The sequence below is a fragment of the Loxodonta africana genome, chromosome X (genome assembly GCF_030014295.1).
Source record: "Loxodonta africana isolate mLoxAfr1 chromosome X, mLoxAfr1.hap2, whole genome shotgun sequence".
Classification (NCBI taxonomy): Eukaryota; Metazoa; Chordata; class Mammalia; order Proboscidea; family Elephantidae; genus Loxodonta; species Loxodonta africana.
The window spans coordinates 68,355,227-68,427,315 of record NC_087369.1 but is presented as its reverse complement, the minus strand read 5'-3'; the positions used below and the strand labels follow the sequence as shown (position 1 = coordinate 68,427,315).

At 43.8% G+C, this 72,089-nt stretch overlaps 2 protein-coding genes across 2 annotated transcripts; both read left to right on the top strand.

Moving 5' to 3' along the window:
* Nucleotides 1-49,400: 49,400 nt before the first annotated feature.
* LOC135228940 (uncharacterized) lies at nt 49,401-54,025 on the top strand. Its single transcript, XM_064278439.1, has 9 exons — nt 49,401-49,466; nt 49,956-50,091; nt 50,193-50,303; nt 50,684-50,769; nt 50,894-51,059; nt 51,481-51,915; nt 52,584-52,808; nt 52,893-53,098; nt 53,537-54,025. The coding sequence occupies exons 1-9, from the start codon at nt 49,401-49,403 to the stop codon at nt 54,023-54,025; spliced, it is 1,920 nt and encodes a 639-aa protein (XP_064134509.1).
* Nucleotides 54,026-54,731: 706 nt separating this feature from the next.
* On the top strand, nt 54,732-62,582 carry LOC135228939 (mediator of DNA damage checkpoint protein 1-like). Its single transcript, XM_064278437.1, has 17 exons — nt 54,732-54,971; nt 56,004-56,181; nt 56,561-56,619; nt 57,111-57,322; nt 57,365-57,605; nt 57,893-58,028; nt 58,116-58,178; nt 58,382-59,468; nt 59,563-59,830; nt 59,921-60,001; nt 60,079-60,606; nt 60,788-60,795; nt 60,899-61,336; nt 61,413-61,546; nt 61,642-61,752; nt 61,935-62,074; nt 62,349-62,582. The coding sequence occupies exons 1-17, from the start codon at nt 54,732-54,734 to the stop codon at nt 62,580-62,582; spliced, it is 4,158 nt and encodes a 1,385-aa protein (XP_064134507.1).
* The last annotated feature ends 9,507 nt before the right edge of the window (nt 62,583-72,089 follow it).

Genomic DNA, 72,089 nt, shown 5'->3' with positions numbered 1-72,089 from the left:
TTCTCTTTCTTGTCTTATTGCTCTGGCTAGGACTTCTAGTACAATGTTGAATAAGAGTGGTGATAACGGGCATCCTTGTCTCATTCTCATCCTCATGGGGAAGGTTCTCAGCCTTTCTCCATTGAGTATGATGTTGGCTGTTGGTTTTTCATATATGCCCTTAATTATGTCAAGGAATTTCCCTTCTATTCCTAATCAGGAAATAATGTTGAATTTTATCAAATGCCTTTTCTGCATCAATAGATACAATCATGTTGTTCTATTCCTTTGTTTTATTTATGTGATTGATTGATTTTCTGATGTTGAACCATGCTTGTAAGTCTGGTATGAATCCCACTTGACCATGATGAATAATTTTTTAAATATGTTGCTGTATCTGTTGGCTAGAATTTTGTTGAAAATTTTTGTACCTATATTCATAAGGGATCTGTAGTCCTGTATCTTTTTTTTTTCTTTCTTTCTTTTTTCTTTTTTATGATGTCTTCGCCTGGTTTCATATCAGGGTTATGATGGCTTCATAGAAGGAGTTCCATAGTGTTCCTTCCTCTTCTATGTTTTTGAGAAGACTGAGTAGGATTGGCATCAACTCTGACTGTTTGGTAGAGTTTTCCAGTGTAGCCATCTTGTCCTGGGTTTTTTTGTGGGGGAGAGGGGTAGTTTTTTTAATGACATCTTCAAACTCTTCTTTTGTAAGGTGTCCATTTAAATTTTCCTCCTCTGTGATAATTCGGGTAGGTACTCTGTTTCTAGAAGTTTGTCCATTTCTTCTAGGTTTTCAAATTTGTTGGACTATAATTTTTCATAGTAACCAGTTATGATCTTTATATCTGATGGATTCATTGTAATTCCACCAATTTCATTTCTTAATTTGGTTATTTGCTTCTTCTGGATTTCTTCTATTGTCAGTCTAGCCAGTGGTTTGTCTGTTTTGTTGATCCTTTCAAAGAACCAACTTCTGGTTGTTCTTTCACTTGTTTTCTATTTTCTAATTCACTTATTTCTGCCCTGATTTTTATTAATTCCTTTTTCTGCTTGCTTTTGGCTTCTTTTGCTCTTACCTTTCTGTTTGTTCAAGTTGTCAGTTTAAATAAGTGATTTTAGATCTTTCTTCTTTTTCCATGTAGGCATTTATTGCTGTAAATTTCCCTCTGAGTACTGCTTTTGGTGTGTCCCAAAGGTTTTGATATGTTTTGTTTTCATTTTCATTTGATTCTAGGAATTTTTTTATTTCACTTTTGATTTATTGTATGACCCAATAATTTCTTAGTAGTGTATTATTTAGTTTCCAGGCAATTTTTTTTCCTTATTTATCTTGTTGTTGATTTCTAGTTTCAGACCGTTATAGTCCAAGACGGTGCTTTGTATGATTTCAATCTTTGCAAACTTGTGGGCACTAGCTTAGTGACCTAGCATATGGTCTATTCTGAGAAGTGGTTCATGAGTACTGGAAAATAATGTGTATCGTTCTGATGTTGGGTGGAGTGTTCTATATATACCTGTTAGGTCCAACTAGCTTATGGTTTTATTTAAGTTCTCAGTGTCTTTAGTGATTTTCTTTTTAGATGTTCTGTCTATAATTGAAAGTGGTGTGTTGAAATTCCCTACTATTATTGTGGAGTTATCTATTTCTCCTTTCATATTAGTAAGAATTTGTTTCATGCATTTTGGTGCATTGCTGTTAGGTGCATACGTATTTGTAACTGTTATATCTTGTTGAATTGATACTTTTATTTTTACATAATGTCCTTCTTTATCTCTTGTAAAAGATTTTGATTTAAGCTATGTTTTATCTGATATCAGTATGGCTACCTCTGCTTTTTTTTGTTTACTGGCTACATGGAATGTTTCTCCTTACTTTTAATTTTGATCTGTTTGTGCCCTTGTGTCTAATGTGGGTTTGTTGTAGACAGAAAAAGGATGGATCAGGTTTTTTTTTTAATCCATTCTGCCACTCTCTCCTTTTGCATGAGGCATTTAGATCATTTACATTTAAGGTTATTGTTGAAAAACGAATTTTCTATAAAAGAATAATTTATCTTATAAGGGTCAACACAAAGCTAGTTCCTATGAGGCGGAGGTTAAAGATGTCCCAAATGTCCAACTTTTCCAAACTGCTGTACCACTCCACCATCTCTAACATCAACTACTCCCTCTTCCTCTGTACTCCCCCTTCCCTCTTTGCGTTCTCTAATTTGCTGCAACATCTCACAGAACTCACAAATCATGTAAAGGAAATGGCTCACGTGATTGAGGAGGTTGGCAAGTCTCAAATCCTTGGGTCAGGCTTCTCCCAAGCCACGTGGCTGCAGGGGCTGACAAACTCAAGCTGGCAGTTTAGACCACAGGCTGCTGGCTCACAAGGCTGCAGAAGCTGGAAAATCAGGTAAGACTATAACCTGATGGCCCATGAGGCTGTACAGGCTGGTAAACCTGAAAATCGGCAAGTCAGACAGCAAGTCCCAAGAACTGGGGGTCAATTGATCACTAACGTGATGTGGGATGCAGATGCAGAGAGAGAGAGCCCCACCAGGAAACACACATGTATCTTAGATGCAGGCCACACCCCAGGGAAGGGTGTAACTTGAGTAAGGGTGGGACTTGAGGCATGCCTTACTGCAAGGCTGTGATCCAAGACATACCCTACACCAAATTTGCCTCATCAACATGTAGAGATCAGGACCCACAACACACAAAATGGAGGGCAACCATACAATATTGGGAATAATTGCCTAGCCAAGATGACACATAACTGCAAACATCACAGGTTCCATATACCTTATTTGCAAAACCCACTCAATCATCATGCATGAGTCACAAAGATCATGGCTAGAAGGGCCATATTAAGTAATAAATTACACCACAGTTTGCCTCACTCATTTTGTTACTTGTTTTTTGAGTGTTTCCTATCTTGTTTGATTATTATACTGATTTTTGTTTTTGTTTGTATTTGGATGCTTTCTTGGGCTGAGCCTTTTTGTTAACTTGCTTCTTTTTCCTGAATGTTTCTTCTTAGTGGTTTCTTAGTGTTTTTTTTTATCACCTGTGTTACTTTATTTGACTTACAATTTCTGCAGCATCTAGCATAAGAATAACTGCTAACATACAACCATAACATAATAAATATATTGTGGATATGCTCCTCCCTTCCCCATTTCTGTTGGTGTGTCTCCAATAACATCATTGTACAACCTATATTTGGTAAGTTTAGATTGTACTTATTTCTTAATGTTCTTGCCATTCCTTTTGGAGTACTCCCTTGAGTAATGCTTGCAAAGCTGCTCTGGTAGTGACAAATTCCCAGAGCTTCTGTTTGTTTGAGAATGTCTTGATTACCTCCTCATTTTTGAATGACAACCTTTTGCTGGGTAAAGTATTCTTGGTCAGCAATTGTTTTGGTTCAGTATTTTATCTACATCTCTCCATTGTCTTCTGCCCTCTAGAGTTTCTGGAGAAATCCGCATTCTTATGAAAGACCCTTGGTATGTTCTCCTACCTCTTTCAAAATTCTCTTGTCTTTGGTTTTCAAGAATTTTATTAGGATATGTTGCAGAGGTGATCTTTTTGTGTCTCTTCTGATTGAAGTTCGTGTAGCTTCCTGTATTTGCAGGCTTGGTTCTCTGCTCAGGTCTGGGAAATTCTCTCATCTCTTCAAAATTTATTTTTATGCCTTTATTGTTGTCACAGTGCTCTAAGATTCCAATACTTCTAATATTGTTGTGTTGTTAGGTGCTGTCAAGTTGATTATATCTCTTAACGACCCTATGTACTACAGAACAAAGCACTGCCTGGTCCTGCACCATCCTCACAATCTTTCCTATACTTGACCCCATTGTTGTTGCCGCTGTGTCAGTCCATCTTGTTGAGGGCCTAAGTCTTTTTCGCTGACCCTCTACTTTACCAAGTGTGATGCCCTTCCCCAGGGACTGGTCCCTCTTGGGACCAGTATGTGAGACCAAGTCTTTCCCTCCTTGCTTTTAATGAGCATTCTGGTTGTACTATATCCAGGACAGATTTGTTCATTCTTCTGACAGTCTGTGTTACATTCAATATTCTTCACCAACACCATAATTTAAAGGCATTGATTTTCCTTCCACCTTCTTTATTCATTGTCCAGCTTTCACACGAATATGAGGTGATTGAAAACACCATGGCTTGGGTCAGGCACACCTTAGTCCTTAAAGTGACATCCTTGCTTTTAAACTTTAAAGAGATCTTTTGCAGCCGATTTGCCCAATGCAATTCATTGTTTGATTTCTTGACTACTGCTTCCATGGGTGTTGATTGTGGATCCAAGTAAGATGAAATTCTTGACAACTTCAGTAGTTTCTCCATTTATCTTGATGTTGCTTATTGGTCCAGTTGTGTGGATTTCTTTTTTTTATGTTGAGGTGTAATCTATACTGAAGGCTGTAGTCTTCAATCTTCATAAGTAAGTGTTCCAAGCCCTCTTCCCTTTCAGCAAGCAAGGTTTTGTCATCTGCATATTGCAAGTTGTTGCTGAGTCTTGAGTCCCCCAGTCTACTTGATGCTGCATTCTTCTTCATATAGCCCACTTTCTTGGATTATAAACTCAGCATACAGATTGAATAATTATGATGAAAGGATACAACCCTGACACACACCTTTCTTGACATTAAACCACACAGTATTCCCTTGTTCTGTTCAAACGACTACTTTTTGATCTATGTACAGGTTCCTCATGAGCACAGTTAAGTGTTCTGGAATTCTTAATCTTTTCAATGTTATCCATAATATGTTATGATCCACACAGTCAAACGCCTGTTCATAGCCAATAAAACACAGCTAAACACTAAAAAAAAAAAAAATTATTTTTAAACACTAATCTTCATGTGTTTTGTTTCATTTTTGACAAGCTCCAGATTTGCCATGATTCATACTTTGCACATTTCATTTTGCAGTTACTAATGGATGTTTGCAGCTGTTTCTTGTCATTTTGAGTCATGCCACATCAGCAAATGAAGGTCCCGAAAGATTTACTCCATCCACATCATTAAGGTTGACTCTACTTTGAGGAAGCAGCTCTTCCCCAGTTGTATTTTAACTGCCTTCCAACCTGAAGGGCTCATCTTCTGGCATTATATAAGACAATGTTCTGCTGCTACTCATAAGGTTTTCACTGACCAATTTTTTCAGAAGCAGACCTTAAACTCTCCCTTTCTAGTCTTTTTTAGTCTGGAAGCTCTGCAGAAATCTGTCCATCATGGGTGACCCTGCTGGTATTTGAAATACCAGTGGCATAGCTTTGAGCATCACAGTAACACACAAAACAGCACAGCATGACAAACTGACAGTCAATTGGGAGTTGGGAATATAAAATAAAAAAACCAACTGGTTACCACTGAGTCAATTCCAACTTATAGCGACCCCATAGGACAGACTAGAACTGTCCCATAGGGCTTTCAAGGCTATAAACTTTATGGAAGCAGACTGCCACATGTTCTTTTATGGAGTGTCTGATGGGTTCAAGCCTCCAACGTTTTGGTTAGCAGCCAAGCATTTAACCACTGTACCTCCAGGGCTCCTTCTGGGAACAGTAGGACTACTAAATTTACGTAAACACTTATTATCATTAAGCAAATCAGAATAAATCTCTTCGAAGGAATATTGTAATCTAATAATATTCCATTTTCATAACCTCGTCCTCTGTGTGCTTTAAGAATCATTTAGAGAAGAAAGTTTAGAATAATATTTATCCTTTAGAGACTTCATTATGCTAATCAAAATAAACAATCTGTCTTTTTTTCAATGCACTTTTCAAATAAACAAATTTGTATCAAAGTCTTTCAGAGCATATACTGAAAGTCCAAATCAGAAGAATAGCACTAGAAGCAGTTTTGTTGGACCTCATGATAACACATAAAGAAAAAAAAAAAAAGACCAAATGCTCTCTCTAGGTGAAAACTGAAGTCCTCAAGACAAAATTTCATCTACTTTTTTAGGTACTAACCACAAATTTTGTCCAAGTGTATGCCATCTTGGGTGCGAATCACACATTCACTGGGTCTCTGGAGCCAGCTCAACCAACAAGTTTATAGGGTCTATGGCTGTGGTTGTGGATTGAATTGTGTCCCCCCAAAATATGTGTTGTAAATCTTACCTCTATGCCTGTGGTTATGATTCCATTTGGGAATAGGTTATCTTTAACATAAGAAAAGGTTGGTGTAGGGTCTATCTTGAGTCAGTTTATTTTGAGATATAAAAGACATTAAATAAGTAGGCTAAGAAGCAGAGGTGGGGGAACACTGATGCCAAACCACATGGATGTCGCCAAAGAACCAGGAAACAAACTGAAGAGAAAAGGACCTTCCCCTAGAGCTGGCATCTAAATTAGTGCTTGTAGCCTCCTAAATTGTGAGAAAATTAATTTCTGTTTGTTAAAGCAACCCACTTGTGGTTTTTCTGTTATAGCGGCACTACGTAACTAAAACACCACAAGTAGTTTAGACTAACCTTTTAAAATGGAATGAATATGGGGGGTCAGTAATCATGAGCACTTACAAGGCACAGTCTTCCGTTTTTGCTTAACTTGGCTCAGTTCTCTTTTCTGTGCTGTTTTCATTCTCAGTCTCCAGATGATAGTAAGGTAAATACAACAGCTTATTTATACCCAACCCAACCACACTTCCACCCTCTGATTCAGAATTAAGGAGCTCTGGGGACAATATAGGGACTTTCCCCACGGAGCCTCTAAACCCTCAAGGAGAAACAACTATGTACAGGAATGGAGAACCTTGGCAATTTTTAATCCATATAGGAGCTACCCTATCATCAGTTAACCCCACATGTTTACAAAAGCACCATATAGGAGCTACCCTATCATCAGTTAACCCCACATGTTTACAAAAGCACCTGCACTGCAGTAAAAACACCTAAAAAATAGTGCAGGTTACTAATAAAGAACAAATATTAGTTCATTCTAACCTATGGCAACATCTCATGACCACATAGTACATCCTTTTTTTATTAATCCTTAGACTCCTATTAATTTAATAGGAAGAGATATTTAATCTAAATGAAATTATCATTTACAATTTAATGAAAACGGGGAAATATGATTGAGCTTGCCTGAAAATTTAAGTTGTAAAAATACCAATCTAGATATGGAAGAGGCTATTTTAAAATTTTGTTCAGTCAGACCTGCTTCCACCTGATATCATTTCCCAGATTCCTAAAACCCTGTGGGCCACAACTTCTACATACATTGGCTGTGTTTTGGCCACTGGATCTATTAAATTCAAGTGGACACATCTAAGCCTTTGCCAAAGGTTCCTGAATACCCTTTAAAATGAGAAGCAGAGGGGCTAATTCCTATTATTCAGGATTTTCTTTCTAAAGGGTTAATCGTCCCCTGCACTAATCCTTGAAACACTCCCATCCTTCTAGTTAAGAAGCCGAACAATCGTGGCTGCAGATTTGTTCAGAAGCTATGTGCAATTAACTGTATTGTTATTCCTAGATTCCCGGTTGTCCCTAACACACCCTTGTTACTTTCCACTGTCCCCCCTGGTGTGACATATTTCACTGTAATAGACCTTTGTAGTGTCTTTTGCAGTATTACTGTACATCCTGAAAGCCAATATTTGTTTGCCTTTACTTAGGACAATTAATAATTTACCAGGACTGTCATGCAACAAGGATTCATAGAATATCCCACATATTTTTTCCCAGGTTTTTTGTGGAGATTTGCAATCTTTGCAATTTCCAAATGATTCTACCTTGTTACAATATATGGATGGTCTACTGGTGTGCTCTACCTCTTAGCAGACTTGCCTTGACTATAGCGTAAACTTATTAAAACATTTAGCTACTGGAGGCCATAAAGTTTCTAGGGAAAAGTTATAATTAGCTCAGCCTCCTGTCAAATATGTAGGTCACTTTTTATCTGGAGAAGGCGATTTCTATTGTCCTCAAAAGAAAAGAGGCTACTGCAGCCTTTCCTTTACTTAAAACAGGGAAATAATTAAGGGGATTTGGGGGACTTTATGGCTAATGTAGAACTTGGATTCCTAACTTTGCTCTCACCGCTCAACCTTTGTACAAATATTTGAAAACTTCTGAGCCTGATCCTTTTTGTCTTACCCCAGAAGATCAAGGGGCAATAACTAAATTGAAAGAGGCTTTTCCTAACTATCATTTGAACTGTTCTCTCTTTGCACATGAAGTTTCTGGTAATGCAGTGGGTGTTCTTACACAGAAACACAGGGGACAAAATAAGCCTGCAGGTTATTACAACCTGCCAGTAGACCCTGTGCTAGAACCTACCCCATTTGCCTCCGGGCCATAGCTGCTACTGCAAAATTGGTAGAAACCCCCGCAAATATAGCTTTGGGAAAACTTTTGTATGTATATGTACCACATGTTGTGCCTGAATTATTCACTTCTTATGAAGTTCTTCTTCTGGAAACTTCAAATATTAGACTACATATGGTGGCTACTTTAAACCCAACCATCCTCCCTATAACTGATAAAGATGATTGCTTCTCCCACGGTTGTTTAGAATTAACTGAACAGCTTCTGACTCTCTGTAGTGATTAAAAGGAAACTCTTTTGACAAACCCTGATATGATATTGTTTGTAGGTTGCTTATATTTGAAACCAACCACTGACTCTCATTACTAGGCTGGTTGTGCTGTTACAGTGTCTACCAAAGTCACTGAAAGTCAGACTCTCTCTGAAGCCACTTCAGCTCAACAAGGTGAACTTATTGCTTTTACTAGAGCCAGCAAACTTGCTAGAGGGAAGTCCCTGAATATTTTTACCAATCAAAATAGCTTTTGGAGTTTTTCATGATATTGGTACGTTATGGAAACAAAGAGGGTTTTTAACATCTTCTGGTAAGACTATTGGAGCCCTGGTGGCACAGTAGTTAATAGCTATGACTGCTAACAAAAAGTTCAGCAGTTCGAATCCACCAGCCACTCTTTAAAAACCCTATGGGGCAGTTCTACTCTGTCCTACAGGGTCGCTATGAGTCTGAATCAATGCAACAACAACGGGTTTGGTTTTGATGGGTAAGACTATTAAAAATACAGCCTTAATAAAAAACATTTTGGATACTTTGTTACTCCCTTCTGAAATTGCTGTAATTAAAATACAGGCACACCAGCCAAAAGGAGTTCCCCAAACTGGAGAAATTAGAGGAAATAACCTCACTGATGCAGCTGCTAAACAGGCTGTTTCCTAAATTATTGTTGCCCCTATTATATCAAAGGAGTTAATAGAGAGTCCTCTGAAAGGACCTATGGAGAATTATTCTCATGAAATGACTAGTATTTTTGCACACACCCCCCCCCCAAAAAAAGTTCCTGAAACATCAGCAATTGGCACAATCAGATAAAACTGAAACCTGGGAGAAGTCCAGCTATCACCAAGACCCTGACGCTAAATTATGGCTAGGGTCTGATACTAAAATTGTTCTTCTTAAGTATTTGCATGTCCCTGTGATGAGGGCTATACATAAGAACACTCAAAATGTTTCAAATAAAAAAATACTCTTCGGGAAATTTTTCTGAAGCAGCTGAGTAAGTGGGTGCTCATTGTTCTATTTGCCCTCTTTATAACCCTGGGAAACAGCTTAAAACTGTACTTGGGCAATACTCCTTGCCTTCTGGACCTAAGCTTTCCACCTCCAAACAGTCGTATCTTAGTGGCAAAATGTAGATTTTCACATTGGGTGAAGGCTTTCCCCTACCAACGTGCCACCGCTTCTTTTGTAACAAAAAAGCTCCTCGAAAACATAATACCTACCTGGGGAGCACTGAAAATTCTTTATAGTGTTTGGGGAACTCACTTTACTGGGCAAGTAATTCAAAAAATATGCTCAGTCCTCCCCATATATCAGAGATGGCATTGTCCTTATCACCTTCAGTCCCCTGGTCTTGTAGAAAGGACTAATGGTATAATAAAAAATCAGCTTTCTAACCTTTCCAACTCCTTAGGCTTGTCTTGGACTAAAGTTCTCTCTTTGGTCCTTTTAAATTTAAGAAGCACTCCTTTTGGACCTCATAGACTTACTCCTTATGAAATAGTTACTGGAAGGCCTTCCTTACATTGCTTGCATTTACCTACCCTAACTTAGTGCAGCCTGAATTATTGAAATATTGTCCATCTCTAATGCAATATTCTACAAAAGTATTTTGCAAATTGAAGAAGCATTTGAGGAGCAAAAATCTAGTTTCCTTCCTTTATTTAGTATTACCCCCAGGAAATTATGTTTATTAGAAAATACACCAACTAAAGGATTCTTTAGAACCTCACTGGAAGGGACCCTACCTAGTTCATTTAACTAACTCTTGTGCAGTAAAACTGGAAGGAATTAACCCTTGGATTCATTTACCACAGTTAAAAAAAGTTAAAACAACTGTTTGGGCTTGTCAGCCAGCTGGAAATTTGAAACTCTGACTGAAATATCGCAAAGACCACAAGCAAGCAACTTCAAAAGCAGGCAGCTGACTCTGAGATCATGGACTGAAATTACATGCAAGTTGCTGAAATCTTTGGACTCTGTTTCTTAACTTTTGGTATTTTAATAGCTTTGACTATTTTTGCTGGCTTGTGGAATTATTTCTTAGTGGCTTTGGTAATCATCAAATATCTTTAGCCCTAACCTAGTGAGTTGATTGAAATTGTTGCACATTGTTTAATACTTGCAGCCTTTGAAAAAGGTTTTGTTTTACCAACTTAGGTTCCATTGTGAAATTTTAAATAATCATTCTCTTTCTGTTTATTATAACTATAATTATTATTATTATAACACTGATGCTTGGAATGAAAATGCTTTCATCAAATTAACTCAATCAGTAGCCAGTGCCAGTAATTTGACCTAATGGTGGGGCATGTCACTTTTCCCCTTGGTCTACACAAGGCTATACTGATCCTCTCGCTGTCCAAGTCTTGGATTATAGATTCACACCTAAATTTACTATTGATTTTGAGAAAAAAAAAAAATGTAATGGTGGGGCATGTCACTTTTCCCCTTGGTCTACACAAGGCTATACTGATCCTCTCGCTGTCCAAGTCTTGGATTATAGATTCACACCTAAATTTACTATTGATTTTGAGAGAACATTTAAATGGGCTATTTGTGTCAAATTACAGCTACCTCCATAATTATCCACTTTTCCATCAGCTCTCTGTTTCAGTCTTACTCATGCCTGTTTAGGATGTTTTATTGTTTCCACATCATGCAATTTTATTTTTAATTAATGAAGCTTGATATTATTTCACAGTAGCAGATAACTGTTTTAAAAATGTTGAGAATCTCCCACTTTGTGCCCAGCTCTGAGATCCCCTAGAATTTGGAGAATTATCTATTTGTGAGAATTCATTAACTGAAGATTGGCTTGAAAGGGCCAGTCTATTCCATTTCCTAATATTCAAACCGAAACCTTGGTGGTATAGTGGTTAAGTGCTGTGGGTGCTAACCAAAGGGTCGGCAGTTCGAATCCACCAGGAGCTCCTTGGAAACTCTATGGGGCAGTTCTACTCTGTCCTATAGGGTCACTATGAGTCGGCACTGGGTTTGGTTTTTTTTTATTTAATATTCAAACTGGGGCAGGAATGTTACGTACCCTGTCATGGATTGAATTGTGTCCCCCAAAATATCTGTCAATTTGGCTAGGTCATGATTCCCAGTATTGTAAGATTGCCTATCATTTTGTCATCTGATGTGATTTCCCTATGTGTTGTAAATCCTATCACTATGATGTAATGAGATGGATTAGTGGCAGCTATATTGATGAGGTCTACAAGATTAGATAGTGTCTTAAGCCAATCTCTTTCGAGATATAAAAGAGAAGCAAGCAGAGAGACATGGGGACTTCATAGCACCAAGAAAGCAGTGCTGGGAGCAGAGCGTGTCCTTTGGATCTGAGGTTCCTGCATGGAGAACCTCCTGGGCCAAGGGAAGATTGATGGCAAGGACCTTCCTCTAGAGCCAACAGAGAGAGAAAGCCTTCTCCTGGAGCTGAGGCCCTGAATTTGGACTTGTAGGCTACTAGACAGTGAAAAAATTAATTTCTTTTTGTTAAAGCCATCCACTGTGGTATTTCTGTTATAGGAGCACTAGATGACTGAGACATGCCCCATCTTGATATGTCTTTTTATGTGGAGGATCAGCTTATTTAAGAAAAAAGTCTAATGATTCACCCTATTCTTGGGCCTTGCCATGTTTAGATGGTTGGGATATGTTGGGCCAATGTACCTTAGGTACCCTTAAGGTTCCCATGAGTAGCCATTGACAGCTTACAATGTAACAGTGACTTGAAATTAACATCCATACAGAAGAGAGAGCTTGTCTTCTCACATAATCCCATCACTGATAGGCCTGGATGGAACTGGTCATTTCTTAAAACTCTTGGTCCCACTTTTGGAATATTACAGTTAGAAAAATCTATTCACAATCTCTCTGTCACTATGGCTCAAATAGCTGATCATGTTGCCCATGGAATGACAGACAGCTCAACAAAAAATACATAGACTGTCTTGTTAAAGTTGTCTTAGAAGACAAAATAGTTCTTGAATTTCTCCTAGTTCAGAAAGGAGAAGTTTGTGCTATTGCCAAAACCTCTTGCTGTTCATGGATACGTACCTCTGGAGAAGTAGAACAAGATGTCTCTAAAATAGGCCAGAAGGCCTCTTGGTTGCATATTATTGCCCCCATTACTGCACCTTCCTTTTTGATATTTTTAGCTGGTTACCTCAAAGCATCAGTTCTGGGATACGCTTTTTTCTACTAACTTGCCTACTCTTTTTAATCACTGTAATTATCATTATAGCGATTTTTAAATGTAATATGGTCTGTACTTATTGCCACAGCCAAGCCTGGAGACATCTAGCCATGCAATGAATTATGTATTTAGAAGAAACTAATTTTGTTAAGGAGAACAGAGTTTAGTTCTGGGATCAGAAACTTTAGGAAAGGCAAATTGTTCTTCTAGTGTGGCCTTGTTTGCTACAGTTATCTTGGCAAAAACAAACTCACCCTGAAGATGAGGACTGAAGCAATAGCAAGGTAACATCAGATGGTGCCCAGCCACTTCAAATAGCAAGTCTGGCATCTGGAGTCTTAAAAACTTAAGCAAAGCAGCCATCCTCAAGATACTAAATCCTTGCAGAAGGTGGGTAGCTCCTTCGTGGGTGATCTGCACCACCTAGGGGTGGCTTGATCAAAAGGGGTACATGTGTAAGCAAACCCCAAAACCAAAGCATTTGGCATTTATAAGATGGCTGCCCCAGAACTAAATTAATGCCTTGGTCAACATGCTACAGGAGGTTACAGAATAGAATTAACATTGTTTAGGGAGCTTGTAGCTTAATGACCACTCTTCTTGTAAAATTTGCCCTGTACCTCCTTTACGTCTGTGAGTAGGCAGCCCTTTGTTTACTCCACCTGATAAAAATCTCACTGTCCCCCTGCAACATGGAACACTGTGATACCCTGCCTGGGTGTTACAGTGTATCCCAGTTCACAAACCCTTTCTTCCAATAAAACTCTTTGGTTTCACTCCTAACAGAGTGTAAGACTGGTGCTTTGCTACGACAATGTATAGATAAAGTTCCCAGCACAGGGTGGCACTGTGGGGGGATAGAAAAATAGATCAAAGGAGCTGAATAGAGAACCCAGAAGTAGACCCACACAAATATGCTCAACTAATTTCCAACAAAGGTGCAAAGGCAATGAATGAACATAAGAAAACCCTTTCAAAAATGGTGCTGGGATTGAACGTTCACAGGCAAAAAAGTAAAAAAAAAAAAAATCTTGGCTCGAATCTCACATTTCAGAAAAATAACTCAAAATGGATCACATATTTAAAAGTAAACTGTAAAACTATTGCACTGTGAAAGATAAAAATTAATAACAGGCATCTTAGTTTGATTTTAAGTTTTTCTTACCCACAAAACCAAAAATTAACTGTAAAAAAGCCTGACTGAAACTGTGAGAGTATTGACTTGTTTCTTTTACCTGAAACTGCTCTGCAGCATTGTAAATTTGTCTTTTCCAGGTGGAAAAGGGTAGTCAATGACAAGCCTATTACCATGTGATTTAGTGGAAAAGATTCTGGTCTTCCTGAATTTTAATTTCAAAAGATCTCATAGCTACAAATGAGTAAAGGGACAAATTTTCAGGAGCTACTTTTTAATGTTAAGTTAGTAACCATTAAGTAGTTGATCACCATGGAAACTTGTATTCATTAAGAAAAAAAGTATTTAAACTTCTGTGAACTCCCCAATTATCAGGAGTGTTTCCTTTTCTTCATTTCCTTCAAGTAGGGAGAGTCCACTCATCCAATTTGCAAATTGTTTATTAAATTATGAAATAAACATTATTGTTTCGAGATAGTTCAAAGGCTTATTTTCAATGATTGTAACTAGCCTACTTTGAGCCACTTGTTTTTAGAAATGAAATGATCTCCCTGCAAGCATATAGAATGACTGCTTGGAATAAATGTTATATTTCATTTTCTTTGAGTTTCGATTATTTTAACGCTACTTTTAGGTATATACCCAGAGAATTGAAAACAGGAACAGGAACAGAAACAGAAACTTGTACATCAATGTTCATTGCAGCACTATTCACAATAGCCAAAAGATGGAAACAACCTAAAGTCCATCAACAGATGAATGGGTAAACAAAATGTGGTATATACACACAATGGACTATTACTCAGCCATAAAGAGAACTGAAGTTCTGATACATACTACAACGTGGATTAACCTTGAAAACATTATGCTGAATGAAGTAAATCAATCACAGTGGACAAATATTGTATGATACCATTTATGTGATTTATCTAGAATAGGCAAATGTACAGAGACCAAAGTTTATTAGTGGTTACCAGGGTGGGAGGGAGGAGGAGAGGGTGAGTCATTGTTTAGGAAGTACTGAGTCTCTATTTATGATGATGGAAAATTTGGCAACAGATACTGGCAATGGTTGCATAGCATGATTAATGTAACTAGTGTCACTGAATTGTACATGTAAAAAAGTTGAACAATGGTGTGTTATATATACTTTTACAACAATAAAACATGAACCTAGACACTTCACACCTTAAACAAAAATTAACTCAAAATGAATGACAAGCTTAAATCTAAAATTTTAAACTAAAAATTTCTAGGAGAAAATAATTGTGACCTTGCATTATACAAGAGTTCTTAGATACAACAGTAAAAGCACAATCACTAAAACGAAAATATAAACAAATAAATTGGAGCTCGTCAAAATTAAAACTTTTTCTATTTAAAAGACTCTGTTAAGAGAATGTAAAAACAGGTCTCAGACTGGGAGAAAATATTTACAAGTTAGCTATGGGGCAAAGCACTTGCATCCACAATATGTAAAAAAAAAAAAAAAAACTCCTAAAACTAAGTAATAAGAGAACAACCAACCAAATAAAAATTGGGCAAAGTATTTAAACAAAGATTTCATCAAAGATGAAGTCAAATATTAAATAACCACAAGAAACGATGTCCAACATTATTAGCCATTAGGGAAATGCAAGTTAAAGCCACAATGTTTATGCCACTGCATCCATATTAGGAAGGATAATATTCTAAAAATAATTTTAAAAATTCTAAGTGCTGACAAGGATGCTGAACAACTGGAACTTTTATATATTGCTGGCAAGGATGTAAAATGGTACAGTCAGTCTGGAAAAGTAATTTGGCAGTTTCTTACAAAGTTAAACATATATTTACTATATAATTCAGCAATCTCACTCCTACATATTCATCCAAGAAAAAATGAAAAATTATGTTCACACAAAAGCCTTATGAGATTATTTATAGCCACTTTATTCATAATCATTCCAAACTTGAAACATCGCAAATACCCTTTGTGGATAAATAAACATATTGTGGTGCATACAAACAATGAAATACTACTTGGCTCTAAAAAAGATATGAACCTTTGATGCACACAACATAGACATTCTCAAATTCATTATGCCAGGTGAAAGAAGCCAAACTCAAAAGGTTATGTACTGTATATGACATATGTATTTTATATGACATTCTTGAGAAGACAAAATTATAGAGACAGAATACATCAGTGGTTGATGCTGGTACGAGATGGAGGCAGGTTAACTACAAAGGGGTAGCACAAAGGAATTTTTGAGGTTGATGGAAGTATTCAGTATCTTTATTGATTACCTGAGTATGTATTTGTGAAAACTCACAGAACTGTAAGTCAAAAAGTATGAATTTTAATGTATTTAAATTTCAAAATAAAGTAAAACCATATCCGACTCATAGTGACCCTATAGAACAGAGTAGAACTGCCCCGTGGTATTTCCAAGGAGCAGCTGGTGGATTTGAACTGCCGACATTTTGGTTAGCAGCTGCAGCTCTTAACCATTGTGCCACCAGGGCTTCATTAAGGACAATGGAGGATGTAGTGAAAAGCCCCATGAGAACACTTAGGCCACATTAAAGACCATAATAAACTGTGACTTAATTCTATGCACCCACTGTGCACTGTGTTACAATAAGAGGACCACTGGCCTCACTCGCATCTCCCCCTCATCTCTCCTGCCCCCCATGAGTGAAAATGCTGGTTGGACTATGCTAAATGGAAAGCAATTCATTTTAGTTGCTTAAAGTATGAAAATACCTCATGATCTTCAAATGTTTTCAACAATTGGAACTAGAAAATGAGAATAAGATATTTGATTCCAATTACCTATGCCTTTAGATATCCCCCAAATTAAGCATCTGAGGGAATGCAAACAACTTTGGGATGGATACTCTTAGGGTAAAAGCCCTCAGAAATTGAGCTCTCAGAAAAGACTCAGAAGAGAATATTAAATTACTAAGTTCAAATTAAAGTTGAGATAAAAATAGAAATAATAAAAAAAAATGCAAACAGGACACTCTAGTCATATGTGGTTTATAACCACTTTTAGATTAAGACCATATCCTCCAGTAGAAAATTTCAAAATGAGATAATCATATTACATTGCATATTACTTCCCTAATGTCTATTTTCTCCATCTTCCTTATTAATAGAAACATACTCATTATTTGCGGTTGCAATGTATCCAGGATAAAATAATAATAATAACATTTCTAAACCTCCCATTCAGATAGGAGGAACCATGAGACGAATTCCTGGCCATTAAGATGTAAGAAGAGGACTTCCAAGGATTTGGGGGAAAGTTGTCAGTTTTTTTTTTTTTTAATTGTTACTTCCTTCTTATTTCTGTCTAGAAAAAGGATATGAGACTGGAACTGGAGCAGCTCTCTTGTAACCTCAAGGCAGCCATGAAGATGAAAGTCAAACGCTACAGATGACAGAGAAAACTGGAACATTGATGAATGGATGACATCACAGAACCACTTCCCAACTTTGATTCACCTACCTCTGAATGTTTTATGCTTTTAGAAAAATAAACCACTATTTGATTAAGACACTATAGTCAGATTTCTGAAGCATGAAATTGAATGCCATTCCCGTATATCAGCCTTGTGGAAGTGGTCATAGTGTCTCTGTGGTCCCAAGATGAAATTGGATGGAGCAGGGGCAACTGTGTTACATGACTCCAGGAAGCATCACTTACCTGGTATCATGGTACAAAATGAAAAATTAATCTCACCTCCCCACACACTTCTATCATTTACTCACTGTGTTAGTGTTATAAGATAGTGACTGTCAGCTCAAGAGGAGGAGTAAGGAATTTCAGGTCTGACTTAGTCTATAAAATTATGGCTATACTCACTTCACTGATTTGTAGCAAGTAAATAAGTAAGGAGACTATAGCACTTGGCACAATACCATCCCAGTGAATTTTCATCATGGGTATGCTAGAGGAAGAAATAGATATGCTGACGTTTCTACTGGATTCTGAGTGAATATCCACTGAGTATTTCTAAATGGAGGGGTATTGGCACAATTGCTAGGGCAGGTAAAATTTTCTAAATATTTCCCAGAATTAAATAGGTATGAAAATGGGTATCATATGATTAACAGGTATTATGCTACTATCAAAACTTAATATAATTTGCATGGCCATTATTAATAATGCAATTATTAATCAAACTAATTGGGTATGGAATAGGCAAAAGACTGCCCCAAGGAAAAATTTTTTTATGAGAAAGTCAATTAAATGACTGTTTTAAATCTCTAAAAAACAGGATTACAACCATGTTTGCATACAATATTTCCTGGATGACAACTACATCTAAAAATCAATCACCATAAATAGCCTAAACCTTAATTCAAAGTTCCCTATAGCAGTTAGTCATAGGGAAAACAGGGTACAAAATAAGGAATGATGGAAACTATACAAATGGCTTTAGATAAATTAATGGGGCTTTTTTTTTTTTTAATGAATGTAGTCTGTAGTGGAATATCTGCTTCCTAAGCACAAACTTCTACGATAGAAATGATGGATATAAATTTGACAATTAGGAGGCAGGGCCAGGATGGCAGAGTAGTCAGATGCTTCCTGTGATCTCTCTTAAGACAAAGACCTGAAAAAACAAGTGAATCAATTATATATGACAATCTAGGAGCTCTGAACAACCAAGGCAAAGTTGAACTATCAGACTGAGTGGCGGGGGGAGGCACAGACAGTTCAGAAGCACCAAGGAGTTCCAGACCTGACCCAGCAGGAACCAGCACCCTGCAAGCTGGATAGGGTGGCGTGCACAGTGAGGCAAGCAGTGGGGCTCAGGACACATTTTCCACATTGGGAGAGACTGAGCGGTGGAGAGTCTACTCAAGCCTCCAGAACCAGTGAAAAGGGGTGTACAATCTGCAAAAGATAAGTACGTGTCTAACTTTCCACACGGATCAAAAAGCACGCCCTTTGGGAAGAACCTCTCTCCCATTTTCCTGCGGCCTCCCCACTCTGCACTGGGTCCTGGGTCAGCTTCAGTGATTGTTGAATCCCCTGGGCCAGAAGCGTCCTGAGCCATTCTCCTGGCTTTGGAGAGTGAACAAATTAACAAACAGGAAAAAAAAATAATCTGCCAGCTACCCTAAGCCGGGAACTCAGTGCAGGCAAAACCTCTTTGCCTAGGCACAGGCATAAGGGGTCCATGGAATTTGAATGCCTTTCACCCCTACATAGACCTGTGTGGGCCCATTTCGACAACATAGGCCCCCATTAGCACAGTACTACAGGGTATATACCTGAAGCCTATTTTAAACTGCATCAGCTAAAAGGTGGAGGGGCAGATTTGTGACATTTGACACTGCTGTGCCCATTAACTAGGGCCCTCACCTACTCACATCAGGGGCCTAAAGACTAGCAACCTGTGACAGGGGTCCATGAACAAGTAGTGCCTCTCAGTCCTTATGAGTCAGAATTGACTCGACGGCAGTGGGTTTTCCCAGTCCTTATGGCCAACAGGATTGTATGCCCATAGTCCAGCTGCAAAACCCACCCATCTACATGCTCTAGGGAAGAGGGACACACTTTCAGCCATCAGCCCCCTGCCTTGCTCAGCACATGACCCCCTACTGCAGCTAGATACCTGTGCCTACTCCAATCACCCTGCCAGTCTACAACTATAGGTGAGAGCCTGCACCACACACACGGTGACCGATTACCTGGACATCCGAGCTGAATCCATACAAGAAAATTAAATGGGCTTCTGGGAGCACATACCTAGTAACAGTTCTAACAACATGGTGACACGATGTGAGAGTTTCAAAGATGCCAATAATCAAACACTCACATCACCAGCCTATTTGGGCATATCAAAACAAAACAAAAAAGAAGCTAGGACACAATAAACAAACAAAATAAATAAATACAATAACTTATTGATGGCTCAGAGACAATAATCAATATCAAATCACATAAAGAGGCAGACCATGATGGCTTCAGCAAGAACACACACAAAAAAAAGAATCAATAAACCTTCCAGAGGAAGAAAAATTCTTGTAATTGCTCCAGGTAGAATTCAAAGATTAATATACAGAGCTCTTCAAGATATCAGGGAGGAGATCAAGCAAAACACAAAACAAGCCAAGGAACACACAGGCAAAGCAATAGAGAAACTAAAGAAGATTATACAGGAGCATAATTACAAATTTAACAGCCTGCAAGAATCTATACAGAGACAGCACAAAGAAATCCAAAAGATCAACAATAAAATTTCAGAATTAGACAACTCAGTAGAAAGTCATAGGAGCAGAACTGAGGCAATGGAAGTCAGAATTAATGAGATTGAAGATAAAACACTTCACACCAACTTACTTGAGGAAAAATCAGATAAAATAATTTTTAAAAAAACGAAGAAACCCTAAGAATTACGTGGAACTCTACCAAGAGGAACAACCTACCAGTGATCGGAGCACCACAAGTGGGAGGAATAACAGAAAATACAGACAATTGTTGAAGATTTTCTGCCAGAAAACTTCCCTGATACCGTGTGTCATGGATTGAATTATGTCCCCTAAAAAATGTGTGTATCAATTTGGCTGGGCAATGATTTCCAGTATTGTGTGGTTGTCCTCCATTTTGTGATTGTAATTTTATATTTAAGGATTAGGATGAGATTGTAACACCATACTTACTCAGCTTGCCTCCCTGATCCAATGTAAAGAAAGTTTCCCTGGGTTGTGGCCTGCACCACCTTTTATCTCTCAAGAGATAAGAAGGAAAGGGAAGCAAGCAGAGAGTTGGGGACCTCATACCACAAAGAAAGCAGCACTGGGAGCAGAGCACATCCTTTGGACCTGGGGTCCCTGCGCCTGAGAAGCTCCTCAACCAGGAGAAGGTTCATAATAAGGAATCTGCCTCCAGAGCTGACAGAAGGAGAAAGCCATGCACTGGAGCTGACACCATGAATTTGGACTTGTAACCTACTAGACCATGAGGGAATAAATTTCTCTTTGTTAAAGCCATCCACTTGTGGTATTTCTGTTACATCAGCACAAGATGACTAAGACATCTTGAAAGATGAGAAGATATGTATCCAGGAAGCTCATGGAATCCCACACAAGGTAGATCTCAAAAGAAAGTCACCAAGACATATCAATCAAACTTGCCAAAACCAAAAATAAAAAGAATTTTATAAGCAGCTAGGGATTAACAAAAAGTCACCTACAAAGGAGAGTCAATAAGACTAAGCCCAGATTACTCACCAGAAATCATGTGGGCAAGAGGGCGATGGGATGACGTATACAAGGCCTTGAAGGAAAAAACATTGCCAGCAAAACTGTCTCTCATGTACGACGGTGAAATTAGGGCATATCAGGTAAACAGCAGTTTAGGAAATTTGTAAAAACCAAACCAAAATTACAAGAAATAATAAAGGGAGTTCTACAGTTTACAGTTAGAAAATCAATAACATCAGATAAAACCCCAAGACTAGAACACAGGACAGAACAACCAGATATCACCAGGATAGGGAAGTCACAAATAAATCAAAGTGAAAACACTGAAAATAGGAAAAGAGAGGCATCGATATATAAAAGATGACAACATTAAATCAAAAAAGAGGGACTAAATAATGTAGTCATGGATCTTTCTATGTAGAGGAAGTCAAGGCTATATTAAGAAATAAAGGAATGGTTTAAACTTGGAAAAATAAAGGTAAATATTAAAGTAACAATAAAGGAAACCAACAATCCTACACATCAAAATAGAAAACAAGAAAAACACAAAGACTCAGCAAATACAAAATCAACAACAATGAAAAGAAAATATATAAAGAAAAACAACTCAGCACAGAAAATTCAGTGGAACAAAGAAACTGTCAACAACACACACACACACAATACATCAAAATGACAGCACTAAATTCATACCTATCAATAAATACACTGAATCTAAATAGAATAAATGCACCAATAAAGAGACAGAGAGTGACAGAATAGATAAATATGATCCATCTATATCCTGCCTTCAAGAGACACAACTTAGAATTAAAGACACAAACAAACTAAAACTCAAAGGATAGAAAAAAATATATCAAGCAAACAACAGTCAAAAAAGAGCAGGTGTGACAATATTAATCTGTGAAAAAATAGACTTCAAAGTAAACTCCACCCCAAAGGATAAGGAAGGACACTACATAATGATTAAAAGGGTCAATACACAAGGAGGACATAACCATAATAAATATTAATCCACCCAACAACAGGGCTCCAAAATACATAAAACAAACTTTAACAGCATTTGAAAAGAGAAATAGCTCCACAGTAACAGTAGGAGATGTCAACACACCATTTATGGTGAAGGACAAAACATCCAGAAAGAAGCTCAATAAAGACACGGAAGATTTAAATGTCACAATCAAACAACTTGACCCCATAGACATACAGGACCCTCCACCCAACAGCAGCCAAGTATACTTTCTTTTCCAAGGCACATGGAACATTCTCCAGAATAGATCACATATTAGGCCATAAAGAAAGGCTTAACAGAATCCAAAGTACCGAAATATTACAAAGCATCTTTTATGACCATAAAGCCATAAAAGCAGAAATCAATAACAGAAAAATCAAGGAAAAATAAAATAATACACATGGAAACTAAACAACACCTTGCTCAAAAACTCCTGGGTTACACAAGAAATTACGGATGGACTAAAGAAATTCACAGAATCAAATGAGAATGAAAACACATCCTACCAGAACTTTTGGGACACAGCAAAAGCAATGCTCAGAGGTCAATTTATAGCAATAAATACACACTTCCAAAAAGAAGAAAGAGCCAAATTCAAAACCTTAGCCCTACAACTAGAACGAATAGAAAGAGAGGAGTAAAAGAAGTCCTTGGGCACCAGAAGAAAGCAAACGATAAAAATTAGAGCAGAATTAAATGAAATAGAGAATAGAAAAGCAATTGAAAGAGTTAACAAAACCAACAGATGGTTCTTTGAAAGAATCAACAAAATCAAAAAACCAATGGCCAAACTGACAAAAGAAAAAAGGAGAGGAAGCAAATAATTGGAATAAGAAATGATATAGGTGATATAACAACAGACCCAACTCAAATTAAAAGAATCATGAAAAGAATACTATGAAAAATTGTACTCTAACGAATTTGAAAACCTAGAGGAAATGCACAAATTTCTAGAAACACACTACCTACATAAACTAAAACAGACAGAAGTAGAACACCTAAATAAACCCATAACGAAAGAAGAGATTTAAAAGGTAATTTGAAAACTCCCAACAACAACAAAAAAAGCCCTGGTCCTGACAACTTCACTGGACAATTCCACCAAACTTTAAGAGAAGAATTAGCACCACTACTATTAAAGGTATTTCATAGCATAGAAAAGAATGGAATACTCCCAAACTCATTCTATGAAGCCAGCATAACCCTGATACCAAAACCAGGTAAAGACACACACAAAAAAAGAAAATTATGGGCTAATATCCCTAATGAACATAGATGCAAAAATTCTCAACAAAATTCTAGCCAATAGAATTAAACAACATAACAAAAAAATAATTCACCATGGCCAAGTGAGATTCATATCAGGTATGCAGGGATGAGAAAAACAAGAACCACATGATCTTATGCATTGACGCAGAAAAGGCATTTGACAAAGTCCAACACCTGTTCATGATAAAAACTCCCATCAAAATAGGAATAAAAGGGAAATTCTCCAACATGAAGACATCTATACAAAGCGAAAAGACAACATTATCCTAAATGGAGAGAGTCTGAAAGCATTCCCACTAAGAATGGAAACCAGACAAGGATGCCCTTTATCACCACTCTTATTCAACATTGTGCTGGAAGTCCTAGCCAGAGCAATTAGGTTAGATAAAAAATATATATATATACAGTGCATCCACATGGGTAAGGAAGAAGTAAAAGTATCTCTATTTGCAGAAGATATGATCTTATACAAAGAAAATCCCCAAAGAATCCACAAGAAAACTGGAACTAATAGAAGATTTCTGCAAAGCATCAGGATATAAGATAAACATACAAAGATCAGTTAGATTTCTCTACACCAACAAAGAGAATGTCAAAGAGGAAATTACCAAATCAATACCATTTACAATAGCCTCCAAGAAGATAAAACACTTTGGAATAAATCTAACCAGAGATGTAAAAGACCTACACAAAGAAAACTACAAGACAGTGCTGTAAGAAACCAAAGGAGATCTACATAAGTGGAAAAACATACCTTGCTCATGGGCAGGAAGACTCAACACTGCAAAAATGTCAATTCTACTCAAAGATATCTACAGATACAATGCAATCCCAATCCAAATTTCAATAGCATTTTTTAATGAGATGGAGAAGCAAATCACCAAATTCATATGGAAAGGGAAGAGGCCCTGCATAAGTAAAGCATTACTGAAGAAGAACAAAGTAGGAGGCTTCACATTACCTGATTTTAGAACCTATTATACCGCCACGGTAGTCAAAACAGCCTGGTACTCGTACAACAACAGATACATAGGCCAATGAAATAGAATTGAGAATCCAGAAGTAAATTCATCCACCTACGAGCAACTGATATTTGACAAAGGCCCAACGTACATTAAATGGGGAAAAGACAGTCTCTTTAACAAATGGTGCTGGCATAATTGGATATCGACCTGCAAAAAAAAAAAAATGAAACAAGACCCGTACATCACATCATGCACAAAAAACAACTCTAAAAGGATCAAAGACCTAAATATAAAATCTAAAATGATAGAGATCAAGGAAGAAAAAATACGGACAATTCTAGGAGCCCTAATACATGGCAAATACAGAATATAAAACATTACTAACAATGCTCAAACACCAGAAGAGAAACTAGATGACTCAGAGCTCCTAAAAATCAAACACTTATGCTCATCAAAAGATTTCACCAAAAGAGTAAAAAGGCAACCTACAGACTAGGAAAAGAAAATTGGCTATGACATATTCAATCAGAGTCCAATCTCTAAAATCTATAAGATACTGCAAAACTCCAGTAACAAAAAGACAAATAACCCAGTTAAAAAATGGGCAAAAGATATGAACAGACACTTCACCAAAGAAGATATTCAGGCGGCTAACAGATAAGTGAGGAAATGCTCAGGCTCATTAGGCATTAGAAAAATACAAATCAAAACTACAATGAGTTACCATCTCACCCCAACAAGACTAGCATTAATCCAAAAAACACAAAATAATAAATGTTGGAGAGGCTGTGGTAGACTGGAACACTTATGCACCGCTAGTGGAAATGTAAAATGGTACAACCACTTTGGAAATCTATTTGGCACTTCCTTAAAAAGCTAGAAATAGAAGTACCATATGATCCAGCAATCCCACTCCTTGGAATATATTCTAGAGAAATAAGAGCCCTCAGACAAATACATATATGCACACCCATGTTCATTGCAGCACTGTTCACAATAATAAAAAGATGGAGACAACCTAGATGTCCATAAATGGGCAAATGGATAAGAAAAATGGAATACTATGCAAAGACGAAGAACAATGATGAATCCGAGAAACATCTCATAACATGGATGAATCTGGAAGGCATTATGCTGAGTGAAATTAGTCAGTTGCAAAAGGACATATATTGTATGAGACCACTTTTGTAAGAACTCAAGAAAAGGTCTAAACACAAAAGAAAACATTCTTTGGTGGTTACGAGGGTGGGGAGGTAGAGCGGTGTATTCACTAGACAGTAGATAAGAATCATCTTAGGTGAAGGGAAGGGCAACACACAATAGAGGTGAAGTTAGCACAACCGGACTAAACAAAAAAGAAGTTTCCTGAATACAACAGGACGCTTTGACACACAGAGTAGCAGGGGTGGAGGTCTGGGGACCATGGTTTCCAGGGACATCTAGGTGATTGGCATAACAAAGTTTATTAAGAAAATGTTCTGCATCTCACTTTGGTGAGCGGTATCTGGGATCTTAAAAGCTAACCAGTGGCCATCTAAGATGCAACAATTGATCCCAACCCACCTGGAGCCAAGGAGAGTGAAGAACACCAAAGACACAAGCGTAATATTAGCCCGAGAGACAGAAAGGGCCATATAACCAGAGACTCCATCAGCCTGAGGCCAGTAGAACTAGACGGTGCCTGGCTACCACCAATGACTGGCAACACAGGGAACACAACAGAGAGTTCCTGATAGAGCAGGAGAAAAGCGGGGTGCAGAACTCAAATTCTAGTAAAAAGACCAGACTTTAGGTATGACTGAGACTGGAGTGAACCCAAAAGACATGGCCCCAAGACCGTTAGCCCAGAACTGAAATCATTCCCAAAGCCAACTCTTCAGACAAAGATTAAACTGGACTATATAAAATGTTATTCATGAAGAGTGTGCTTCTTAGTTCAAGTAGATACATGAGACTAAATGGGCAACTCCTGTCCAGAGGCTAGATGAGAAGGCAGAAAGGGCAAGAGCTGGCTGAATGGACACTGGAAAACTGGCATGGAAAGGAGTGTGCTGTCACATTATAGAGAAAGCAACTAGTGTCACATAAAAATGTGTGCATAAATTTTTATATAAGAAACTTACTTGAGCTGTAAATTTTCACTTAAAGCACAATAAATAAAATTAAAATTTTGACAATTAAACATATCTGCCAAAGGCACCAACCCAAAAGAATATGGGGAATGGGACATGAGGCTACAACCACAAAATTTTCCAAGAATTTTATTTTAATTCTGAAGAATTCTTGGGCTTGATAGTGGGTTCATGGACCTTCATTATATTATGAAAATGAATAAACAGATCATATGCAATACATAAAATAGACCATAAAATTACAAACGATAATGTTGCACTAATAAGCTAAGATTATGAATAATCCAATTTCATCTCGATTTCATAAAAGAAAAAAATAAAAGAACTGAATTGACAAGTTCCTAAGCCAGCAGCAGAGAAAATGAGAACCAACCCATTTTTCATTTTACAATCCAGAATCAAATCCAAAGTGTTACCAGCTACTCAAAGTGAGTAGGATGGGAAGGGATATTACAATAAGGAAAATTGTTTGAAACCCCATTTAAGAAGGAATGCAGGCCCTGGATCCACTTTCCCAGTGTGTGCAGTTAGGTGACTGCATCTGTACTATCCCAGGAAAATACTGGAAGTTTATTCTGCAAAGAGGGAAAAAAAGTATCTTAGACTGGGAGCCAACAGGCACCATTAAAGGCTAGTATACTGTTCTGAAAACATTGGGATTAAGACACATTGCATTCAGATGCTGACATGTCACCTTCTCTGGTATTTTTTCCAACACAGCTCAAAGAACAATAGCAGGCGAGGTGGGACCAAGACGGTGGAATAGACAGAAAATTCCAGCAAGCCCTCTTACAACAAAGACCTGAAAAACAAGTGAAACAAGTATATTTATGACAAGCTAGGAGCCCTGAAAATCAAAGGCAAGGTTAGAAAACGAACTGAGGGGCAGGGGGAGGAAGAGACGTTTCAGAAGCAGAGAGGAGTTACCAGACCTGAATCGCCGGGAGCCCTCACACACCATTCCCGGGAGAGGCTGTAGCGGGCTGCTACTAGCGTTCGGCTGCAGTTTCCTCAGGGAGAAGCAGTCACCCACACAGCCTACTCACACCTCCGGAACCCGAGAAGAATGGCACTCTCAGCAAAAGATAAGTACTTGCATATGTTTTAACTAGCCCCCCGCCCCAAAGCCGGAGTCAGCAGCTGTTGATTTCCCTGGGCCTGATATAGGCACTGTTGAGCACCTAGACCCATTCTTGAGGCCCTGGAGAAGGAATAAATTCCCAACTGGGGGAAAAGTTGATTTGCCACCTCCACTAACAAGGGAAGCTCAGGATAGAAGTGGTTCTTGTCCAGGCATAAATGGCCCCTTGACTTTGAGTAACATTCCCCTCAGCATGGACCTGTGTAGGCCTGTTTCATGAGAATAGGCCCTTGTTGGAAGACTACAACTGTTTCAGCTGTACGATAGAGAGGTGGGTGTTTGATGTTTCACACTGCTTTGCCTATTAAACAGGATCCTCACCTACCCACAACAGGGACCTAAGGACTGGTGGCTCCACTAAGGTCACAGAGTCACGTGCAACAGTGGTCCAGGATAACTGGTACCTCCCAATCCTTACAACCAAAAACATCAGGTGCCCATTGCCCATCTGCAGGACCCATCCCCCTGTACTCTCTAGGGAACAGGGACAGCTTTCCTCAGAGACACAAGGGGGACCATTCTTAGCGCCAAGCCTTGTTCAAATTGTGACGCCCTGCTGCACCCAGATACTGGTACCTACACAAATCACCCCTGCCCCTCTAAGGCTGTAGGACAGAGCCTGTACTACACACTTGAGGATCAGCTACCTGGAAACCTGAGCTGAATCATACAAGAAATGTGAATAGACTCCAAGACTGATATACCTGATAACAGCTCTAGCCATCTGGGGACAGGACGTCAGAGCCCCAAAGGCAAAAATAATCCAGTAGCTCATTCAAGCAACCCATTTGGTCATATCAAAACAAAACAAAGTAAGAAGCTACAATACAGTAGGCAAACATAAGCTAAACTAATACAATAACTTGTAGGTGGCTCAGAGACAACAGTCAATATCAAGACACATAAATAAAAAGACCATGATCACCTCAACAAGCTCTCAAAAAAAGAATCCAAGTTTCTTCTAGATGAAAGGGCCTTCCTGGAATTACTGTAGGCAGAACAAAAAAGATTAATATACAGAACTCTTCAAGACATCAGGAAGGAAATGAAGAAACATGCAGAACAAGCCAAGGAACACAAAGATAAGTCAGTTGAATAAATAAAAAAGATCATTCTGAAACATAATGAAAAATTTAATAAGGTGGAAAAATCCATAGACAGACAGCAAACAGAAATCCAGAAGATCAACAATAAAATTACAGAAGTAGACAACTCAATAGAAAGTCAGAGGAGCATAATTGAGCAAGTAGAAGCCAGAGTTTCTGAACTTGAAAATAAAGCATTTGACATTAATATATTAGAAGAAAAATCAGATAAAAGAATTTTAAAAAATGAAGAAACCTTAAGAATCTTGTGGGACTCTATCAAGAGAAATAACCTAGGAGTGATTGGAGCACCAGAACAGGGAAGGATAACAGAAAATACAGAGAATTGTTGAAGATTTGCTGGCAGAAAACTTCCCTGATATCATGAAAGGTGAAAAGATATCTACCCAAGATGCTCATCGAACTCTACGTAAGCTAGATGTTGAAAGATGCTCACCAAGACATATTATAATCAAACTTGCCAAAACCAAAGATAAAGAGAGAATTTTAAGACCAGTTAGGGATAAACAAAAAGTCACCTACAAAGGGGAGCCAATAAGACTAACCTCAGACTATTCACCAAAAACCATGCAGGCAAGAAGGCAATGGGATGACTTATATAAAAAATTGAAGGAAAAAAATTGCCTGCCAAGAATCATATATCCAGCAAAACTGTCTTTCAAATATGAAGGTGAAATTAGGGCATTTCCAGATAAACAGAAGTTTAGGGAATTCATAAAAAACAAACCAAAACTACAACAAATACTAAAGGGAGTTTTTTGGTTAGAAAATCAATAATATCAGCTATCAACCAAAAACTAGAACACTGAGCAGAGCAATCAGACGGCAACCGAGACAGGGAAATCACAAGATAAAAAAAAACATCAAAATAGGGAAACAGTGATATTATTATGTAAAAGAAGACAACATTAAAACAATAAAGAGGGACCAAGAAATCCAGTCATAGATCTTTCATATGGAGAAGAAGAAAAGGTGATACAAAGAAATAAAAGTTAGGTTTAAATTTAGAAAAATAAGGTAACCACAAAGGAGAAAAACTATCCTACACATCAAAATAAAATACAAGAAAAAAATAGAGACTCAGCAGAAACAAAATCAACAACAATGAATGTGAGGAAAAGACAATGTATAATCTACTCAGCACAAAAATTAAGTGGCAAAAAGAAACTGTCAACAACACACAAAGACATCAAAATGATAGCAATAAATTTATACCCATCCTTAAATACCCTGAATGTAAATGGACTAAATGCACCAATAAACAGACAGAGAGTGGCAGAATGGATTAAAAACATGATCAATCTATATGCTGCCTACAAGAGAAACACCTTAGACTTAGAGACACAAACAAACTAAAACTCAAAGGATGGAAAAAAATACATCAAGAAAACAACAATCAAAAAAGAACAGGAGCCCAATATTAATTTCTGACAAAATAGGCTTTAAAGGTAAATCCACAAAAAAGCATAAAGAAGGATGCTATATAATGATTAAAAGGAAAATATACAAGGAGGATATAACCATATTAAACATTTATGCAGCCAATGGCTGGGCTGCAAGATATATAAAAGAAATCCTGTCAGCATTGAATACTGAAACAGACAGCTCCACAATAATAGTAGGACAGTTCAACCCACCACTTTCCATGAAGGACAAGACATTCAGAGGGAAGCTCAATAAAGACACTAGGAGATCTAAATGCCAAAATCAAACAACATGACCTAATAAACATATACAGAACACTCCACCCAACAGCAGCCAAGTGTTCTTTTCCAAACCACATGGAACAGTCTCAAGAATAGACCACATATTAGGCCATAAAGCAAGCCTTTGCAGAATCCAACACATTAAAATATTACAAAGCATCTTCTCTGAACATACGGCCATAAAAGTAGAAATCAGCAACAGAAAAAGCAGGGAAAAGAAATCAAACACTTGGAAACTGAACAACACCATGCTCCAAAAAGACTGGAATATAGAAGACATTAAGGATGGATTAAAGAAATTCAGAGAATCCAATGAGAATGAAAGCACGTCCTATCAGAACCTTCGGGACACAGCGAAAGCAGTGCTCAGAGGTCAGTTTATATCAGTAAATGCACACATACAAAAAGAAGAGCCAAAATCCAAGAATTATCCCTACAACTTGAATAAATAGAAAGAGAGCAACAAAACAAACCCTCAGGCACCAGAATAAAACAAATAATAAAAATTAGAACAGATCTAAATAAAAGAGAAAAACATTTGAAAGAAATAACAAGACCAAAAGCTGGTTCTTCAAAAAATTGATAAACCATTAGCCAAATTGACAAAAGAAAAACAGGACAGGAAGCAAATAACCAGAATAAGAAATGAGATGGGCGATATTACAACAAAACCAACTGAAATTAAAAGAATCATATCAGATTACTAAGAAAAACTGTACTCTAAAAAATTTGAAAACCTAGAAGAAATGGATGAATTTTTAGAAACACACTACCTACCTAAACTAACACAAACAGAGGTAGAACAACTAAATAGACCCATAACAAAAGAAGAGATTGAAAAGGTAATCAGAAAACTCCCAACAAAAAAAGAGCCCTGGCCCAGACAGCTTCACTGCAGAGTCCTAACAAACTTTCAGAGAAGAGTTAACACCACTACTACTAAAGGCATTTCAGAGCATAGAAAACGACGGAATACTCCCAAACCGATTCTCTGAAACCACCATATCCTTGATATCAAAACCAGGTAAAGACACCACAAAAAAAAAAGAAAATTACAGACCTATATCCCTAATAAAAATATATATATATATTTTTATATATCCCTCATGAACTTAGATGCAAAAAATCCTCAACACAATTCTAGCCAATAGAATTCAACAACATATTAAAAAATTATTCAACATGACCAAGTGGGATTCATACCAAGTATGCAGGGATGGTTCAACATTAGAAAAACAATCAATGTAATCCATCACATAAATAAAACAAAAGACAAGAATCACATGATTTTATCAATTGATGCAGAAAAGGCATTTGACAAAGTTCAACACCCATTCATGATAAAAACTCTCAACAAAATAGGAGGAGAAGGAAAATTCCCCAACATACTAAAGGGCATTTATACAAAGCCAATAATCAACATCATCCTAAATAGAGAGAGTCTGAAAGCATTCCCCTTGAGATCAGGAACCACATAAGGATGTCCTTTATCACCACTCTTATTCAACATTGTGTTGGAGGTCCTAGCCAGAGCAATTAGGCTAGATAAAGAAATAAAGGGCATCCAGATTGGTAAGGAAGAAGTAAAATTATCTCTATTTGCAGATGACATGATCTCACACACAGATCCTAAGGAATCCTCCAGAAAACTACTGAAACTAATAGAAGAGTTCAGCAGAGCATCAGGATACAAGATAAACATAAAAAAATCAGTTGGCTTCCTCTACACCAACAAAAAGAATTTCAAAGAGGAAATCACCAAATCAATACCATTTACAGTAGCCCCCAAGAAGATAAAATACTTAGGAGTAAACCTTATCAAAGATGTAAAAGACTTATACAAAGAAATCTACAAAAAAAATTCTGCAAGAAACCAAAAGAGACCTACATAAGAAGAAAAACTTACCTTGCTCATGGATAGGAAGACTTTAACAGGGTAAAAATGTCTATTCTACCAAAAGCAATCTATAGATTTAATACAATTCTGATCCAAATTCCAATGTCATTCTTTAATGAGATGGAGAAACAAATCACCAAATTCATATGGAAGGGAAAGTGGCCCCAGATAAGTAAAGCATTACTGAAAAAGAAGAACAAAGTGGGAGGCCTCACTCTACCTGACTTTAGAACCTATTATACACAGTGGTCAAAACAGCCTGGTATACATAGACCAATAAACAGAGTTGAGAATCCAGACATAAATCCATCCACATACTAGCAGTTGATATTTGACAAAGGCCCCAAATCAGTTAAATGGGGAAAAGACAGTCTTTTTAACAAATGGTGCTGGCATAACTCGATATCAATCTGCAAAAAAATGAAAAAAGACTCGTACCTCACTCCATGCACAAAAACTAACTCAAAATGGATCAAAGACCTAAATATAAAATCTAAAACAATAAAGATCATGGAAGAAAAAATAGGGACAACGTTAGGAGCCCTAATACATGGCATAAACAGTATACAAAACATTAGTAACAATGCAGAAGAAAAACTAGATAACTGGGAGCTCCTAAAAATCAAACACCTATACTCATCCAAAGACTTCGTCAAAAGAGTAAAAAGATTACCTACAGACTGGGAAAAAGTTTTTACCTATGACATTTCTGATCAGTGCCTGACCTCTAAAATCTACATGATACTGCAAAAACTCAACTACAAAAAGACAAATAACTCAATTAAAAAATGGGCAAAAAATATGAAGAAATAGACACTTCATTGAGGAAGATATTGAGGCAGCTAACAGATACATGAGGAAATGTTCACAATCATTAGCCATTAGAGAAATGCAGGTCAAAGCTACAATGAGATTTCATCTCACTCCAACAAGGCTGGCATTAATCCAAAAAACACAAAAGAATAAATGTTGGAGAGGCTGTGGAGAGATTGGAACACTTCTACACTGCTGGTGGGAATGTAAAATGGTACAACCATTTTGGAAATCGATTTGGCACTTCCTGAAAAAGCTAGAAATAGAACTGCCATACGATCCAGCAATCCCACTCCTTGGAATATACCCCAGAGAAATAAGAGCCTTTACACAAACAGATATATGCACACCCCTGTTCATTGCAGCACTGTTTACAATAGCAAAAAGATGGAAGCAACCAATGTGCCCATCAACGGATGAATGGATAAATAAATTATGGTATATTCACGCAATGGAATAGTATGCATCGATAAAGAACAGTGAGGAATCTGTGAAACATTTCATAACATGGAGGAACCTGGAAGGAATTATGCTAAGTGAAATTAGTCAGTTGCAAAAAGACAAATATTGTATAAGACCATTATTATAAGAACTTGAGAAATAGTTTAAACTGAGAAGAAAACATTCTTTTGTGGTTACAAGAGTGGGGAGGGAGAGAGTGTGGGAGAGGGGCTTCCACTAATCAGATAGTAGATAAGAACTACTTTAGGTGAAGGGAAAGACTGCACACAAAACAGGGGAGGTCAGCACAACTGGACAAAACCAAAAGCAAAGAAGTTTCCTGAATAAACTGAATGCTTCGAAGGCCAGCGTAGCAAGGGCAAGGGTCTGGGGACCATGGTTTCAGAGGACTTCTAAGTCAAATGGCATAATAAAATCTATTAAGAAAACTTTCTGCATCCCACTTTGAAGAGTGACGTCTGGGGTCTTAAACGCTAGCAAGCAGCCATCTAAGATGCATCAATTGGTCTCAACCCACCTGGATCAAAGGAGAAGAGAGAACACCAAGGACTCAAGGCGATTACAAGCCCAAGAGACAGAAAGGGCCACGTAAACCAGCGACTACATCATCCTGAGACCAGAAGAACTAGATGTTGCCCTGCTACAACCGATGACTGCCCTGACAGGGAACACAACAGAGAACCCCTGAGGGAACAGGAGAGCAGTGGGATGTAGACCGCAAATTCTCGTAAGACCAGACTTAATGATCTGACTGAAACTAGAAGGACCCCAGTGGTCATGGCCCCCAGACCTTCTGTTGGCCCAGGACAGGAACCATTCCCGAAGCCAACTCTTCAAACATGGATTGGACTGGACAATGGGTTGCAGAGGGATGCTGCTGAGGAGTGAGCTTCTTGCATCAGGTGGACACTTGAGACTATGTTGGCATCTCCTGCCTGGAGGGGCGATGAGAGGGTGGAGGGGGTTAGAAGCTGGTAAAAAGGACACGAAAAGAGAGAGTGGAGGGAGAGAGCAAGCTGTCTCATTAGGGGAAGAGTAATTGGGAGTGTGTAGCAAGGTGTATATGGGTTTTTGTGTGAGAGACTGACTTGATTTGTAAACTTTCACTTAAAGCACAATAAAAATTATTTTTAAAAAACTACAATGAGATTCCATCTCACTCCAACAAGGCTGGCATTTATCCAAAAAAACACAAAATAATAAATGCTGGAGAGGTTGTGGAGAGACTGGAACACTTACACACTACAGTGGGAATGGAAAATGGTACTACCACTTTGGAAATCAATTTGGTGCGTCCTTTAAAAGGTAGAAATAGAACTACCATGAGATCCAGCAATCACACCCCTTGGAATATATCCTAGAGAAATAAGAGCCTTTACATGAACAGATATATGCACACCCATGTTTATTGCAGCACTGTTTACAATAGGAAAAAGATGGAAGCAACCAAGGTCCCCATCAATGGATGAATGGATAAATAAATTATGGTATATTCACGCAATGGAATAGTATGCATCGATAAAGAACAGTGATGAATGTGTGAAACATTTCATAATATGGAGGAATCTGGGAGGCATTATGCTGAGTGAAATCAGTTGCAAAAGGACAAATATTGTATAAGACCAGTATTATAAGAACTCGAGAAATAGTTTAAACAGAGAAGAAAATATTCTTTGATGGTTATGAGATGGGGGAGGGAGGGAGAGGGGTATTCACTAATTGGGTAGTAGATAAGAAATACTTCAGGTGAAGGGAAAGACAACACACAGTACAGGCGAGGTCAGCACAACTGGACTAAACCAAAAGCAAAGAAGTTTCCTGAATAAACTGAATGCTTCGAAGGCCAGCATAGCAGGGGAGGGGTTTGGGGACCATGGTTTCAGGTGACATATAAGTCAATTGACATAATAAAATCTATTAAGAAAACGTTCTGCAATCCACTTTGGAGAGCAGTATCTGGGTCTTAAACACTAGCAAGCAGCCATCTAATATGCATCAATTGGTCTCAACCCACCTGAAGCAAAGGAGAATGAAGAACTCCAAGGACACAAGGTAATTATGAGGCCACGAGTCAGAAAGGATCACATAAACCAGAGACTACATCATCCTGAGACCAGAAGAACTAGATGGTGCCCGGCTACAACTGATGACTGCCCTGACAGGGAACACAACAGAGAACCCCTGAGGGAACAGGACAGCAGTGGGATGCAGACCCCTAATTCTCATAAAACTACAAGACTTAATGGTCTGACTGAGACTAGAAGGACCCCGGTGGTCATGGCCCCCAGACCTTCTGTTTGCCCAGGACAGGAACCATTCCCAAAGTCAACTCTTCAGACAGGGATTGGACTGGACAATGGGATAGAAAGAGATGCTGGTGAAGAATGAGCTTCTTGGATCAAGTAGATACTTGAGACTATGTTGCCATCTCCTATCTGGAGGGGAGATGAGAGGGCAGAGGGGTTTAGTAGCTGGCGATATGGACAGAAAAGAAAGAGTGGAGGGAAGGATTGGGCTGTCTCATTAGGGGGTGAGCAATTAGGAGTATTCAGCAAGGTGTATATAAATTTCTGTATGAGAGACTGACTTGATTTGTAAACTTTCACTTAAAGCACAATACAAATTTTAAAGAAAGAACAATAGCAGGTAAGCCTTTGCCAACCATGTAGAGATTGGAAGAATCCATATCGGAGAATCTGATCAGTCTAAGAACAGTAACTTAAAGACACTCATTTCTGCAAATAGAAGACTCTTGGAGAGAGTTACCAGAGAAGATAAAACTGACAACATATCTAATTTGACTGACAGTTTTGGTAAGTGATTTAGCCAGTTGTGTGATACTAATTTAAGGATGAGTACATAGGAAACTCTGCAAAGTTAAAAATAAGACAATTACTAACTACAGAGAAAAACAGACAAAAAGCTTGGCAGCAAAGGAAAAGAAATCATACTATAAATATGACTCAACTGTGATATGCATTTATATTGTCATATTAATGTAAACACTTAATATTGGATTGATCAAAATTATAATCATATAGGGAGAATGGAGGGATGGAAAAAGTGTGAGTTTAGAGAATAAAGAAAGGCTACGTAATCCTCTTTCATAGTAGGAGGATAATATATAATGCCTGAAATTAAAAACTCAACGGTAGAAATGTCCTTTAGAAAAATAAAAGTAAATATCAAAATAATTAGGTAAAAAGCATTGAAGTGAATGTATCTAAAGAATAGAATATGGGATGGGACTGCTGCTTTATGTAATGCATTTTGATATGAAATGCAAGAACTCACCCATCTCACTAGCAAAATAAAAAAGCTTTACATGATCAGCATCAAAAAGGTGATCTGGAGAGCGGAGACCCCTAAATCTTATAGGACTTGGCCATAACAGGGAAAGCTAGGATAAGGTCCAATTTCTCTTTCGCCTGGTTATGTGATAGAAAAACTGGCACAACAGGTTTCTCCACTGGTTAATAAATTATGGAACCTAAGTAAAACAGAAGAAAATGCTCCGTGATGCATGTTATCTGATTTAAGATAAAGGTTAGTGTCCTATGACTATGAATCAAGATTGCATGATCATGAGTCAACCCCAGCCACCACGTAGCCAGGTAATTAAAAACCCAGAACCAATCCTGTAATCTTTTTAACCCGTAATTATGTACATATCCTAGTCATGGTCCCTTCCCAGCTTCTGCAGTCCTACCTACAACCGTGATGAATTGACCTGCTACCAATCATGGCCTTGTGATGATTTTCTTTGTCCTCTATAGTATATAATAGACACCATGACAGTGATTCAGTGGATTCCTCTGTACTGGGTACATGCTGATGGTCTCCCTCATTCAAATGATTGTCTTTGTCTTGGCTTAATAAAAGTCTCTTTTGATTAAATTTGAGTCTGGTGCCTTTTTCCCTTATGACAAAGACTATGTTCATTGCAGCTTTGCTTATAATAATAATAAAGTGTAAACAACATACAAGTTTTAAGTAGGGTAATTTTTCAGTAAAGATTGGTGTATCCACAGGTAGCAGATAAAGAGAGCCAGAAAAATCAGCACTCCCTTCCTTAAAACAACAAAAATCCTGAAAAACTGGAAATTTCCAAGTTACCTTGACCCCATCGAAAAGCTGAGATCACGGAGTAAACAAATGGCTCAAAATCTAAGGAAAGATAGGTGCCTGCAGGAAGAAACAAGATGCAACCATTTGGTTACCAAGGTAGATGCAAACAGACCGTGGTAAAAATTATTCAGGTAGACCAGTTGGTGAATTGGTAGAGGCCAAGTGCACATTGGTGAAAGGGAGTAATGTCCATAGATGCTGCAGAAGTTGAGGGGATCCACACCCTTTTCAAGGAGCTCTGGTGGCACAGTGGTTAAGTGCTCGGCTGCTAACGAAAAGCTCAGCAGTTCTAACCCACCAGCCGCTCCAAGGGAAAATTCCATAAAAATTACAGTCTTGTAAAAAAAAAAAATTTTTTTAACCCTATGCAAGCAATTCTACTCTGTCCTACATTGTATGTATCTCAACAGCAACAGGTTTTTTTTTTTTTTTTTTGTTATATCCTCTTTGGGATTTTTCACCATGAACCACACTCACAAAAAAAGATTGGAGAATATTTAACAAACTGTCCTTTGTTTTAAAAGACATGGGGGGGGAGGGGAAAAAAACTTCAAGCGACTCTTTAGCTCTCCTGTGGAACAAAATCCTTAATCTCTGAGCACAAGAGCAATAAACACTCTACCCCTGGTGAAATCCACAATGTAGCTGAGAAAAGAAAGCAGAAAATAAAAATCTACCCCTGGTAGAGGGGCAGGAATATGTGCTGGGCCCAGAACTACAGTAGGAAGGAGATCAGGAGCACTAAGCAGTCCAAAACTCCAGGGCCCAGGGACAAAGTACCTGCCTAAGACTGAGCTTTAATCAGAATAGAGAATGTCTTATGCTGCTCCTCACATCCAGGCTAATAAGCACCATGTAAAATAAATAAAATTAAAAAAACTAACAAGAGAATATTGCTAGGAAAATGATGGAGAAGGACAAGAGCATGAAAAGAGACCCTATCTGAGGTGAAGCACAAAAGGAAAACCTAAGGCAGAGGATGGAGCAGACATTGAGAGAAAAGAACTCAGGTAAACCAGCCTCTACCCTAAATACAAGGTATTACTATGGGATTTTGAAGCCTGTGATGCACTTATGATAACCACAGAAACAACAAACATCGAACTCAGTCCAATGCCTAACTAGATTAACTCAAACTCTCACATAAGGACCTGTCAGAATGAAAGGCATACTCATCTCTAGGCATAAAAGTTGCTTATCTCAGTCTCTATTGTCCTACCAAGATATACAATGTATATACTAAAACATATAAAAAGGCAAGAAAAAACAGCACAGTTCCAAGAGTCAAAGCAATAATCAGAATCTAACTTGATGATGTTGGAGCTATCTGACAGCAACGTTAAAATAACTATGATTATGAAGAATATGTTAAAGTCTTTAATGATAACTTTGGAAATGTGAAAGATGAGTAATTTCAACAGATAGGGAAACAAGAATCAAATAGAAACACATGCACACACGAAATGAAAACCATAGTGACAGAGATGTGACAGAAGCTCATTAATAGACTTGACACAGCCAAAGAAAGAATCAGTAAACTTGAAAATAGGTCAATATAAACTACCCAAACTGAAACTTGAAATAATAAAGACTAGAAAAAAAAAAAGAGAGAGTCATAAAGATCTGTGCGTCTGTATCGAACCAAATAAGATACATGTGGCTGAAGTCCCAGAAGAAGAAGAGAAAAGAACTGGGGCAGAAGATATATTTGAAAAGATAATAGTGGAAATTTGCCAAAATTAATAAACAGGTACCAAAACATAGACCTAAGAATCACAGAGAACCCCAAGAAGGATGTTTTTTTAAAACCAAATCTAGACACAACATACTGAAACGGCTGAAAAGGAGAGAAACAGAATTTTGAAGGCAGAAAGACACTTGCACACAGAGAGCAAAGATAAAAACTGCGGTAGACTTCTCATCATACACAATGCAGTATAGAAGACATTGGAGTGGTATCTTTAACTTGCTGTATAAAAATTTTATTTTAAAAATTCAAAAAATAATTCTATATTCAGTAAAAACATCTTTCAAAATGGAGAAATAAATATATTCTCAGAAAAACAAAAATTGAAGGAAATAATTTCTAGTAGACCTATTCTACAATAAATGTTGAAGTTTTTCAGGAAGAAAACATATGATGCCAAACAGAAACATAGATCTACACAAAGAAATAAAGAATGTTTAAAATGGGATACATAAAAATAATTTCTCATTTCCAATTGTACTAAAGGATAACTGACCAAAATGAAAAATTACTTTATACACATTAGATGTACAGTTAATGAAAATGGAAAATAATAAGTGTTGACAAGGATGTGGAGAAATTGGAAAACTTGCACATTGCTGGCGTGAGTAAAAAATGATGCAACTACTGTGGAAAACATTCTGGCAGTTCCTAGAAAATTAAAATTAACAATAGCATATGATCCCAAAATTCCACTCCTAGGTATAAAACCCCAAAACCAAACCCATTTCTGTCAAGTCAATTCTGACTCATAGAGACCCTACAGGACAGAGCAGAACTGCCCCATAGGGTTGCCAAGACTGTAAATCTTTATGGAAGCAGACTGCCACATGTTTCTCCCCAGGAGCAGCTGGTGGATTCGAACCACCAACCTTTCACTTAGCAGCCGAGCACTTTAACCACCGCACCAGCAGGGCTCCCTCCTAGGTATAAAAAAAATATACCTCCCAAAATTGAAAACAGATATTGACAGAAGGATACCTAGAAATACCCAAATACTTGGACATTGAAAACACATTCTTTTGAACTACATATGGAACATTCACCAAGATAGATCATATGCTAGACTATAAAGAAACACAATAAACTTTAAAGAATTCAAATCAAGTAAAGTCTGTTCTCTGAACACATTACAATTAAATTAGAAATCAATAATAGAAAGATTATAGAAAATTCCCCCATGTTAAGAAATTAACACATTAATAACCCATGAATCAGAGACGAAATCATGAGAAAAATTAGAAAATAATTTGAACTGAATGAAAAGAACACGTATTAAAATGTGTGGGATATTGCTCAAGCATAGCATTAAATATTCAAATTTTAAAAGTTGAGAGGTCTAAATTCAATTATCTGTGTTTCTAAATAAGAAGTTAGGCTCATGGACTGGAAGACTTAACATTGTGAAAAAGTCAGTACTACCCAAAGCTATCTATACCTACAGTGCAGTCCTGATCCAAACTCCAACAAGATTCTTTACTGAAATGGAAAAAACTAATTACCAACTTTATATGGAAAGAAAAGAGGCCCTGAATAGTCAAGGCATTATTGAAGAAGAACAAAGTAGACCTCACACTCCCCAATCTAAAAAGATACTATATAGCCACGGTAATCAAAACGTCTTGGTACTGGTTCAATAATAGACATGTAAACAAAACCATACTCATTGCCATCAAGTCAATTCCGACTCATAGCAACCGTATGGAACACAGTAGAACTGCTCCATATAACTTCCAAGGAGCAGCTGGTGGATTTGAACTGCCTGCCAACCTTTTGGTTAGCAGCCATAGCACGCCATAGCTCTCAACCACTCTCCATTAGGGCCCCATAGACAACTGAATAGAATTGAGAATGCAGAAATGAATTCATACATCTATAAACCAAAAGAAAACCAAACCCAGTGCCATCGAGTCGATTCCAACTCATAGCGACCCTATAGGACAGAGTAGAACTGCCCCATAGAGTTTCCAAGGAGCACCTGGCAGATTTGGACTGCCAACCCTTTGGTTAGCAGCCGTAGCGCTTAACCACTACGCGACCAGGGTTTCCACATACATCTATAGGCAACGGATATTTGACAAGAGGTCAAAGTCCACTTAATAGGGAAGAAACAGTCTCTTGAACAAATAGTGCTGGCAAAATTGGAGATCCATATGCAGAAGAATGAACCAGGACCCATATCTCACACCATACACAAAACTAACTAAAAATGAATCAAACGCCTAATGTTAAAGCTAAAACTGTAAAGTTTTGGAAGAAAACGAAACTGTGGGGTCTAATTAAAAATAAAATCAAACACAACTATTAATGCACAAAGAGCAGAAGTGAAATAAAATAACTTGCTGCTGTTGTTGTTAGGTGATGTCTAGTTGATTCCGACTCATAGCAACCCGATGGACAACAGAATGAAACATTGCCCAGTCCTAGGCCACCCTCAAAACCCTTGTTATGCTTGAGACCATTGTTGCAGCCACTGTGTCAATCCATCTCCATAAGGATCTTCCTCTTTTTGGCTGGCCCTCCACTCTACCAAGCATGATGTCCTTCTCCAGGGACTGGTCCCTCCTGATAACATGTCTAAAGTATGTGAGATGAAGTCTCCCCTTCCTCGCTTCTAAGGAGCATTCTGGCTGTACTTCTTCCAAGGCAGATTTCTTCTTTCGGCAGCCCATGCTATATTCAATATTCTTTGCCAACCCCATAATTCAAAGGCATCTATTCTCCTTCAGTCTTCCTTATTCATTGTCCAGCTTTCACATGCATATGAGGTGACTGAAAACACCATGGCTTGGGTCAGGCACACCTTAGTCCTTAGAGTGACACCTTTGCTTTTTAACACTTTAAAGAGGTCTTTTGCAGCAAATTTTCCCTATGCAATGAGTGGTTTGATTTCCTGACTGCTGCTTCCATAGGCATTGGTTGTGAACCCAAATAAAATGAAATCCTTTACAACTTCAATATTTTCTCCCTTTATAATGATGTTTTTTACTGGTCCAGTTGTGAGGATTTTTGTTTTCTTCATGTTGAGTTGTCATGGATTGAATTGTGTCCCCAAAAAATATGTGGATCAATTTGGCTGGGCCATGATTCCCAGTATTGTGTGATTACCCACCATTTTGTTATCTGATGTGATTTTCCTATGTGTTGTAAATCCTGCCTCTAAGACGTTAATGAGGGGTGAGAGCCAGCAGTTATGTTAATGAGGCAGTACTCAATCTACAAGATTGGACTGTGTCTTGAGCCAATTTATTTTGTGATATAAAAGAGAGAAGAGGGCAGAGAGACAGGGGCACCTCATACCAACAAGAAAGAAGCACTGGGAGCATAGTGCATTCTTTGGACCCAGGGTCCCTGCACTGAGAAGCTCCTTGACAAGAGAAGATTGATGAGAAGGACCTTCCACCAGAGCTGACAAAGAGAGAAGGCTTCCCCTGGAGCTGACGCCCTGAATTTGGACTTCTAGCCTACCAGACTGTCAGAAAATTTCTCTTTGTTAAAGCCATCCACTTCCAGTATTTCTGTTAACATCAGATAACTAAGACAGAAGGCTGTGGTCTTTGATCTTCATAAGTAAGAGCTTCAAGTCCTTTTCACTTTCAGTAAGCAAGGTTGTGTCATCTGCAGGTTGTTAACGAGTCTTTCTCCAATTCTGATGTTCCATTCTTCTTCATATAATCCGGCTTCTCAGATTATTTGCTCAGCATACAGATTGAATAAGTATGGTGAAAGGATACAACCCTGATGCACAAATTTCTTGTTCTTTTCAAAATAACTTGGACCTCCTAAAAATTAAATATTTATGCTCACTAAAAGATTTTATAAAAAGAGTAAAAAGAAAACCTACCGTCTGGGAAAATATCTTTGGGGATGACATATCTGCTAAGTGTCTAATCTCTGTATTTTAAAAAGACCAAGAACTCAACCACAAAAAACAAATGATCCAATAGAAAAATGGGAAAGAACACAGACAGACACGTCATCAAAGAGGATATTCAAGTGGCCAACAAACACATGAAAAGATGCTTGTAATCATTAGCTATGTTGTTTTTGTTAGGTGCTGCCCAGTTGGTTCCAACTCGTAGCGACCTTACGTGCAACAGAATGAAACATTGCCCTGTCCTGGGCCATCCTCACAATCTTTGTTATACATGAGCCCATTGTTGCAGCCACTGTGTCAATTTATCTTGTTGCAGGTCTTCCTCTTTTTGGATGACCCTCTACTTTACCAAGCATGATGTCCTTCTCCAATGACTGATCCCTGCTGATAACATGTCCAAAGTATGTGAGACATAGTCTCGCTGTCCTTGCCTCTAAGGCGCATTCTGGTCGTACTTCTTCCAAGACAGATTTGTTCATTCTTTTGGCAATCCATGGTATAGTCAATATTCTTTGCCAACACCACAATTCAAAAGTGTCAATCCCTTGGTCTTCCTTATTCATTGTTCAGCTTTCAAGTATATATGAGGCAATTGAAAACGCCATGGCATGGGTCAAGTGCACCTTAGTCTTCAAGGTGACATCTTTACTTTTCAACACTTTAAAGAAATCCTTTGCCGCAGATTTGCCCAATACAATGAGTAGTTTGATTACCTGACTGCTGATTCTGTGAGTGCTGATTGTGGATCCAAGTAAAATGAAATCCTTGAAAAATTCAATCTTTTCTCCGTTTATCATGATGTTGCTCATTGGTCCAGTTGTGAGGATTTTTGTTTTCTTTATGTTGAGGTGTAGTCCATACTGAAGGCTGTGGTCTTTGATCTTCATCAGTAAGTGCTTCAAGTCCTCTTCACTTTCAGCAAGCAAGGTTGTGTCATCTGCATAACACGGTTTGTTAATCAGTCATCCTCCAATCCCGATACCCCATTCTTCTTCAAATAATCCAGCTTCTTGGATTGTTTGCTCAGCATACAGATTGAGTAAATATGGTGAAAGGATACAATCCACATGCACACTTTTCCTGATTTTAAACCATGCAGTTTCCCCCTTGTTCTGTTCAAAAGACTGTCTCTTGATCTATGTACAGATTCCTTATGACCACAATTAAGTGTTCTGGAATTGCCATTCTTCGCAATGTTATCCATAATTTGTTATGATCCACACAGTCGAATGCCTTTGCATAGTCAATAAAATGCACATATTCTCTGCCTTCAGCCAGGATCCATCTCACATCAACAATATCATCCCTTGTTCCACATCATCTTCTGAATCTGGCTTGAACTTCTGGCCATTCCCTGCTGATGTACTGTTACAGACACTTTTGAAGGATCCTCAGCAAAATTTTACTTGCGTGTGATATTATTGATATTGTTCCATAATTTACACATTTGGTTGAATCGCCTTTCTTTTGAATAGACATAAATATGGATCTCTTCCAGGCAGCTGTCTTCCAAATTTCTTGGCACAGACAAGTGAACACTTTCAGCACAGCATCCATTTATTGAAACATCTCAGTTGGTATTCTGTCAGTTTCTGGAGCCTTGTTTTTTCACCAATGCCTTCAGTGCAGCTTGGACATCTTCCTTCAGTAACATGGATTCCTGATCACATGCTACCTCCTGAAATGGTTCAGCATCAACCACCTATTTTTGGTATAGTGACTCCATGTATTCCTTCCATCTTCTTTTGATGTTTCCTGCATCTTTTAATATTTTGCTCCACAGAATCCTTCAATATTGCAACTCAAAGCTTGAATATTTTCTTCAGTTCTTTCAGCTTGAGAAATGCAGGGTGTGTTCTTTGCTTTTGGTTTTCTAACTCCAGGTCTGTGCACATGTCATTATAGTACTTTACCTTGTCTTCTTGAGCCGCCCTTTGAAATCTTCTGTTCAGCTTTTTTACTTCATCATTTCTTCCTTTTGCTTCAGCTACTCAATGTTTAAGAGCAAGTTTCAGAGTCTCTTCTGACATGCATTTTGGTCTTTCTTTCCTGTCTTTTTAACGACATCTTGCTTTCTTCATGTATAATGCTCTTGATGTCATCCCACAACTCACCTAGTCTTCAGTCATGAGTGTTCAATGCATCAAATCTATTCTTTAGATGGTCTCTAAATCCATTAGAGAGATGCAAATCAAAACTATAATGAGATATCATCTCACCCTTGCAAAAATGGCATTGATGAAAGAAAACAAAAAATGTTGGGGAGGTCGTGGGGAAATCAGAATCCTTATCCAGTGCTGGCGGGATTATAAAATGGTACAACCACTACAGAAAACCATATAGTGCATTCTCAAAAAACTAGAAGTAAAACTACCCAACCCACTGCTAAGTATATACCATAGAGATCTACTAAAGACACAATCAGACATATGCACACCTATATACATGGCAGAACTATTCACAACAGCAAAAAGATAGAAAAAACCTGATTGCCCGTAAACAGATGAATGGATAAACAAAATGTGGTACATACATACAATGGGATACTATGTAGTCATAAAAAATAATGAGTTCTCAAAATATAACATGGACAAAACTGGAGGATGTTATGTTGAGTGAAGTAAGTCAATAACAAAAGGACAAATATTGTATGTTCTCATTATTATAAAAAGACAAGAATAGGTATACATACCGAAACTAACATTCACTGAGGATTACCAGGGATAGGTAGGGGCGAGGGAGCACAAGATCACTCTATATATAGTTGGTGTTAGGTGCCGATGAGTCAGTTCCGACTCATAGCGACCCTATAGAACACAGCAGAATTGCCCCATAGGCTTTCCAAGGTGCGGCTGGTGGATTTGAACTGCCAACCTTTTGATTAGCAGCCAAGCTCTTAACCATTATACCACCAGGGCTCTCTTTATATAGTAGACACTAGTTATTTTGGGATGTGAGAAATATAATGCGAAAAGTGGGTGAAGTGTGTGCAGCTTGACCTAGGTAAATGATGTCACTAAGAAGTATGCAAGAAAAAAAAGGACATTTTTGGTGATCCTAGGACATGTACAACTGTGCAACACCAAGTTAACAATACAAGTTTGGACACATGAATATGGATGCATGCATACAAGTGTAGAGGTATGTATATGTGTGTATATAGATGGGCATATACAGATACATCTATAGCAGGTATATATATACATATATATATCCCCCACGTGTCTGTCAGTTTGTCATACTGTGGGGGTTTGCATGTTGCTGTGATGCTGGAAGCTATGCCACTGGTATTCAGATACCAGCAGGGTCACCCATGGAGGACAAGTTTCAGCTGAGCTTCCGGACTAAGACTGACTAGGAAGAAGGACCCGGCAGTCTACTACTGAAAATAATTAGCCAGTGAAAACCTTATGAATAGCAGCGGAACATTGTCTGATATACTGCCAGAAGATGAGCCACCCAGATTGGAAGGCACTCAAAAGACAACTGGGGAAAAGCTGCCTCCCCAAAGTAGAGATCAAATGATAGAATTTTGCAAGACCAATGACTTCTCCATTGCAAATACCTTTTTCACCAACACAAACAGCTACTATACACATGGACCTCACCAAGATGGAATACACAGGAATCAAATAGACTACATCTGTGGAAAGAAACAATGGAAAAGTTCAATATCATCAGTAGTAACGAGGCCAGGGGCCAACTGTGGAACAGACCATCAATTGCTCATATGCAAGTTCAAGTTGAAACTGAAGAAAATCAGAACAAGTCCAGGGGAGCCAAAATATGATCTTGAGTATATCCCACTTAAATTTAGAGACCATCCCAAGAACATATTTGACACGTTGAACACTAATGACCGAAGACCAGACGAGTTGTGGAAGGACATCATACATGAAGAAAGAAAGAGGTCATTGAAAAGACAGGAAAGAAAGAAAAGACCAAGATGGATGTCAGAGGAGACTCTGAAACTAGCTCTCAAACGTCAAGCAGCTAAAGCAAAAGGAAGAAATGATGAAGTAAAAGCACTGGAGAGATGATTTCAAAGGGCAACTAGAGAAGACAAAGTAAAGTATTATAATGACATGTGCAAAGAGCTGGAGATAGAAAACCAAAAGGGAAGAACACGTTCAGTGTTTCTCAAGCTGAAAGAACTGAAGAAAAATTTCAAGCCTTGAGTTACAACAGTGAAGGATCCTATGGGGAAAATATTAGACACAGGAAACATCAAAAGAAGATGGAAGGAATACAGAGTCATTATACCAAAAAGAATTAGAGAACATTCATCCATTTTAAGAGGTAGCATATGATCAGGAACCAGTGGTACTAAAGGAAGAGTCCCAAGCTGCACTGAAGGCATTGGCAAAAAACAAGGCTCCAGGAATTGACGGAATACCAATTCAGAAGTTTCTACAAACAAATGCAGCACTGGAAGTGCTCACTCATCTGTGCCAAGCAATCTGGAAGACAGCTACCTGGCCAATCGACTGGAAGAGATCCATGTTTATGCCTAATCCCAAGAAAGGTGATCCAACCGAGTGTGGAAACTATCGAACAATATCACTCACAAGCAAAATTTTGATGATCATTCAAAAACGACTGCAGCAGTATATCGACAGGGAACTGCCAGAAATTCAGGCCAGTTTCAGAAGAGGATATGGAACCAGGGATATCATTGCTGATGTCAGACAGACCCTGGCTGAAAGCAGAGAATACCAAAACGATGTTTACCTGTGTTTTATTGACTATGCAAAGTCATTTGACTGTGTGGATCATAACAAATTATGGACAACATTTCAAAGAATGGGAATTCCAGAACACTTAATTGTGCTCATAAGGAATCTGTACATAGATCAAGAGGCAGTTGTTCTGACAGAACAAGGGGATACTGAGTGGTTTAAAGTCAGGAAAGGTGTGCGCCAGGGTTGTATCCTTTCACCATACCTTTTCAATCTGTATGCTGAGCAAATAATACGAGAAGCTGGACTACATGAAGAAGAACAGGGCATCAGGATTGGAGGAAGACTCATTAACAACCTGCCTTATGCAGATGACACAACCTTGTTTGCTGAAAGTGAAGAGGACTCGAAGCACTTACTAATGAAGATCAAAGACCACAGCCTTCAGGATAGATTATACCTCAACATAAAGAAAGCAAAAATCCTCACAACTGGACCAATAAGCAACATCATGATAAACAGAGAAAAGATTCAAGTTGTCTAGGATTTCATTTTACTTGGATCCACAATCAACACACATGGAATCAGAAGAAATCAAGAAATCAAAAGACGCATTGCACTGGGCAAATCTGCTGCTAAGGACCTCTTTAAAGTGTTGAAAAGCAAAGAGGTCACCTTGGTATTTTCAGTCGCTTCATATGCATGTGAAAGCTGGACAGTGAATAAAGAATATAGAAGAAGTATTGATGCCTTTCAATTGTGGTGTTGGCAAAGAATATTGAGTACACCATGGACTGCCAAAAGAACCAACAAATCTGTCTTTGAAGAGGTACAAAGAGAAAGCTCTTTAGAAGCAAGGATGATGAGACTGCATCTTACATACTTTGGACATGTTGTCAGGAGGAATCAGTCCCTGGAGAAGGACATCATGCTTGGTAAAGTACAGGGTCATTGGAAAAAGAGGAAGACTCTCAATGAGATGGATTGACACAGGGGGCTCAAGCATAACAATGATTGTAAGGGTGGCCCAGGCAGGGCGATATTTCCTGCGGTGATACATAGGGTTGCTATGAGCCGGAATCGACTAGGTGGAACCTAACAACATATATGTATGTATGTGTGTATATTTTATATATATATGTAAGGGTATGCATCCATTTATATTCCTATATATAATAGATGGGTGGCACAAACATAGGTACTTATTAAACAGAGGGGACCAAGCCCCAACACCAGGAGCCTCCTTGAAGGTTCCGGACCTCACACGTCGGTTCAGGACCCCTCCCAACGCTCGCTGTAGCCCCCAGGAGGAGCCGACCAGGATACCAGGCCCGTTCCGGCTGACTCCAGACCCCTCCGGCCGCCGCCAGAGGCCATGAGGAAACATTACCCAGGCTCCAGGACGCTTCCCACTGGCTCCGGACCCCTCCTGCCGCCGAAGGTAGACCCGAGGGGGGACCCAGCCCGGAATCCAGGCCCAATCCTGCCAGCTTCGGACCCCTCCTGTCACTCACCGCGGCCCTCAGGGTACCTGGCCTGGACCTGAGGCCCCTTCCCATTGGCTTCAGTCCATCCCTCCACCCACGTCCGTTTCCAGGGACCCAGGCCTCTTCTACTGGCTCCGGACCCCTCCAACTTCCTGCCGCTGCACACAGGGGAGCTTGCATACACCGCAGGCCACTTCCCTCAGGCTCCGGACCCCGCCCAGCACCCACCGCGGCCCCCACCGTACCCAGCTAGGACCCTAGGCCACTTCCCATTGGCTCTAGTCCTCCCACACCCTGCTTCTGTGTACAGGGAACCAGGCATGGACCCCAGTCCCCTTTGGCCAGCTCCAGACACATCCTGCGGGCATACGAGGACATGAGGGGGCACAGCAGGGACCCCAGGCCCATTCTCACAGGCTCTGAACACCTATCTTCTGTTCCAGATCCCCACCCCCCGTCTCTACCCCCTGCGGAACCCAGAAGACCCTGCCTGGACCCCAGGACCCTTTCTTACCAACTCAAAACTCCTCCTGCCATTGCCCACAGACCCTAGGGTACCCCATGTGGACCTCACGCCCGGTTCGCAGGATCCATACCCCTCCTGCCCCCCATTGCATCATCCAGGATACCAGACCAGGTCCCCAGGTCTCTTCCTGCCAGCTCTGGACCCTTCCTGCCAGCTCCGGATCCTTCCCGCTACCCACCGCAGCATACAGGGGACCCTGACTGGACCCAGGCCTCTTCCCACTGGTTCCTGACACATCCCACGGCCATGTACATGATGGGACCAAGTTGAACTCCAGGCCCAGTCTTGCTGGCTCGGGATACTACTGTCCACTGCAGCACTCCTCCTGCCACCTGCCGCGGCATCAAGGTTACCACAGCCCACACACCAGGCCCCTTCTTGCAGCCTCTGGACCCATTTTGCTGGCTCCGGACCCCTTCCACTGCACACAGCGGCAACCAGGGGACCCTAGTCTGACCCCAGGCCCATTCCTGCTGGCTCCATACCCCTCCCTCAGACACCTGCGGACATGAGGGGACCAGCCCCAGACCTAAGGCCCATTCCTGCAGGCTCTGGACCCCTCCCTCTGTCTCCCAGGCACCAAGGGGACATGGCCCTGACCCCAGGCCTCTCAGCTACAGCTCTGGACCCCTCTCACCCCTGCAGACCTGTCCTACCAGGCTGGCAGCCTGGACCACATGCCGCTTACTCCAGGCTCCGGGTACATCCCGCAGGCTGCCACTGCCCCCGGAGTACCAGGCCCGGAACCAAGGCCCCTTTCCGTGCCTCTGGTCCCTCCCACCACCAGCCTTGGCACCCAGGGTTCCCAACCCTGACCCCAAGTCCCTTCCCGCTGGCTCCAGACCCCTCCTGCAGACACCTGTGATCCCGAGGGACCTGGCCCGGATGCCAGACCCATACCGCCACCCACCACGTCACCCAGGGAACCTGGCCTGGACACCAGGCCCCTTCCTGTTCAATCTGGAGCCTTCCCATAGGCTCTGGACACCACCCATCACGGCCACAGCCCTCAGGGAAGCAGGCATGGACCCCAGGCCCCTTTCTGCTGGACCCAAGTCCCTTCCCACTATCTCCAGACCCCTCCCGCAGCCTAGGCTCAGTTCCACTGGCTCCAGACCCCTCCTGCCACCCACCTCCGCATCCAGGGGACACTGCCCAGATCCCAGGCCTCTTTCTGCTGGCTCAGGACACATCCCGAGGCTAGCTGTGGACATGAGGGGACCCAGCCAAGACCCCCAGCCTCACTCCTGCTGGCTCTGGACACTTCTCCTTGGATCTGGACCCCTACCTCTGCTCCCAGGACACCAAGAGGACCTGGCCTGACCCCAAGATCCTTCCTGCCGGCTCCAGACCTCTCCCTAATCTGCCTGATTCACCCAGGAGACCTGGCCCAGATCCCAGGCCCATTCCTGTTGGCTCTAAATACCTGTTGCCGACTCCAGACCCCTTCCGCCCTCCTCTGCCGCCCGAAGGGGACACAGCCCTGACCCTAGGCCTCTTCCAGTTGGCTCTGGACTCCTCTCGAGGCTGTGGACCCCTCCCTCAACTGTGGACCCCTCCCACCAGGCCACCGCCCCCAGTGGATCTGGCGCAGACACCAGTCCCCTTCAGCTGGGTCCAGACCCCTCCTGCCGGCTCCAGAGCCCTCCCACTGGCTGCCACAAACCCCAGGGTACCTGGCACTGATCCCAAGCCCCTTTCCACTGGCTCCAGACCCCCACCCCTACCCCGCGGCAGCCTGTGGACACAAGACGACCAGACCAGGACCCCAGCCCCAGTCCCACCGGCTGTAGATCCGTACCGCCACTCACCGCGGCACCCCTCCCGCCACTGCCGTGGTGTCAAGAGGACCCGGCCCAAACAGCAGGCCCATTCCTGTAGCCTTTGGACTCGTGCTGCTGGCTCCAGACCCCTCCTCCCACACCCCGCGGCAACCAGAAGACCCTGGCCTGACCCGCCCCCTCTTCCTGCAGTCTCCTGACCCTTTCGGTAGCCCCTGGACCCTACCCACCACCTGATGCAGCCCTCAGGAGACCAGGCCTGGACCTGAGGCCCCTTTCTACTGGCTGCAGTCCCTCCTGCTGCCAGCTGTAGCCCCCAGGGTACTCAGCCCTGACCCTAGGCTTCTTCCTGCTGTCTCTGAATCCCTCCCACCACTGCCCTCGGACCTGAGGGCAGCAAGACCCAACCCCAGGCTCAGTCCCGCTATCTCCAGGCCCTTTACTCTGCGGCTCTGGTACATGAGGGGACATGGCTCAGACCCCAGGCCCATTCTGGCAGGCTCTGGACACCTGCTGCTGTCTCAGGACCCCTACCTCCCTCCCCCGCAGGACCCATGGATCCCGCTCCAAACCAGGGCCTACTCAAAGGTCTGTAACCCTCCCTCCACCCACCGTGGCACCAAGGGGACCTGGCACAGACCCGAGGCCCCTTCCCGCTGATTCCAAACTCTGCTGCTGCCCGTGCACCCGAGGGGACACGACCCAGAAGCCAGGCTCAGTCACACTGACTCTGGGCCCATCACGCTGCCCACCGCCGCACCCAGGGGACCCGGCCCAAAACCAGAAACCTACTCGCCGGCTCCAGAACCCTCCAGCCACCCACCGTGGCACGAAGGGGACCCTGCCCAGACACCAGGCCCTTTCCCACTCCCTCTGGACCCCTCCCGCCACCAGCCACGACACCAAGGGGATGCAACCAGGACATCAGGCCCATTTCGTCGGCCTCCGATACTTCCTGCCTCCCTCCCTCCTCTGGCACCATAACCAAGGTACAAGGCCCAGACCTCAGGCTCCTTCCCGAAGACTCCAGACCCCTCCTGCAGGCTCTGTACCCCACCCTCTCCCCACCACAGCCCTCAGGGTCCCAGACACCGACCCAAAGCCCCTTCCAGCTGGCTATATTCCCTCCCCCAGGGTACCCGGCCCTGACCCCAGATCCCTTCTTGCTGTCTCAAGACCCCTCCTGCTACCACTGGCGGACCTGAGGGGACCCAGCCTGGACCTAAGGCTCAGTGCCACCAGCTCTGGACCCCTCCCACCACCCACCGCAGCACCCAGGGTACTGAGTCCAGACCCCAGGCCCCTTCCTTGGGCTCCAGACCCACCCCGCAGCCACCCTCCAACATGAGGGGACATAGTGCAGGCCCCAGGCCCATTCTTGGCCACTCTGGATATCTGTTGCCAGCTCAGAACCCCTACCTCCCTCCCCCAAAGCACCAAGGAAACAGAGCCCTGACACCAGGCCTCTTCCCAACAGCTCTGGACCCCTCTGGCCTGCTTCCGATCCCTCCCAACTGGCCCCACATCCCAGGGGACAGGCCCAGACCCCAGGCTCCTTTCCACCAGCTCCAGACCCCTCTCACAGGCTCTGGACCCATCTCACAACCCACCAGAGTACCAGGGGACCCAGGCCCATTCACGTGGGCTCTGAATCCCTCCTGTGGACCACCGAGGCATCCAGGGGACTCAGCTCAGACCCCAGGCCTCTTCCCACTAGCTCCAGACACATCCCTTGGCCACCTGCGGACATGAGGGGATCCAGCCCAGACCCCAAGCCCATTCCTGCCGGTTCTGGACACCTCTCATGGCTCTGGACCTGTACCTTCAAACCCCACAGCACCCAGAGGACCAGGCCCAGAACCCAGGATCCTTCCCACTGCCTCTGGACCCCTCCTGCCACCAGTCACAGTACCCAGAGGCCCTGACACAGACCCTACACCCATTCCAGCCATCTCCAGACCTATTCCTGGCCACCTGTGGACATGAGGGGCCTAGCCTAGACCCCAGGCCTATTCCCTCAGGCTCTGGACACCTGCTGCCTGCTCTGGATCCCTACTTTCCTCCCCAGCAGCACCCAGAGGACCTGGCCCGGACCCCAGGCCCCTTCCTCCTGGCTCTGTACACCTCCCGCCACCTACTACAGCCCCCAGGAGACCAGGCCCACACCCAAGGCCCCTTCCCACTGGCTCTAGACCCCTCTCACTAGCTCAGGAGCCCTTCTGCTGCATACCATAAACCTCAGGAGATCAGGCCCAGAACTAAGGCCCCTTCCTGCCACATCCGGACCATCTCGCCACCACAACAGCACCCTGGGGACCTGGCCGGAACACCAGGCCCTTTTCTCCCATATCCGGATACCTCCCGCTGCCCGCTGAGGCCCTCAGGGGACCAGGCCCAGACCTTGGGCCCCTTTCTGCCAGCTCTGGACACATCCTGCCACCCACAGAGGCATCCAGGACCAGGCCCGGATCCCAGGCCTCTTTCCCTCAGGCTCCAGACACATCCTACGGCCACGTGCAGACATGATGAGACCCAGCCCTGACACCAGGCCCCTTCCCATAGCCTCTGGACCGTTCCCACCGGCTCTGAACCCCTCCTGCCACCCACCACGGAACCCAAGGGAGCCGGTCCAGACCTCAGGCTCCTTCCTCCTGGCTCTAGATACCTACTGCCCCCTGCCGAGGCCCCAGGGGACCAGGCCCAGGCCCAATACCCCTTCCTCCTGGCTCTGGACCTCTCCTAAAGACACCCATGGACACGAGGGGACCCCGGTACAAACCCCAGGCCTATTCCTGCCAGCTTAAGACACCTGTCACCATCTCCACACCCCTACCTTCCTCCCCCATAGCACTGAAGGGACCAGGCCCTGATCCCAGAACTCTTCTGGCCGGTTCTGGATACCTCTACCAAATATGGACCCCTTCCACCGCCAGTCACAGCCCCCAGAATATCTGGCACAGAACACAGGAACCTTTCTACTGGCTCCAGACCCCTCCCGCTGCTGCCCATGGACCCAAGGGAACCCAGCATGGACCACAGGATCAGTCCCACTGGCTCCAGACCCATCCCGCCACCTGCTGTGGCATTCAGGAGACCCGGCCCAGAACCTAGGCCTCTTCCGGCTGGCTCTGGACACATCCCGAGAGGGATATGTGGACTTGAGAGACACGGACCCGACCCTAGACCCATTCCACTAGCTCTACACACCTCTCGTCAGCTTTGGCTACACCGTCTGGAGCCTGGGGTCAGGACCTGGTCCCCTGGGAGCCGAGACAGGCAGTGAGAAATATTCAGAACGGGGAGGAAGGGGCCAGGGGTCTGGGCCAGGTTTCCTGGGTGCTGTGAGGGAAGGAGGTGGGGGTCCAGAGCAGGCAACAGGTGTCCAGAGCCTGGGGGAATGGGCCTGGGGTCCGGTCCAAGTCCTCTCATGTCTGCGTGCAGCTCCTAGGTGTGTCTGGAGCCAGCAAGAAGGGGCCTGGGGTTCAGGCCTGGTTCCATGGACACCCCTTCCCCTTGGCTCCGGATCCCTCCGGCTGCCTCCCATTGACTCCAAGAGATCAGGCCTGGACTTAAGGCCCTTTTCTGCTGCATCCGAACTCCTCCCACTACCTGCCAAGGCAGCCAGAGGACCTGGCCTGGACCCTAGGCACCTTCCCGCCAACTCCAGACCCATCCCTTGGACACCAGGAACATGAGGGGACCTGGTACAGACCCCATATCCATTCCCGCCAGTTCTAGACACCTGTCGCAGTCTCCACACCCCTACTTCCCTCCCTTGTGGCACCAAGGTGACCAGGCCCTGACCCCAGGCCTCTTCTGGCCGGTTCTAGATACCTCCTGCCTGCTTCAGACCCCTCCCGCCACCAGTAGCTGCCTCCAAAATACCCAGCCTAGAACCCAGGCCCTTAATAGCTGGCTCCTACCCCTCCCGTGGACACTCTTGGACACGAAGGTTCCCAGTACAGACCACAGGCCCATCCCCGCTGGCTCTAGGCACCTGTTGCCATCTCCACAACCCTACCTCCCTCCTCTGTGATACCAAGGGGACCTGGTTCTGGCCCCAGGCTTCTTCTGGCAGGCTCTGGACCCCTCTTGCCCAAGGGGAACCCCTCCCACCACCTGTCAGCCACAGAATACCCAGCCGGGACCCCGGGCCCCTTCTCACCGACTCTGGAACCCTCCAGCTACAGCACACAGGAGGCCCGGCCCAAACGACAGGCCCCTTCCCTCCAGCTACGAACAACTCTTGCCTCCTGCCGCGGCCCCAAGTGGACCCTGCCGGGGCCCTAGGACCTTCCCCACTGGCTCCGAACTTCTCCTGCTGCCCACCGCTGTCCCCAGTGTACCTGGCCTGGGTGCAAGGTGCTTTCTGACTGGCTCTGGCCCCTCCTGATGCCACCCCGGGCCTTCGGGAGACCAGGCCCAGGCAGCAGGCCCCTTTTTACCAGCTCCAGATCCCTCACATTAGCTCCCAGACCACTCCTGCTGCCCACTGGGGCATTCAGGGAATGAGGCCTGGACCCCAGGCCCCTTTTCCCTAGCACCAGACCCATTCACCAGCCACACGCGGACATGAGAGGACCTGGACTGGACCCCAGGTCCATTCCCCCAGGCTCTAGACACCTGTTGCCAGCTCTGAACCCTTATCTCCCTCCCCAACAGCACCCAGGAGACCAGGCCCAGATGCCTGGCCCCTTTCTCCTGGCTCCAGATACCTCCCAATGCCTGCCTTGGCTCCCAGGGGACCAGGCCCTGACCCCAGGCTCCAGACCCCCCGGGCCGCTGCCTGTGGACCCAAGGGTACCGAGCCCAGAACCCAGACTCAGTCTTACAGGCTCCGAACCCCTCACGGCATAATCTCAGCACTCAAAGGACCTGGTCCAGAACCCAGGCTGCTACTTGCTGGCTCCGAACCCCTGCCACTCCCTGCCGTTGCCCCAGGGAACCAGGACCAGACCCTAGGCCCCTTCCCAATGGCTCCAGACCTCTCCCGAGGCCACCACACACCCAGGGACCTGGCACCGACCCCAGACCCCCTCCTTCTGGCTCCAGACCTCTCATGCAAGCCCCAGCTCCAGACCCCTCCTGCCCTGCCACAATCCTCAGGGTACCTGGTCCAGTCCCCTGACCCCTTTCAACTGGCTCCAGACCCCACCCACAGCCTGCCAGGGCCCTGAGGGGATATGGCCGGACCCCAGGCCCTTTCATGCCAGATCTCAACATGTCTGGTGGCCACACTCTGGCATAAGGGGGCCTGGACCAGACGCCAGGCCCATTCCCTCTGGCTCCAGACAACTAGCGGCAGCCCTGACCCTAGGCCCCTTCCCACCATCTCCCAACCCTCCTGCCACAGCCCAGGACCCCGAGGGGACCCAGCCCAGACCCCAGACCCAGTCCCACCAGCTCCAGACCCCCACCGCCACCCACCACGGCAGCAAGAGGACCCTACCCGGACACCAGGCCCCTTCCCGTGGGCTCAGTACCCATCTCGCTGCCTGCTACTGTAACCAGGGGACCTAACCCTGACCCCTGCCCCTTCCCGCAGCCTCCAAACCCCTCCCGTCGGCTCCGGACCCTTCCCAATGCCTTTCTCAGCAACCAGGGAAACAAGGCCTGATCTCAGACCCCTCCAGCTGGCTCCAGACCCATCCCGGGGCCTGCTTTGGCAGCCAGGGGACAAGACCCAGACCCCAGGCCCCTTCCCACCAGCTCTGGACCCCTCCCACCCACTCATGACCACTCCCACCCCCAACCAGGGCATCCAGGGGCCTAGGCTGGGACGCCAGGTACCTTCCTGCTAGCTCTGGTCTCCTCCCGCTGCTATGGACCCCTCCTGCTGCCCACCACAGCATCCAGGGGACCTGGCCTGGACGCCAGGCCTCTTCCTGCTGGTTCTGGACACATCCCGTCCTCTCTGGACCCCTGGCACCACCCGCCGTTGCCCCAGGGAACCGAGACCCGACACTCGACTCCTTCCTGCCTGCTCCATACCTTTCCTGAGGCCACCTGGCACCAAGGACCCAATCCCGACCCCAGACCCCTCCCACCAGCTCTAGACCCCCTCCTGCTGCAGCCACAGTCCCCAGGACACCCGGTCCGGTCTCCTGGCCCCTTTCTGCTGGCTCTGAACCCCACCCGCCACCTGCCGAGGCCTGGAGGGAATCCGGCCGGGACCCCAGGTCCCTTCGTGCCTGATGCCAACACATGCTGTGGCCATACGAGGACATAAGGGACCCAGACTGGACCACCCAGGCCCCTTCCGGCTGGCTCGGGACCCCACCAACCGCCCACTGCAGCATCCATGGACCTGGCCCGGACCCCAGGTTCCTTCCTGCAGTTACCAGACCCCTTCCCGGGAGGTCACATCCCAGATTCCAGGCCCCTTGGAATGGCTCCGGACCCCTCTGGCAGGCGCTGAGGAACCCAGGGGACACTGCTCAGACCACAGCCCCTTCCCTCCGGCTCTGGACAACTCCTGTCACTGCCCAAGGCCCTAGGGGGACTCTGTCCAGACCCCAAGATGCTTCCTGCCAGCTCTGGACCTCTCCTGCTGCTCCCCAAGGCCGCAAGGAGACCCATCCGGGACCCCAGGCCCCTTCTGCTGGCTTCAGACCCATCCAGCCGCCTGCCATGGCACCCAGAGGACATGGCCCAGACCACAGTCCCCTTCCGGCTGGCTTCAGACCCATCCTGCTTCTTGCTGCGACAACCAGGGTACCCCACCAGGATCCCAGACCCCCTCCCACATCCTCCGAACCCATCCCGCAGGCTCCAGACCCCTCATGCTGCCCTCCGTGGCAATCTGGGGACCCGGTTCTGAACTCAGGCCCCTTCTTGCTGCCTCCAAACCACTTCTGCCACTGCCGAGAACCGCGAGGGAACCCTGCTCAGATGCCCAGGTCCCTTTTTGCTGGCTCTGGACTCCTCACCCTACCTCTTGACCCCTCCTACCACCCACCACAGCACCCACGGGACCCAGCCCGTACCCCAGGCTCCTTCCCCCTGGCTCCGGACACCTCCCGCCACCGGTCGCTGCATCCAGGGGACCCAGACCGGACCACAGCCCCATTCCCGCCGGCTCTGGACCCCTCCCACCTTCTTCGGACCCCTCCCAATGCCCCCCACAGCCCTCAGGGTACCAGCCGGGACCCTAGGCCACTTCCCCCTGGCTCCAGTCCCTCCCACCAGCCACCAGCTGCCTCGGCCCCAAGACTACCCAGCCCGGACCCAGGCTCCTTCTGTCAGCTCCAGACCTCTCCAGTCACTCACTACAACACCAAGGAGACTGGGGTTGGACAACAGGACTTTTCCCTCTGGCTCCAGACAACTACCAGTGCTATCCCCGTCCCCAAGAGAACCCAACCCGGACCCCAGGCCTCTTCCCCCTCTCTCCAGATACCTGGTGCCACCCTTCAGCCCCCAAGGGACCAGGTCCAGACCAAGGCCCCTTCCCTTGTCTCTGGTACTTCCTACCACCTGCTGTGGCTCCCAGGGTACCCGGCCTGGATCTCAGGTCCCTTCCCAGAGTCTCCAGACCCCTCCCGCGGCCACCCATGTACACTGGGGGACCTGGCCCAGACCCCAAGCTCAGTCCTGCCAGCTCCGGACCCATCCCACCACCCACCAAAGCACCCAAGAGAACTGGCCGGGTACCCAGGCCCCTACTAGTCGGCTCTGGACCCCTCCAGTCAATAGCCACCACATCCAGGGGGTGCAGCCCAGAACTCAGACACCTTCCCACAGGTTCCAGACTCCCCACCCCCGCCCACCACCACCACCTGCAGGGGCCCAGAAGCTACTGGGTCTGCCCCCAGGCCCCATCTGCTTGCTCCAGACCACTCCAGCCACCCACCGAGGCACCAAGGGGGACCCAGACCAGAAGACAGGCCCCTTCCAGCCGGCTCTGCACCCCTCCCCCCCCCCGCTGGAGCCCCCAGGGGACCAGGCCCAGACCCAAGGCCCCCCTTCCCCCTTGCTCTGGTCCCTCCTGCCACCCGGCAAGGCCCCCAGGGTAACGAGGCCTGATCCAGGTTCTTTCCCGATGTCTCCAGATGCAGACGGAGGGGGGGACTCAGCCTGGACCCCTGGCTCATCCCTGCAGGGTCCGAACCCCTCCCACCATCCATTCAAGGGGCCCGGCCAGAAACCCAGGCCCCTATTATCCGACTCCGAACCCCTACCGGTAATGCACGTGGCACTCTTGGGACCTGGCCGGGACGCAAACCTTTCCCGCTAATTCTGGACCCCTCTTGCTGCCAGCCACGGCCCCCAGAAGAGCAGAACCTGACTCCAGGCTCATTTCTGCTGGCTCCAGATCTCTTCCGCCTACGACTATGGCCCCTAGGTTACCTGGCTGGGACCCAGGCCTCTTCTGCTGCTCCAGACCCATCCAGTCACCCACCACTGCACCCTAGGGAGCCAGGGGACCCCAGGAGCCTTCCTGTCCACTCCAGACCCCTCTCATCGCAGCCCGGGGCCCATAGGAACCCGGCCAAGATCCTAGACCCCTTCTGCCGCCTCTGGACACCTCCCAACACCCGCCGCGACACTCAGGGGACCAGGCTTGGACGCCAGGCCCCTTCTCTGCTGCTCTGGGTCCCTTCCGCCTGCTGCAGAACCCTCCCGCCACTAACAGTGGACCCTAGGGAACCAGGCCCAAACTCTCCGCGCATTTCCACTGGCTCCGCTTCCTTGCCACCCACCGTGGTCACCAGGGGATCCAGCCCTGACCCCAGGTCCCTTCCCCCTGGCTCCAGACCCCTCTTGCCGCTACCTGTGGACCCGAGGGTACCGGCCCGAAACCCAGGCTCAGTCCCACAGGCTCTGGACCCCTCCCACCACCCACCGCAGCATCCAAGCCACCAGCAGGAACCCACGTCCCTACTAACCCACTCTGGAACATTCCCCCCCACCACCACCACCACACCGCCGTCTCTGGACCTCTCCCGCTGATCACTGTGGCCCCCAGGGAACCAGGCAAGACCCAAGGTCCCTTTTTACTAGCTCAGGTCCCTCGCAGCCCTCATTGGCCCCTAGGGGATCCCAACCCTGACCCCAGGTCTCTTCCCGCTGGCTCCAGACCCCTCAAGCCGCTGCCCATGGACCCAAGGGTACCTGGCCCGGAACCCAGGCTCAGTCTCACAGGCATTGGGCTCCTCCCGCTACCCACCGCGCCACCCAAGGGGCCCAGCCTCTCCTCGCTGGCTCTGGACCCCTACCGCTGCAGCCCGGGGCCACGAAGGGACACATCTCAGATCCCAGGCCTCTTCCGCTGGCTCCTGACCCCTCCAGTCATGTGTCGAGGCACCCAGGGGACATGGACCAGACCACAGTCCCCTTCCTTCCTTCTCCGGACAACTTCCGCCACCACTCTCGGCACAAGGGGACCTGGCCTGGACTCCAGGACCCTTGCGATGGCTCTGGACCCCTCCAGCCATGTGCTGCAGCACCGAGAGGACAAGGCCCAGACCAAGGTCCGCTTCCCTGCGGCTCCGGACAACTCCAGCCGCTGCCCAAGGCCCTGAGGGACCCATCCCGGACCCTAGACCCACCTCGGACCCCAGACCCCTTCTGCCGCTTGCCGCTGCCCCCAGAGGGCCACGCCTGGACCCAAGGCCCCTTCCCACCTGCTCCAGTCTCTCCTGCAACTCATTTTGGCAACAAGGGGACCCGGCCCAGATCCCAGGCCCCTTCCTGCTGCCCGCCGCAGCCGCCAGAGTCCCCGACTGTAGGTCCCTTTCCCCCGGTTCCCTACCACTCCCGCCGCCTGTCGTGGCCAGGAGGCTACCCGGCCCGGACCCAGGCGCCTTCTGCCAGCTCCAGACCTCTCCAGCTACCCACTGCGGCACCAAGGGGACCCGACCCGGACCTCAGGGCCCTTGCTGCTAGCTCCAGACCCCTTCTGCCACCGAAATGACACAGACCCCAGGCTCAGTCTGGCCAGCTCCAGACCCATCCCGCGACCCACCGCGGCACCCAAGGGACACAGCCCAGAACCCAGGCCACCACTAACCGGCTCTGAACCCTTCCCAACAACGGCCTCCACGCCCAGGGGACCCTGCCCCAACCCCAGACCCCTTCGTGCCAGCTCTGGGCCCCTTCTCCCTTCTCCACAGCCCTCCCGCTTCCTGCCACAGTCCTCAAGGGACCAGGCCTGGAACGCAGGCCCTTTTTCTCTGCCTATGATTCTTCCAGCCATCCAACGCAGCCCCCAGAATGCCTGGCCTGTTCTCCTAGCCCCTTTGGGCCGGCTTCGGTTCCCTACCGCTGCTCACCATAGCACCCAGGTTACTTGGCCCAAAAGCTAGGGCCATACTCGCCAAATCCAGACCCTTCCCAGGACCCGCCCTGGCATCAAGGGCACCTGGCCTGGACGCCAGGCCCCTTCCAGCCAGCTCCAGGCCTCTCTAGTCAGCTACCGAGAACTTCCTCCAGCTCCCACAGCCCCGAGGCAACCAGGTTTGGATTCCAGGCCCATTAGAGCCAGTTCGGGACTGCTCACCTGAACTCCCTCTGGACCTCTCTCACAGACCACAGTGACACTCAAGGACCTGGCCCCAACCCTAGACCCCTTTCTGCCAGCTCCGGACCCCTCCCACCACTTCTGTGCCACCCACCCCAGTCCCAAAGGGACCACCCCTGGACCTCAGGCCCCTTCTCACTGGCTCTGGGCCCTCCTGTCCCCACGGTGGCACCCAGGATACCTGGCCCAGTGCCCAGATGCCTTCCAGCTGGATCCAGACTCCTCCTGCCATCCACTGTAGCACCTATGGACCCAACCCACATCCAGTAGCTGCCCGCAGCCAAAACGGGATACTGCCCGAACCCCAGACCCCTTTCTGTTGGCTTTGGACACCTCCCACTGCTGCCGTGGGCCCTAAGAGGATTCATCCCGGATCTTAGGCTCCTCCCGATGGCTCCATCCCTCCACCCAGAGGACACGGCCCAAACCACAGGCCCCTTCCCTCTGGCTCTGGACAACTCCGGCAGCTGCCCAAGGCCCTGAAGGGACCTGGCCCAGACACCAGAACTATTCCTGCCTGCTCCCAATCCCTCTTGCGGCTGCCCACCACCCCTTGGGAACACAGCCCAGACCCCAGGCCTCCCACTGGCCCTGGATCCCTCCACACACACCCCCCCCCCAGCCTCCAGGGAAGGAGGAACTGTCCCTAGGCCATTTCCTGCTGGCTCCGGACCCCTCCCACTGGCTCCAGACGTATTGTACCACTCATCACCGCACCCAAGGCGCCTGGCCTGGACACCAGACCCCATTCTGCCACCTCTGGACCCCTCCCACAATCCCCCACCCTGCCTGTCCTGGCCCTCAAAGGACTGGGCCTGGACTTCAGACCCCTTCCTGCTGCCTCTGGAACCCTGCTGCCACCCTCCGTGACCCCAGTGGGACCCAGCCCAGACCCCAGACCCCTTTCCTCGGCACTGGACCTTTTCAGCCACCTGCAGCAGCACCCAGGATACAGGTCCAGACCCTATGTCCCTTCCTGCCAGCTCCAGACCTTTTATGTTGCTGCTCTTAGTACTCAAGAGAACCCAGCCTGGGCCCCAGGCCCCTTAGGTTGGATCCAGACCCCTCCAGCCACCCACTGCAACACTCATGGGACCAAGCTCTGACCCCAGGACCCTACCAGCTGGTTGCTGTCCCTCCTGCTGCCCTCCGTGAACCCCAGGGGACTCAGCCAGCACAACAGGCCACTTCCTGCAGATTTTGAGCCCCTCCCACCTGATCCAGACCCCTCATGCTGCCCACTTTGGCAACCAGGGGACCCAGGCCTGACCTCAGGACCCTTCCCACTGATTCTAGACCACTTCTCCGCCAGCCTGGGGCCCCAAGAGGACATGGCTCGGAGCTCGGGCCCATTTCCTGGGCTACAGATCCCTCACCCAGCCTCTGAACCCCCCCCCCCGCCACCCATCACAACACCCAAAGGACCTGGCCTAGACCCAAGGCTTGTTCTCGCTGTCTCTGGACACCTCTCCTCCTCTCCAGAGCCCTGCTGCTACCCCTTGCAGCACCCAGGTGACCCAGCCCGGACCCTAAGCCCATTCCTGCCTGCCCTGGACACTGCTGCCCTACCCACCTCCCCACACATGGAGGGAATCTGGAAGAGACACCAGCTCTCTTCCCCCTGGCTCTAGAACCCTCCCCAACTCCAGACCCTTCCCCAATGCAAGAAAAAGAAATAAAGGGCATCCAAATTGGTAAGGATGTAGTAAAACTATCCCTATTTACAGATATGATACTATGCACAAAAAAAACTACTGGAATAGAAGATTGAGCAGAGTAGTAGGATACAAGATAAACATACAAAAATCAGTTGGATTCCTATACACCAATAAAGAGAATGATGGAAAGGAAATTAGGAAAGCAATACCATGTATAATAGCCCTTTAAAAAATAGAATACTTAGGAATAAATCTAACCAGGGATGTAAAAGATCTACACAAAGAAAGCTACAAAATATTACATACATGAAACCAAAAGAGACCTGTATAAATGATAAACATACCACGCTCGTGGATAGGTTGACTCAATGTTGTGAAAATGTCAATTCTACCCGAAGCAATCTACAAATAAAATGCAATCTGGTCTGAATAGCAACAGCATACTTTAATGAGATGGAAAAGCTAATAATTAAATTTATAGAGAAAGGAAAGGGGCCCTGGATAACTACAATATTATTGAAAAAAAAAGAACAAAGTATGAAGACTCACACTACCTAACCTCAGAATCTACTATACAGCTGCAGTAGTCAAAACAACTTGGTACTGGTACAATGACAAACACACTGACCAATGGAACAGAATCGAGAACCCAGATATAAACCAATCTACCTATGGCCACCTGATCTTTGGCAAAGACCCAAAGTCCATTAAATGGGGAAAAGAGAGTCTTTTTAACAAATGCTGCTGACAAAACTGGATGTCCATCTGTAAATATATGAACCAGAACCCATACTTTCTATCATACACAAAAACTAATTGAAAACGGATCAAAGATCTAAATATAAAACCCAAAACTATGAAGATCATGGAAGAAAAAATAGACTCAACACTAGGGTTCTTAATATACAGCATAAACAGAATACAAGCCATAATTAACAATACACAAACACCAGAAGATAAGCTAGATAAATGTGATCTCCTAAAAATTAAACACTAATGCTTATCACCCCCATGCAGCTGTCAGTTTATCTTACTGTGGAGGATTGTATGTTGCTGTGATGCTAAAAGCTATGCCACCAGTATTCAAATAACAGCAGGGTCACCCATGGGAAACAGGTTTCAGCTGAGCTTCCAGATCAAGACAGACTAGGAGGAAGGACCCAGCAGTCTACCTCTGAAAATAAATAGCCAGTGAAAATCTTATGAATAGCAGTGGAACATTGTCTGATTTAATGCCCAAAGATGAGCCCCTCATGTTGGAAGGCACTCAAAAGGTGACTGAGGAGGAGCTGCCTCTTCAAAGTAGAGTCGACCTTTTTGACATGGATGGAGTCAAGCTTCAGGGACCTTCATTTGCTGATGTGTCACGACTCAGAATGAGAACAGCTGTAAACATTCATTAATAATCAGAACCTGGAATGTACGAAATGTCAATCTAGGAAAATTGGAAATCAACGAAAATGAAATGGAATGCATAAAGACCAATATCGTAGGCATTGGTGAGCTGAAATGGACTGGTATTGGTCACTTTGAATCAGACTATCGCATGGTCTACTATGCAGAAATGACAATTTGAAGAGGAATGGTGTCACATTCATCATGAAAAAGAACATTTCAAGGTCTATCCTGAAGTACAATGCTGTCAGTGATAGGATAATATCCATAAGCCTACAAGGAAGACCAGTTAATACGACTATTCTTCAAATTTACACTCCAACCAACAAGGCCAAAGATGAAGAAATTGAAGATTTTTACCAACTTCTGCAGTCTGATATTGATTGAACATGCAATCAAGGTGCACTGATACTTACTGGTGATTGGAATGTGAAAGTTGGAAACGAAGAATTGGTATTTGAAAAATACGGAACAATGCCAGAGAGAGCATGATTGAATTTTTCAAAACCAAGGACTTCTTCATTGCAAATAACTTTTTTCACCAACACAAATGATGAGTATACACATGGACGTTGCCAGATGGAATACACAGGAATCAAATTGACTACATTTGTGGAAAGAGACAATGGAAAAGCTCCATATCATTAGTCAGAGCAACGCTGGGGCTGACTGTGATCAGACCATCAATTACTCACATGCAAGTTAAAGTTGAAACCAAAGAAACTTAGAACAAGTACACAAGAGCCAAAGTATGACATTGAGTATATGCCAATTGAATTTAGAGACCATCTCAAGAATAGATTTGAAGCGTTGAACAGTAATGACTGAAGACCAGATGAGTTGTCAGAAGACATCAAGGACATCATATGTGAAGAAAGCAAGAGCTCGTTAAAAAGACAGGAGAGAAAGAAAAGATCTAAATGGATGTCAGAAGAGACTCTGAAACTTACCCTTGAACATTGAGTAGCAAAAGCAAAAGGAAAAAATGATGAAATAAAAGAGCTGAACAGAAGATTTCAAAGAGCACCTCAAGAAGACAAAGTAAAGTATTATGATAACACGTGCAAAGACCTGGAGACAGGAGGCGAGACCAAGATGGCAGAGTCAGACGCTTCTGGTGGTCTCTCTTACAACAAACACAAAAAAACCCAAGTGAATCAATTATATGTATGACAAGCTTGGAGCCCTGAACAACAAAGGCAAAATTAAGAAATTGGACTGAGTGGCAGGGGTGGGAGAGACGGTTCAGAAGCAGCAAGGAGTCACCAGACCAGACTTGGTGGGAACCGGCACCCCTCAGCCACAATCCCATGGCACAACCATGGTGGGGCTGGTGGTAGCATTGTGGAATAGTTTTCTTAGCCACAGAGAGCAAGCGGCAGAGTCCACTCATGCCTCTGGAAACAGCAAAGAACAGTGCTGAAGGCAAAAGTTAAGTGCTTGCATCTAATTTACTGTGCAGATCTAAAAGCACCCCTTTCAAAAGACCTCTCTCCCATTTATCTGATCCCTCCTCCATCTGCCCTAGGCTCCAAGCCAGCTTCAGTGACAGTCGAATTCCCTGGGCCTGAAATAGGTTCTGCTGCATATCCTGAGCCATTCCCCCGGCCTTGGAGAAGGAACAAATTAATAATTTAGAGAAAAAATAATCTGCCGTCCCCCTTAAGCTGAGATCTCAGGGCACAAGTGGCTCTTGTCCAGGCACAAGCAGTCCATGGACATTGAATGCCTTTCATCCCTGCATGGACCTGTGTCAGCAGCTAGGCACTTATTGGCACAGTGCAAGGGTGTATGTGCCTGAGGTCTGACTTTAACTATTTCAGCCATGTGGTGAAGAGGCTGGCTTCGGACATTTGACACCGCTCTCCCTATTAAGCAGGGTCCTCACCTACCCACATCACTGGCCTGAGAACTGGCATCTCCACACACACCACCTAGCCACCATTGAGAGGGGTCCAAGGATAAGAGGTGCATCCCAGTCCTTACAACTAAAAGCACTGGGTGTCCATGGTCCGGCTGCAGAGCCCACTCACCTGTGTGCTCTAGGGAACATGAATGCATCTTCCTCAGAGACACTCAGCAAATGGTTGTCAGCCCCCTGCCTTGCTCAGAGTGTGACCCACAGCTGCAACCAGATACCGATGCATACACCAATCACCACCACTCCTCTTAGACTGTAGGTGAGAACCTGCACCACACACTTGGTGACCAACTACCTGGACACCTGAGTTGAATCCATACAAGAAAAGTGAATGGACTCCTAGGCTCATGTACCTGGTAACAGCTCTAGCCATCTGGTGACAAGGCATTAGAGCTTCAAAGTCGCTAGTAATCAAGCTAGCTCCTTTGAACAGTCTATATGGGTATATCAAAACAAAACAAAGAAAGAAGCTGGGACTCAGTAAGCAAACATAAAATAAATTAATACAATAACTTATAGATGGCTTGGAGACAACAGTCAATATCAAATCACATAAAGAAGCAGACCATGATTGCTTCGACAAGCTCCCAAAACCAAGAATCAAGGGATCTTCTGGATGAAGATATATTCCTGGAATTACCAGAAGCAGAATACAAAAGTTTAATATACAGAAGTCTTCAAGCAATCAGGAAGGAGGTCAGGGAAAACATAGAACAGGCCAAGGAATACACAGATAAAGCAGTCAAGGAAATTAAGACGGTTATTCAACAGCATATTGAAAAATTTAATAGCATGCAAGAATACACAGAGAGATAGCAATCAGAATTTCAGAAGATTAACAATAAAATTTCAGGATTAGACACCTCAATAGAAAGTCAGAGGAGCAGAATTCAGGAAATGGAAGTCAGAATTACTGAAATAGAAGATAAAACACTTGGCACCAATATATTTGAAGAAAAATCAGTTAAAAGTAGTTAAAAAATGAAGAAACCCTAAGAATCATGTGGGACTTTATCACAAAAAATAACCTACGAGCGATTGGAATACAAGAACAGGGAGGGAAAACAGAAAATGCAGAGAGAATTGTTGAAGATTTGTTGGCAGAAAACTTCCCTGATATTGTGAAAGATGAGAGGATATCTATCCAAGGTGGTCATCGAACCCAACACAAGGTAGATCCCAAAAGGAAGTCACCAAAACATATTATAATCAAATCTGCCAAAACCAAAGACAGAGAATTTTAAGAGAGGCTAAGGATAAATGGAAAATCACCTACAAAGGAGACTCGATAAGAATAAGCTCAGACTACTCAGCAGAAACCATGAAGGTAAGAAGGCAATGGGATGACATATATAAAGCATTGAAGGAAAAAAATTGCAAGCCAACAATCATATATTCAGCAAAACTGTCTCTCAAATATGAAGGTGAAATTAAGATATTTCCAGATAAACAGAAGTTTAGGGAAATAGAAAAAACCAAACCAAAACTACAAGAAATATTAAAGAGAGTCCTCTGGTTAGAAAATCAATAACAGAAGATATCAACCCAAGACTAGAACACAGGACTGAGCAACCAGATACCAACCCAGATAGGGAAATCACAAAAATAAATCAAGATAAAAGCAACACTCAAAACAGGGAAACACCAATATCTTTATGCAAAAGATGACTAAGTTAAATCAATAAAGAGGGCCTAAAAAATGTAGTCACTGATCTTTTATATGGAGAGGAAGTCAAAGTGATATAGAGAGATAAAAGTTTGGTTTAAATTTAGAAAAATAGGAGTAAATAAGGTAACTACAAAGGAGACTAGCAATCCTACACATCAAGATAAAATACAAGAAAAACACAAAGACTCAGCAAAAACCAAATCACCCATGTTCATTGCAGCACTGTTCACAATAGCAAAAAGATGGAAACAACTTAGGTGCCTATCAACGGATGAATGGATGAGCAAATTATGGTATTCACACAATGGAATGCCACACAATGATGAAGAACAATGATGAATCCGCAAAACATCTCATAACATGGATGAATCTGGAAGGCGTTATGCTGAGTGAAATCCATCAGTTACAATAGGACAAGTATTGTATGAGACCACTATTATAAGAACAAAAGGAAAGGTTTAAACACAGAAGAAAATATTCTTTCACGGTTACAAGAGCGGGGAAGGAGGGAGAGGGTTATTCACTAACTAGACAGTAGACAAGAATTCTCTTAGTTGAAGGGAAGGACAACACACAATACAGGGGAAGTCAGCACAATTGGACTAAACCAAAAGCTAAGAAGTTTCCTGTATACAACCAAACACTTCGAGGGACAGAGTACAGTGGGGGAAGGTCTAGGTACTGTTTTCAGGGGACATATATGTCAGTTATATATAGGTCAATTGGCATAACAAAGTTTATCAAGAAAATGTTCTGCATCCCAATGTGGTGAGTGGAGTCTGGGGTCTTAAAAGCCAGCAAGCAGCCATCTAAGATGCTTGAAGCAAAAGAGAATGAAGAACACCAAAGACACAAGGAAAATATGAGCCCAAGAGACAGAAAGGGCCATATAAACCAGAGACTCCATCAGCCTGAAACCAGAAAAACTAAATGGCGCCTGGCTACCACCAATGACTGCCCTGTCAGGGAACACAACAGAGATTCCCCGATGGAACAGGAGAAATGTGGAGTGCAGAACTCAAATTCTAGTAAAAAACCAGACTTAATCATCTGACCAGACTGGAGGGACCCCAGAAGACATGGCCCCCAGACTCTCTGTTAGCTCAAAACCAAAACCATTCTCAAAGCCAACTCTTCAGACCAAGATTAGACTGGACTATAAGGCATAAAATAATACTTGTGAGGACTGTACTTCTTGGCTCAGGTAGATACACGAGACTAAACGGGCATTTCCTGTCCAGAGGCAAGATGAGAAGGCAGAAAGGGACAGGAGCAGGTTGAATGGACACGGGAAATCTGGGATGGAAAGGAGGAGTGTGCTCTCACATTATAGGCAGAGCAACTAGGGTCACACAACGTATGTATAAATTTTTATATGAGAAACTAAGTTGAACTGTAAACTTTCACTTAAAGCACAACAAAAAAAAGGAGGAAAAAAAAGATGGAAGCAAGCTAAGTGCCCATTAATAGGTGAATGGATAAACAAATTGTGGTACATACATACTGCCATGCAATGGATCACTTTTGTGTGGCCTTTCTCTCTATGGTCTTGTAATTCCCACTCAAGTGATTGAGTGGGACTGTGCAAATAAGGTAATTGTGGACCACCAAGGAAATTGGTCAGTTTTGCTATCCTGCTAGGCTTAAAAGAGAGCCAATTCCAGAACAGAGATAGAATCCTACCGCCACCAAGAAAGGAAAGCCAGGGGCTGAGCAAGTCCTTTGGATCTGGGATCCCTGCGTGGAGAAGCTCCTCGAACCAGAAGACTGAGAAAGAGAGAAAGCTGTAACATTGAAGATGGCCAGAAGCAGTGGAAGAGAAACAGTGTCAAGAGAGACCAGCAGAAGATGGTGTGTTGGGCTTCCTAGCCCACGGGGCCAGAAAACTCAATGACTTTAGACAAGAGCCTTGCTGGCGGAGTCAGATGCCTCTGGAACACTTACCAGCAGAGTTAAAAGTGCTTTATAACACTTGCCTGAGCAGGGCAGAGGCGGAGGGCCAGGGTAAGGCCTGCCTATGAGTACAGCTGGAAAGGGGCTGTCCTGATGGAAGAACTCTATCCTGAGCATTCCTGAGCCTGAATTGTAACCTGTTACTTTCTGTCACTGATTGAATTGTATCCCCCAAAAAAATGTGTCAACTTGGTTAGGCCATGATTCACACTATTGTGTGGTTGTCCTCCATTTTGTGATTGTAATTTTATGTTAAAGAGGATCAGGGTGAAATTGTAACACCCTTACTAAGGTCACATCCCTGATACAATGCAAAGGGAGATTCCCTGGAGTGTGGCCTGCACCACCTTTTATCTTACAAGAGATGAAAGGGAAGAAAGCAGAGAGTGGGAATCTCATACCACCAAGAAAGCAGTGCCGGAAGCAGAGTGTGCACTTTGGACCCATGGTCCCTGCTCAGAGAAGCTCCTAATCTGGAGGAAGATTGATGAGAAAGCCGACAGAGAGAAAAAGCCTTCCCCTGGAGCTGATGGCCTAAATGTGGACTTTTAGCCTACTTTACTGTGAAGAAATAAATTTTTCTTTGTTAAAGCCATCTACTTGTGGTATTTCTGTTATAGCAGCACTAGGTGATTAAGACACTTCCCTAACAAACTCCATAACCGTGAGTATTGTCTGTGAGTTCTGTATGGCCGTTGCAATGAATTATCATACCCAGCAGATAAATAGAGAGTGCCATGGGAGGGATTGTTGTTGTCAGAATTGGTAAAAATGGAGGAGATAGGCGTCATGCCTGACCTCCACCTCATAGTAATCAGCCTTGGGCTGTTGATCTTGATTTTGATTCTCCTTTATAGGGTCGCTATGAGTCAGAATTGACTCGACAGCACTGGGTTTGGTTTTGGTTTTTAGTACCCCTTGTGAAGTTAGAGGTCAGATGTTGCCCCCATGCCATTTGTATACGTACGACGTAACGTAACACTATGTAACTATTAAGAATAATGGTGAGTCTGTGAAACATTTTACATAATTTTATAATATGCATGAATCTGGAGGAGTTTATGCTGAGTGAAATAATTCAATCAAAAGGGATAAATATTGTTTGGTCTCACTTTTATAAAAAGTCAAGAATAGGTACACACACAGAAGGTA

What these genes read in the sequence shown, in the direction of transcription:
- LOC135228940 (XM_064278439.1), top strand. Translation starts at nt 49,401, where the DNA reads ATGAGGAAACATTACCCAGGCTCCAGGACGCTTCCCACTGGCTCCGGA. An exon ending in CAAACAGCAGGCCCATTCCT is followed by an intron (nt 51,916 to 52,583) that starts GTAGCCTTTGGA and finishes CGCCGCACCCAG; the next exon opens with GGGACCCGGCCCAAAACCAG. An exon ending in CACCCACCGCAGCACCCAGG is followed by an intron (nt 53,099 to 53,536) that starts GTACTGAGTCCA and finishes TCTTCCCACTAG; the next exon opens with CTCCAGACACATCCCTTGGC.
- LOC135228939 (XM_064278437.1), top strand. Translation starts at nt 54,732, where the DNA reads ATGGACCCCTTCCACCGCCAGTCACAGCCCCCAGAATATCTGGCACAG. An exon ending in CGCTGCCTGTGGACCCAAGG is followed by an intron (nt 56,620 to 57,110) that starts GTACCGAGCCCA and finishes CTCTGGCTCCAG; the next exon opens with ACAACTAGCGGCAGCCCTGA. An exon ending in GCCTGATGCCAACACATGCT is followed by an intron (nt 58,029 to 58,115) that starts GTGGCCATACGA and finishes CGCCCACTGCAG; the next exon opens with CATCCATGGACCTGGCCCGG.